The following is a 70,864-nucleotide window of genomic DNA, read 5'->3' on the forward strand; positions in this document are numbered from 1 at the left end:
GGAGTCAGTAGGAGGTAGGAAGCACGGTAAGGTTCCATTTCTTCATCCAGGTGGTGGTTCCAAGAATGTGTTCGCTGAGTGAAAAATATGGAAGATCAGCTGAAAGTAGTGGCCTAGGATGTTCCAAACGTCCACCGCGTGTCACACAACTAGGCCGCTCTGTGCGGGCAGCTAACCCCCAAGAGAAGCAAGGAAGCCCCACCCATCTGAGTGCGGAGTCAGGAAAGGGCATCCAGAAGCCAGAGGAGCTACCGCCACACCCTAGTCGCCTCCAGCTGTTCCTCTGGGGGTGTCCACATCGCCTTCCTAAACATCATTGGCCACAAGACACTGAATGCAGAAGCAGCTGGAAGAATAAACATCTTGCACTAAGCCAATGCCAATGCCAATGCCATGCTTCTACACAGTGTTGTTCTGAAAATGTACGTATTTTTTGCACGAAAGGTATGAGTACATTAATCTGTCCTAATTTATTGTCTTTAAGTGAATTCATCACATCTGAGATGCTCGGATTTGGTTTGGTTTCCTTAATGTTTGTTTTTGAGAGAGAGACACAGGGCATGTGAGGGGAGGGGCAGAGGGAGAGGGACACAGAGAGTCTGAGACAAGTCCAGGCTGGCAGCTGGCAGCACAGAGCCCCACATGGGGCTCTAAACTATCAACTGTGAGATCACCACCTGAGCCAGAGTCGGACCCTTAACACAGAGAGCCACCCAGGCGCCCGCTTCAATTCTCGGTTTAACCTCACCACAGTAGAGATCCAGAGACACAACCCCCACACACGAAGGCTCTCTGGGGCCCTCAATAATCCCCTGATGTCCAAGTGTCCCAACACCACCGAGTCTGAGAAACACTGACCCAGGGAACAAAGGACACTCTCCCCTTCTTCTCGTCAACTTCCCAATTTCGATAGGGATTCGCCAGCTCACCAGACTCTCTAAGGCCTGGCCCACAGGACGCAAGGGCCTAAGGCGGCCTCTGTTCGTGGCAGCCGCCTCGGGGGACAGAACGTGTGCAGCCTGTGCGGGGTCAGGGGACGGACAAGGCAGGAAGGTCTCCGACAGCCTCTGCGAGGGCGGGCGGCACACTCCTTACACGACAGCTGCGGTTGAGGCAGGCACCCGGAGAACCTCCCAGAAGCCACTACCTGCAGTGAGAAGGGCCCTTACTGCCTGCCAAGCGGTTAAGCCAGCACTGCCACGGGAGGCGCCCCCACACACACCCCGCCGCCACAGAGCGGCCACCACGACTGACTCACGTGAGCCTGCGGGCCTCCACACAGACAGGACGGCCTTCCTCCCGAGGGTGGCCAATTGCTGTCCCCCAAGTGAGCAGAACCAGGGCGCCCCGAGCTACCCGGCCTCTCACGGCTGGCACTGTGGCCTCTGCGGGAGTCCGAGCGGCGCTGGGTCCACCAGAACTCACCTGCCTCAAACAGGAAGGTCTTCGGAGAAACAGGGACCCCAGGGCGACATCCTTGTAGGTAGAAGACTTCTAGCAAGGGAGAAGCCGGATGCTCAGAAGAGCACATCCCTCGCCCTCCACAGCACCTGCGGGCTCCTACCGCCTTCAAGAACCCGCCGGCCTCCTGCCCACCTCTCCGCCTGGCAAATGCACTATGGCGCCAGCACCAAGAACCATGTGTAAGAACCATGTGTGGGCTAGGACCAAGGGAAACCTACTGCAGTGTTTCTCCAGAAAGGGGTGAAAAGTTCCTGGCACTGGCTTTTGTTGCCCTGTCCTTTGAAGCCAGTAGTGACACCTAGTTAACCGATTCTGACTTGCGGCCAACCCTCAGGTATTTGGAGAATGGCTCTGCTGCACCAGTCCTTGAGTGGGCTCGGTCCAGCACGTAGCAGATCCTGAAGAATATTGCCAATGGATGAAGTGTCTGCTCTGCAGGGTGAAGGCATCTGTATCCTCCAGTGGTTGGAGTTCTGCTGACGAACCGATGAAGATTGGGGGCGATGGTGGGGGTGATCCAGAGCCCAAGACCAAGAAAGATCTCCTGAAGACATCTTTCATACAAAAAAGGTGATTTTATTAAACGATGGGGACAGAAACCACATGCAAGAAAATCTGCACCGGGGTCCTGACGGGTAACTCATTATTACACACCATCAGGTTGGCAGGGTGTCAAGGATAGGGTTAGGGTTAGGGGGAAGCAAGTTTTCAGCGCCTTGAGGGACTAGGTGTGGCTAGGGAAATGGCCTTCATTACCACATAATAAAACCCAAGTCATGACACCCATTCAATGTATATGGGCGGGTGCATAAGCTTGGAGGAATACTGCCAGCATATGCCTTCGGGCAGTTGCAATAAAAGAAGTTGACTGGAATGTTTTCAAGGTTGGGATAATGTTAGGCTTAGGTTGTGTTTTGCCCCTAGCAAAGGGTCATCACCATCACTGAGCAGCTAAGCTCCTAGAGGGATGTCACTATCCGTTTCAGGGATTGTCAGTGGGCTATAATCAGTAAGGGAATTTAATTTTCATTTGCCGTAGCATCACACATTACCATGACAAGCGCTTAAGGCCCTTCTCTCTGTACTCAGGTGGTCAAGACTGTCCAAGGTATAACAATCATATCCCACCCAGGGTGGGAGGAGGGGCTAGCTTGTGCTTTACCCCTCAGCCTGCCTTATGCTCCCTCATCATATCCTCCCTGAAAAATGTCAAATTTGAAACCTTGAAGATGGATGAAGGTGGAAGGTCTCAACTTCTGTAGCTTCTTTGTGCTGAGTAGGGACATAGAGTCATCCCTACCTATATGGATCCTTATTGGTCTCTTGGGCAACGTACAGAGGAGTTACAAAAGGCAGTGGCGGCTGGATCCAAGGTGGGCCTTCTTGAGTAGAAAGGCTCATCATTTGGCTTCAATCAAGTGTAGTGATGGAGTCGGCAACAGGCAGGGAGCGTGGGACATCAGGCCGGTGGAGCCTTCCGGGCCCTCCCAGCCGGGTTCTATGGGACTCCTCGGCAGCCTTAGGGCGAGCGAATCCAGCCACCCGGCCCTTCCATCCCGACCGCCCCACCTGGTGCAATCCCGCAGCGGAGAGCCCAGCGCCCGTGGGGAACATCTCCAGCCCGAGCCCGCTGCCCTAGCTGGGCGTCGGGAAATGCCAGGGGCCCTGGGGATGAGGGCTCCTGGGAGGGAAGAGGTGCAGGACCCAGGGAGCCCAGACCTATGGCGGAGTCGGAGTCTGGGGTCTCGCTGCCCCGGCCGCCTGCCCACACTCTCCTGGGTTCTCTTATCCACCCACCCAGCCCCCACCCTCCAGCCCTCAGGTGCCAGCCCCCCGTCCCGCCCTCAGCGCTGCCCCCCTCCGTGTGGGTGCAGGTGTGGGTTGTGTGTGAGGAAAGTTGCAAGGCTGTGGGTGGGTTCCAGCCAGTGCAGTGGGATTTGGCCAGGTGCTGGGAGCGGGGAGCGTGCCCCTTGTGAAGTGCCCTGGGGTGTGTGGGCCCGGGGTCGGGGCGGGGCTGGGCCAGGCCTGGAGGCTTTCTTGGCCCCGGTGGGGGCTAAGGAGCAGGGGCTGGGTGTGTCTGGCCCCAGGCGCAGCCCTCCCTGGGGAGAGAGGGACACAGGCAGGGAGGGGGGAGATGCGGCAGGAGCCAAAGGAGAGGTGAAGGAAGCCAAAGGCAAAAGCCAATGGCACATGGTAATCCCAGGCGCTCTCCCATCCAAGTTCTAACCAGGCCTACACCGCTCAGCTTCTGAGAGAAGACTGGGGTCGGTCACATTCATGCTGGTATGGCCATAGTCGCCAGTGGCTGGCGCTGGGTGCCTCAAGAGCCTGCTCCATGCCACACAAGCCCAGCAGTTGCCGCGCTTCCCCATGCACCTGGCATCCTGCCTGCCAGCCTGCCTGCCTGCCTGCCTGCCTGCCTCTGCCCTCCGCCGCGGGTCCCGGGAGGGAGGCGGAGGGGGCGCAAGAGGACCCTGGCAACGCGCTGTGGCCCAAGCCCCGTCGTTCTCCACTGCCGGGACTCTTGCAGGATGCTGCCGGCTTGGCCCCACGCCCGCCACCTCTTCCATCCCGCATCGCATCGCATCGCCCCTCGCAGCCCCGCACCACACCGCACCGCACCACACCACGATGGGCTGCTCAGTGGGAAGAGGGTGGAAGTGAGCGTGGGGCATCGGGCCGGTCGAGCCTTCTGGGCCCGCCCAGCCGGAATCTAAGGGCCTCGTCCGCAGCCTTAGGGCCAGCGCATCCAGCCACCCGGCCTTTCCCTCCCGACTGCTCCACCTGGTGCAATCCCACAGCGGAGTGCCCAGCGCCCCCGGGGAACATCACCAGCCCCAGCCCGCTGCCCTAGCTGGGCGTCTTGAAACGCCAGGGGCCTGGGGATGAGGGCTCCATGGAGGGAAGAAGTCCAGGACCCAGGGAGCCCAGGCCTGTGGCGGAGTCGGTGTCTGGGGTGTCGTTGCCCCGGCCGCCGGGCCACCTGCCCGCGGTCTCCTGGGTTCTCGCATCCACCCACCCAGCCCCCACCCTCCAGCCCTCAGGTGCCAGCCCCGGTCCCTCAGTCGGGCTGCTCACTGGCAAGAGGGTGGAAGCGAGCGTGGGGCATCCGGCCGGCCGTGCCTTCCCGGCCAGCCCTGCTGGGTTCTCATCGCCTCCTCCTTAGCCCTTGGGCGAGCGAAGCCAGCCACCAGGCCTTTCCCTCCTGTCTGCCCCACCTGTTGCAAACCCACCCCGCAGCCCCCAGCGCCCCCAGAGGACATCACCAGCCCCAGTCCGCTGCCCTATCTGGGCCTCGTGAAATGCCAGGGGCCCTGGGGATGAGGGCTCCGAGGGAGGGAAGAGGTCCAGACCCAGGCAGCCCTGGCCTGTGGCATAGTTGTAGTGTGGGGTCTCTCTGTCCCTACCGCCCCTCCTTTGTCCTTGTATCCAGGCACTCCAGCCCACACTCTCCACCGCAGCCCCTAGCTACCACTCTCCAGCCCCACGCTCCCATCCCCCAGCCTCCAGCCCTAGTCCCCAGCCACCGGTCCCGGCCGCACTTTCCCTCTGTGCAGGTGTGGGTGGCGTGTTTCTGTGACTGACTGATTTCTCTCAGCTTACCCCCTTCCTGTTCCATCCACATTGCTGCCAATGACACGATTGCGTTCTTTCTCATTGCACATAGGGCCCATTAACTCCCAGTGAGCATACGTGAAGGTTGTTTTCAACCCCCACCGACAACTAATTTCTGATGTCAACGAAAACGTGTTGTGCTCCTCAAAACCTGGGGCATTGAAGTCTCTTGTTTGTGCAGTGACTATTACTGTGCTCTTTGCCCCCGCCACAGACTGCCTCAGCATCCTGCTTTCGGAGACTCTCAGGGATATTGCATGCCCAGTCGTTTCGCCAGCAGGTGAAGCCAAAGAAACGACTCAAAAAAAACTACACAGAATCAGAACCCAGTCCTACACACTTGGGCATCAGCTCGTATGGGGACTCTGCCCTCCAGATCAACAATGTTTTACCTACGGACAGGAAAAGCTACAAAGATGGCAAGTGCTCCCACCCCCCTACAGTGTGTGATGACAGATGTAGGGTTTCTTTTGGTACATTCAGGCTCCTAGGTGTAGCTAAAATATGTTCCATTTCTCTATAACCCACAGATTTTCCATAGTCATAGGACACCAAGCTTCCCTGGGGAATCGTGCTCCCACTCTCCTCCCATGCTACCTGAAAGCAATCATTGGCTGATTTACCAAAGGATCCATTGACCTCCTGTCACTTATCACTCGGGGCTCAAAAGGCTGCAGTTGGCATGGTAAGAGTCATGACGAGGGAGCATGAGCCAGGCTGAGGCTAAAGCGTAAGTTAGAACCCCCCTTGCCACCCCACGGTGGGTCTGAGGGATATCCCCTGGGCACCACTGCTACTCAAGAACAAAGGAAAGGGGCTTAAGCCCTTGCCGTGCTAATGTGGGAAACTCAGGCACAGGAAAAATTAAATTCCCTTAATGCCTATAGGCCATCGACAACTCCTTGAAACCAGCACAATGACCTCCCTCTAAGAGCTCAGCTGCCTAGATGATGGCTCTTTGCTGGGGGCAAAAGAGAACTGTAGCTTAACATTACCCCAACCTCCAGGACCCTGTAAGTCCACTTCCTTTGTCTCAGTTTCGCCGAGACATATGCGGGCAATCATCCTCCAAGCTTATGGCCCCTGATCTACATTTAAAGGATCTCATGACTCATGTTTTATTAAGGGGTCATAAATAGTGTTTCCCTAGTAACAGTTAGCCCCTGAAGGTGCTGGAAACCTTGCTTCCACAATTCCTTAGAGACTTATTCCATCCCTGACCTCCTGCCAACCTGAGGGAATATAACGATGAGTTAGTTGTAGGACCCCAGCACAGCTCCTCCAGGCATTAAGAAAACCACCTTTTTGCACCAAAGACGTCTTCCAGAATTCTGTGTTGGTCATCAGCTGTGGACCAGTCCACCATCATTCCCAAACATCATCATTTTGGCGTCCCAATGTGGGGCTTCGAATCTTCTCACCTTGACTCTGTGCTTCAGTGTCAATTTGGTGAGTATGTTTTCTCTTTCCTCATTTACTCTCATTTCAGGGGATTTTTGAGAAGTAGGGTCTTATGGGAACACTTTTGTGGGGATTGCTCTGGCTGCAATCCTCTAGGCTGTGGCGACTCTACGGGGAGGAGAAAGCCTGCCTTTTGGTTGGAAGTTAGGACCTTGGGCAGAATGGCAGTGAGATGCAGAAACTTGACGCCCTCTCTTTATTCCTTTCCGTGTCTACAGTTGTCTGTCTTGGGCAGTGGACAGCCACCTAAGTGACTACCATGTCTGCCAATCTTAAGACTCCCGTGTGTGAGGATTCCTCCTCATTGGTCGAATGTGACCCCCTCCATATCTCTGGGCTAGCCTCTTCTGCATGCCAGATCTCCACTGAGAGCTGACCGAAACCAGTACCTGACTGAATTAAAACCCAACAGGGCGCCATTTCCTAGGGAGGTTCGCTGTGAAGACTACGCGGGTCGAAATGCCACTTATATCATGATGGATTTCTCTTCTGTTTTCCCTCAATGTCCTCTACTAACTACTACTTAAAATTGGGTCATTTCCCCTTGTCAAACTCTTCTAGTATTTTCCATGGGTTGAAAATGGCAGTTCCTTCTCTGCCTTCTCAGCAAGGGAGACGCAGGTCTGTAAGTCAGGCACCCATCTGTTGTCTAGAATGCAATGGGGAAGCCGGTAGGGGTGGGCAGGCTAGCATCCCTCCTTCAGGAGCCCTTCCCCACCTGGTTGGCAGTCATAGTGATTTCGTTCAAGGGATACCTCGGGTCGCTTTCACATCTCGGGAACCCCTGACACATCCTGTGTGGGGGATGCTACTGGGGAGTCGGGATGGATTCTAGGGGTAATGGACCTTCTCTCTCTCTCTCTCCTTTTCTCTCTAGGTGGAACGTGGGAGTTCCTCTTTGGTCCGCAAGGATTCTCCCTTAGGATGCCTTTTGAACCCACTGGAAACAATTGGGTTTGAAAAATGTGGAAAGGACTGATCCTGTAACACTGCATGGCCTTACTAAACAGGGCAAATGGACGGCTGTTAGCCTAGGTTCAGCCCGTCAGGGCTAACCAGGCCCAGGGGCCTCTTGCAGGATGTGTTTGGTCAGTAACCAGGCCGGTGAGCTCCCCGTGGATATGTTGATGACAAATGTCTAAACAGGCCTCCTTCTGAGAAAACTCAGTCACTGAAGGAAACACAGGCCATCCCTGAAAAGGGAACACTGACTCTTCCTCCCTGTTCCTCTGCCTGATAGATGTGAGAGCCTCTCCCTCATTCTTTTCGTGGGTTAAGGGCTACAACTGGAGGCAACTGTGCTCAGGATACCTCAGGATGGAGACTTTAAGGAAAATTCCCAAGCAGCTGCCGAGCAGGGACTGGGGCGGGGGGCTTCTGGAAGCTCTGCACCTGGACGGCCACCCCTCAGGCCTGAGTCAAGGTGCTATCTCGAGAGGCCCAGTGCATACCCTGCTCTAGAGGGAGGGGCTCCATCACCTGCACTCTGGTTCCCATGACGCCTCACTCACCTGGTCAACTCTGCCCACCTGGACACCAAACTTGCCTCCAATGCCCCTGATGGACTGGACCTGGGACGAGTGCTTGGAGAGCTTCGACTGATACTCGTGGCCGACAGCTGATTGAAACAGGTCACAGAGCAAAGGTGTCAGCTGCCGGGCATAGCAGCTGTATCACACACCCCCGGGCATGGTCCTCGGGGAACAGGCCCCACCTTTGTCCACACCAGGGCTCCTCCTGGGAACAGGCTCTGTGTGCAAGCTGGTGGAGGAGGGATCCCTGAAGCCACCCAAGACCCTACCAGGTGGGGCTTGTGATCTGAGGGGCGTGGGGAAAGGGCCACGAGGCCGGGACCATCCACAGCCGAGTCTGACACCTGGCACCCACAGATGGCGATACAATCACTAGCTCTGTAAAGCAAGGCACTTGCCTACCGTGTGGCGTAGGAATGAGGACCAGAGATTTGCGGCGAGAGGCGGAGACAGACTCACGCTCTTGGTGACACCATGCACTCCACCACTCTACCCAGAAACTGCAATTGCAACACCTGCTCTATCCACATACATGGTCTGCCACGCAGGAAAGTCTAGGCTTCCCGCCACTCTGGCATCGGCGGGGTCGGCCACCCATAGCCTCCATGCCACACCGGGCACCACAGCACTTTGTAAACAAAGCTTCTGGAATACAGCCCCCACTGAGCATTTATATATAAGCCCGTTTCTGAGATCTGCCCACCAAATTCAGTAAATGCCAGATGTCCCACATCCTCCAAAGCTGAAAATATGGACTACCGAGCTCCCAGGCAGCCCCCGGCCCTGCCTGGCCTCCCAGCACCAGGCTCTGTCCCCAGTGTGGACGGCCCAGACGTGTGACCCAGTGCGGGCATCTGAACCTTCCCTCTTACTGCCTGGGACACGGCACATACACACCCCTCCACCTGGTCTCTCCAGGGCCGTACAAGATACCTGGGTCAGGAGAGGCCGGGGTGAAGAGGAAATCAGGAGGCCCTTCTCAGCACAGTTCAAGGGAGAGAGCGGCGAGGTTTCTTCCAAACTTCGGAGCCATGCCACTCTCTCCCCTCCACGGCTCTGCTATGATTTCCATCCTGCCTGGAGACCTGAGGCACCCTGGACTCCCACAGCCTCCAGGCTTCTACTCAAAAGTGCTGACAAAGCTCCCCTGGAGGACAGCCTGCGGAAGGGACTCCCCAGCACAAAACTTAGCAGAAAGAAGTTGTAAGAGAGCTTTTCTAAGAGTCCTGCCAGAGATGCAGAGTGGCAATTTTTCCAAGTTTTTTCTTTAATCAAAACAGGTTGATCCAACTGAGAAAATCATGCCTATAACTAGGCATCAGCACCAGGGAGGGCGTGGTCTGGAAGCCTAGTGTCATGGTCCAGGCAGGGGGTTGGCCCAAGGCCAGGAAGGAGCCCAGGAGCGAGAGCAGGAATGAGGTCCGCCTCACTGGCTCACCGGCAGACAAGGGCAGGATACCAGACAGCAGTGCACACTGGGGACTGATGGCTGCCACACCTACCCAGGCCACACTCATGCAAACACGTGCCTGCCTGAGCAGAGTTTTCCTCTCCAAGACTCCATCACATTCTCCTCAAATCTTAACACAGGGATCTCAGGGCTCTTTCCAACTCAGAGAGGACAGGTTACAAAGAACTTCAGAGGTACGTATTTTTGAGTCTCATTTTTTCATCTTTATTTTTTTGTGTGTGTGAGACAAAGACAGAGCATTTCAGGGAGGGCAGAGATATTGAGAGAGAGAGAATCCCTAGGAGGCTCTGCACTGACAGGAGACAGCCCGATGCAGTGCTCAAACCCAGGAACCGTGAGATCATGACCTGAGCCGAAACCGGGAGTCAGACACATAATAGACTGAGCCACCTAGATTTCTGACAAGTTGGTCCAATCTGGAAGAGCTGGAAGCCAAGCTTGCCTACAGGTGCAGGGAGGCACGGAGAGAGGGGCTGTGAGCCCATGGCAGCACCCCACCAAATTCATCTGTAAGGGCAGTCTCCCCACTATACCAGGTGTAGACACCTGGGCATTTCCGTCAGCTGTCTGGGTACCATCACCGCAGCGGCTGGTAACTCATGAGATATCGCTGAGCGCCTGCACGGTGCCAGGCCAGGCACGAGGTAAGGAGGACAGGTCCCAGCCCCAGAGAGCCTCCACGGAAATACAGTAATGTCCAGGGTGAGTGAAGGACCACAGGCAGAAGACACGGGGGAAAGGCAGCAGCAGACAGGCTGGCGGGAAGGAGGGCTCCTCAGGGAAGCTTCGGGGCCTAGTAAGGCCAGAGCTCAAGGTGTTGAGAGGACAACAGAAGCAGAGAAGCCAGCAGTGACAGCTTTGTTGTTACTGCCATCAAGCTTCTCCTTGATAGATTCATTGTTTGCCCCAATGTGTCATTTTGCCAACCCAAAGCTAGAGACCCAGACAGACCATGAATTTCTCTCCGTTTCAAATCCCTACAACCCCATGGGCACAGGCTTTGTTTCAGGAAGGAAAGGCCTCTACCTGTTTCTCTCACTGTCCCAAGCACGCGGGGGTGACGGGTTGTCTGTACTGCAAAAGGCAACCAGGCAACTTTGTAGAATCCAAAGATGATTCCACTCCCCACTCTGCATGTCTAGATATCTCCAGGAATGACAGTCACAACAGGAAACGTCCCTGTCTGTTTCCTGTAGCTCACTCTTTGTCCAACCCCAGCGTAGGCAAATTCCAGACCTGGTGTGCGGTGCCCCTAGGACGCCCCAAATATCTGCTCTGTGTGAACACAGTTCAGCGTGGCTCACTGTGACCCAGTGGTGCAGTTCTGCACTTGGCTCAACACTGAGTCCTATCCGAGCAGCATCTGGAATTACAAGGGACAGGTTAGAATTATAGACCAGAAATTCCATATCAGCTGATGGCTTCCCTTCTATGCACAACAGAGGCAGACATCTCTTGGGTCCGAATAAGAGACACTGCTCAAACTGGGAAATTCACATCCACAGGGAGGTCTGCAGAATGTATATAGGTACCTCGCTGGAGAAACATGTAACACCACCCCGCTACACCTGAGTCTCTTGCATGGGGCGTGGAATAGAGCCGAAGAGCTCCGGGTGTCTCAGGACAGAGGATTCAAAGTGCCACCAAACGCTGATGTGTGCAGTCAACCATGCTGAGCCCTATAGCTGGATGGCAGAGGAGGCTCGCCCACTGTCCTCAGTGAGTGCTCTCTCCCGGACTCACAGGAAGTGACTACACAGAGGGCCAGGTCGTCAATGCCTGAAGGACAGCAAAGCACCTGCTGGCTGAAGCCTTGCCCGCACACTGAAGGACAGCCTCAGGTCTGGTTCTGGCACCAGCTGGCTGAAGTCTCGCCTACGCCGTGAAGGAGAGTCTCTGATCTGGTTCTGGTCTACACACTGGCCCAGATTAGGCTCGTGGTGAACTGGGGGCAGCAGTGACACCAACACGCACACTCAAGATGCTTCTGGGCTTCCGTCCTCCACCCAGAGCCCCCCCCCACCCCCCAGTAAGGCCTTCTGCCACATTGCCCACACCCCGGCACACATGAGAATCCTAAAAGAGCTTCTAAGACGCAGGAACACCTCATGAGAAAGGTCAGTCAACAGAGGAGGATCTCACCTTCAGCGCATGGACTCAAAGCTCTTCTGCAAGAAGTCTGAGCCCCTACTTCGCCAACTCTGTGCCCGAAGTGAAACGGCACATGCTGCCAACACTGACCTTGTCCATCCAGTCCTGCCACGTGCCAAACTTCCTGCCATAACCATGAGAGGCTTTTGTTCCTCTTTCAAGCTCTTTTTCTTGAGGGTCTGGTGTTCTTAAAACTCATTCTCTCTCAACTTCTGTATGCTTGAAGGGAAGGAGGGGAAGGGAAGTTAAGGGAAGGGAAGGGAAGGGAAGGGAAGGGAAGGGAAGGGAGGGAAGAGAAAGAACTGGGAATTGTGGGAGGGCGCCGGTGCCTTGTAAGGTGACACGTGAGGTCACCTGGTGGGATCTCTACACCACTAGGCCCCATTCCTCCACACCCCCAGTCCCTGCCTTTGCCAGTCTCCCCGTAGTCTGCCAGGTGCATCTTGTCAGTAGGGCTCAGAGTCAAGTTTACAGGGAAAACAGAAACTAATGTGCTCCGGGCCAGTGAGTCATCCCAAATCCAACAGTAGGTGTACGAAACTTGGAATTTTCTATATTCATATGGTGAAAAGGTTCTCTTTCATCAGGTAGCGGGATTAGGAGAAGCACTTTCCAAGCCTCAGCTCATAGCAGAGGTGGAAAGCAAGTCAACAATCCCACATCCCAGAGACTCTGAGGACGCTAGTCAAAGACAGTGAGGCAAAATGTTTAGACAGCATCTCTTTACTTGAAGTACTACTGGGTTTACATATTCTTAGATACTCGAAGGTGACCTAAGAGACTATCAGAATTTATCATCTAAAGCCCCTTTCTACAATTAACACCGGGAATAGTGAAGCAGATCCCAAGCTGTGGTCAAAATATGGCAGGTCAAGAAGCCTTTAGAGCTGTCACAATCAGGGGACCACAAAATGGTACAAAGGCCACTCCACAGGGCTGTCCAGGGGTCACCACGTCCACACATCTGGATGACAATCCCAGAGTATACCGAAAAAGCAAACCGGCCCTGGCCACTGCCCAGTGTCCTTGGGAATGGTGATGGGGGTAGAACCGGCTCCAACACCTGGAACGGCCACAGGGTGCCCACAACTGTCCCAGGGGTTCTCCCAACATCCAGCATGTTTCAAAGCCACGGGAACAGAAACGACGATGAGAGCAATGGTGACTTCACCGGCTCGGGAGTCGGCTCCCAGGGCCTCGACATCCTCACGTGGCTTCTGTGGAAGGTGTGGGCTCAGCAAGTCAGGGAGGAACCTACACTTGTGTCTAAAATACCCACACGACAGACTTCACCCTCTTTTGGGAATGATTTCCTGGCTCTGCCTCAGCCAAGAACAGCTTCATTTTCCTGAAAGATATTGGGGCCAAGGAAGTCGAGCACCGCAGGTGACCAAACAGATCAGAGGGATGGTCCCTCACAGTAGGGACGGGAAGGTCCAATCGGAAGCCGGTGAAGCCTAAAGAAAACTCTGAGCACAGTTTCAAGGTTCCTTTTACCTACACTTCCTGACTAGGAAACACCACCGGGAGAAGTGGCAGTGTAAGGCCATGCCGAGTCAGGTGCAGGGCCCGCTCTCCCACGGGACAATCCCTCGGCTCTCCTATTTGGGGCCTCTCATGAGAATATGGGACTTAGAAAACAGCTCCCCAGTATATCCCACGCGCAGTGACAGAGCAGGAAAATTAGAGTCGTGGAGGGGAGTTTAAGGTCAGAAGTATTCCAAGACATGGTGTGTGGCAGGAACGCCCACTAGCAGAGAGCATAGGTGACCAAGTCCCCTGATGAAATCTCTGCTCTTGAAGACAAGATGCTAGAATCATCAATACAGGAACTGTTTGTGATGGGAGATTCTAAGCCCCCACGTACCTATGCAAACACACGTATAGAAGCACGGAGTCGCGTGTTGTGGGAACATGAGCTCCCAAGACAGACCAAGTCGTGCCCGTGTGGGTTCACAGGAAAGCTCTGTCCCCCTGGTCTGTGTCTCTGCCTTTCAAAAGACCAATTTCACACCAGCATTAAGATAGTCTCTTCCTTGGTGTGCTCATGGTGCCCAGAAACTTTCACGGTCTTGGCCCCCATCTCTGCTCCTTTCCACTTATATCATTCAGAAAGGTGTGGTCAATGAGGAGTGAAGCCCACACAGGGGATTGTAAGAAACACAGACAACCCAAATGAAACAAGAGGAAAATCACCTTTGGGAAAAGGGAGACAGAAGGACGTGGTGACTCATAGCACAAAATAGGGTCAGTCTCCCGTGAATCTCATCAGCACCCCTCTTCCTGGGGAATGGACATGGTGTGGCCTTCCTAAGATTCCACATGAAAGAGCAGGGCCCGGGGTCACAGACGCTTGGAAGAACGGTCTCAGAGGCTACCCAACAAGTTCTCTGGCCACAGTGTGACAGCTCTAAGCTTGGGGGGCTGGGCAGCTGGGCCACCAAATGCACACCCACAGCCCCGTGGGTTTAAAAATTAACATGAATAAAAAAGAAAATAACATGTTGGAGACTAAGACAACGTTAGCCCTCTGTTTTTGCAATGTGACAATGCCTCACTCACTGCTTTAATTACAAGTGAAAAAATTTTTTTATTTTTGTTAACTTTATTTTGAGATAGAGCACATGCGTGAGTGGGGGAATGGAGAGAGAGAATCCCAAGCAGGGTCTGTGCTGTCAGCCCAGGGCTCGATGCGGGCCTCAAACCCACAAACCATGAGATCGTGACCTGAGCCGAGGTCAAGAGTCAGACGCTCAACCAACTGAGCCACCCAGGATACCCTAATTAAAAAATTTTAAATTAATGGACATTATTTTATTCTCCTGAAAATGTTTACAAATAGCTTTAACTTAAGCTTCCGAGAGCATCCTGGCCTGAAAACCAGAGCCATGGCCCTGAAGCACAGAGACTAGGCTGTGGGCCTCCCCTCAGCACCAGTGGAGAAAGGTTCTGTTCGCCTCCTCTAAGGATGGCTGGCCGGACGCACTGAAAACAATCCAAGCAAGGGGGACAGCAGCCACCGGTTGCACAGGAGAGGCTGACCTACCCTCTAACTGCTGGATGTGCTCTGGTGTGTGTGCCCTGAAACCCTGTGGGCGGCCACCATGCCCATGGCTCAGCGGACGGAGGCCGTGGAGGCAGCACAGTGGGACACAGGCCTCCCTGCACCTGGCCCTCAGCACAGCCCAGCCTGCCTGTCATCCTGGCGTCCAGGCCTGATGCTGCTTCCTCTCACGTGTGGGCAGGATGGTTTCCTCTTGCATCACTGTCTCCCACGCACGTCCTAGTGCCTTTCCAGAGTGGTTCCTGTCTCACGGGTCCCTGAAAGTGCCTTCTACCAAAGCAGAGAACACTCACCCCCACCAGGCACACGCACGCTCGTGGCTAGGAGAGGCCCAGCACACTCGAGTGAAAAGATCAACCGGCAGTAATCCTGATGCACACCAGAGGTCCTCTTGACCATTTTCCATTTTCTGCTTTCTGCCTGGACAGTCTAGGGCCTGTCGTGTGACCCGAGAGTCCTCTTCCCCGTGGGAGGGTTGGGCCCGTTCTCCCCACCCTGATGCCTCCGGGGTAGGACTAGGCAGAGCAGGCCTTCTCCAGAAATGGGTGGACTGGGGAGGTGGTCCCATCTATGTCCAAATCTCTGGAACCTGTGCACGTGACTTTATTTGGAAAAGCAGGCTTTGTAAGTGCAGCTACGTGGAGGACCTGGAGACCACCCTGGACTCCCTAGGGAGGGGGCTGGGGAGTACACGGATGAATGTTCTTAAAAGAGGAGTCAGGTAAGATCCACCGAGAAGGGACAGGGCACAAGGGCCAGCAAGCACCGAAGCAGGGCAGGATGGAGCCTCCCTGCTCCCGCTGAAATCTGCCCACGCACCGGTTGGTGTGGACACAGCGCTGGCCTCAAGTCAGGACGGCGAAAGGTGCCGCAGGAAGACAAGGAGGAGAATCAGCAGAATCCATGCCACTTCTTCCCACCGAGGACTCAAGCGACAGGGGGGTAAGAGAAAGCAGAACGTCAGAGATGTTGAGAAACACCATCAAGTGAAGCCACATCATCAGGAAGGAGGCAACAATCCCTCTTGGGCATGTGCCTGCTGCCCCTCTGCAGAGGCCATGGGGACAGACCCCTCCCGGTACCGCGGAGCACCCACCTGGGAGGTGGCAGGACTCGGCCAGCAAAAGGCGAGGAGGACAGTGTGAAGTCACAATTACATTCAGAACACTCGACGTGACACACAAGAAAGGACCTTAAGGTCAGCAGTGATGAGGGTACAGTGGCCTCAAGGAGGAGTGTGTAGCGGTAGGAGAGTCAAGGGTATTCGGTGGGACCTGGCGGGTCTGTGGAAAGGCCTGCAAGCCCCGGAACATTCAGTATGGGGGAGCACAGCCAAGGATGGCGAACGCGTGTTCTCAGAGAGGCCACATCCCTCGGACATCTGCTCAGTGCTTGGTCTGTTTCTCAACTGACATTTCTTTTTTAAGCATCATTGGATTCACCAAATCAAGTTTTAATAAACCATGTGTAACCTATTGTACCTGTGGGGAATTGGTCTGTTTCCAGAAACTCTCAGATGCCGAAGGCTTGCCCAGCTTTGGTGGGGAAAAAAACAGAATCTTAGATGTAAAACGCAGGGAAGCACTTTGTTGTTCCAAACCTCACACTTAACACTAAGGACCAGGAAGTGCGGAAACTAAAGATCAACCAGCAAAGGTTCTCAACAGGAAGACACAGAATGACCTAACTATGCCCTGACAGAAAGGAGAAGGGAAGTGTTACTCCACAGAAAGTAACTATGTATCCTTCACAGTTAGTAAACCATCGGCCCTGGCGGGAGAGACAGTACCGGAAGAGGAAATCCCAGCGATTGTCAACTGTGCCCTCCACACAAGGCCACGGGTCAGGGCGTCCATCCCTTGACCCAATGGCCATAAGCTCTCTGTGGCGGGGAGGGAAGGAACCATCCCAGAGTCGCCTGAGCTATGAGGGATCTTGTGCCAGAGTCTCCTGAGGTGGCCTCATGAGGGCTGCTTCGGAATCTGTGTCTTCTCCTGTCTCTGCCCCTCCCATGCTCAAGCTCTGTCTCTCTGTCTCTCAATAATAAACAAACATAAAAAACGTAAGGAAAATCTACAAATGGAGAATGAGGTCCACTCTTTAAACTTGTTCACAAACAAATGTAAAAAGTTGATTTCCATAAGAACACTAAGACCTTTATTAGAGTTGCACTACATTATTTCCAGGGTCTCGCGCCTTCTTCCTGGGTGCACACCCAGCACCCTGCCGCGCGGTGGGAGCCCAGTGCTTCCTGATTGCTCGTCTGAGATTTGTGGTGCCAGGGAGCCCAGGGTGGGCGTGGGGTAGGGGTGGGGGGAGGACTGGCCCAGGTCACCCCCCGCCCAGGCTTGCCACGGCCTCAGCTCCCAGGTTCTGCGGGTCACTCCAGGCAAGCTGCCCAGGCCCCCAGGACTAGGCTCTGATAGAGCCAACGCACTGAGGACACTCACGATGCCTAGCTGTAGTAGGTGAAAGAGCACACTAATATTCAAGCAGATAAGCAGAAGTTAGGAGTCATCATAGATCATTGAAGTCTGAGCGCGCCACAGCCTTGTTACATACGAAGTCGGCCATTCTCCACCATTGTTCACATTCCAGTCAAAGAGCCTCCCGTGGCGCCGTCGCCGAGGGGCTGGGGCAGGTCAGCATGTCACGGACCGACGACCAGCTGCATCTTCTTTGGCTGCATAGAGGACAGACAGGAAGTGGCCCAGAAGTCTGCAGGGAGAGTCTCTGCTGACCCAGCAGCTAAGTCACAAATGTCCTTGGGTCTACACTGTTTTCTCCAAGAAGGTGCCTTCCTAAAGTTTTGTCATCCTCCAGAAATCAAGACTGATTGGAAATTAAAAAACAAAAGTGTATACTAAAGTTACCAGCCCTTTAAAATGACCTCGCTCTGCAATTTTGTTTACAGGTATTTACCCACATTCCTGACAGCCATCGGGCCCCCTGCCCAGAAGGCAGTCCCAGGGGGTAAAGGGAGACAGGGCCACACTTGTGCCAGGACCCTGACCGGGCACAAGTCAGCAGAGTCCTGGGCTGCCTGGGCCTGCTCCACTGTCTATGTGAAATCATCTTCCTGCCATAGAAGAGACTACCTTTTCGCTTTCCAAATAGTCTTTAAGCTGCAGACTGTGCCACACGCTGGGACAGTCCCACAGCACCCTTTCCCTTGCCCTGTTCTCCTCACGAGCATGTGTTCATTCTTATGGCAACCACGACAGTCTTAAGTAGTGGTGTGGGAGTAAATCAGACCTGGTTTTGTAGAAGGAGAATACAACGTTTTGTGTCTTTTCAAATAAATAACTGAAACATTCCCCCAGAGCACAGGGCCCTGTATTGCAGTGAGATATCAGGCTACCCCAAAAATACAACTTACAGGCTCTATTCCCAGGCTGCAGTCCACGTGTTATGATGTCAAAAATATTTCTGAAGACTCTCAGTGTCAAACACCAAAAATGAAAGAAACCAAACTCCTCATCTCTGTGAAACTATTGGTTTCTCAATAGCTAATTGGTTTGTTTATTTATTTTTTATAGTTTTTTTTTTTCATTTTTGAAAGAGACAGAAACAGCAAGAGTAGAACAGGGTCAGAGAGGTAGGAGGAGAAAGAATCCTAAGCAAACTCCCCACTGTCACCACTGTGTCCAATGTGAAGCTCAAATTCACCAAGTGTGAGAACACGACCTGTGCCGAAACCAAGACTCACATGCCTCACTGACTGAGCCACCCAGTCGCCCCTGTTTTTAGAGTTTGAGAGACAGAGAGAGAGAACAAGTGTGTATGAGGAGAAAGGGGCAGAGAGAAAGGAGGAAGACGACGCAAAGCAGGCTCCACGCAGAAAGCAGCCAACCCACACTTTTTGTTACCTCTGAACTTACAAAAATACACATTTCGGGGAGCGGTGGGGTGGGAGAACCAGAAGGCACTACCACGAATCTTAGTGTTTTCATTACAGAAAGTATAAGGATGTGAACGAAAACACATCAGCAACATCTAAGGGACAGAATTTTCCCAGCATGGTTCCAGGAGCAAAAGGTCTACTTTCAGTATCAAATTGCATACAGTCAGGTGGCAACTATCCAAGTTAGTGTAAAACACTTTTATACACTTCAAACATAGGGACATTCAAATCAGACCACTGTTAAACAGTTTCTACAAATTTCCATTCCCAGGGAACCAAAAGCCTGAGGGTTCCTACGGAATTGTGAGCAGTAACAGAAATAACGGCATTTCACCTGAACTACAACTGACAGCGTGCCGGTCATGATCCTTATTATGAGTTCTGAGAAGGAGACTACATTGAGGCAGACAGAAAGAAACTAACGGACAAGTCCGGGGGCTGAAGGGGAAACGGCCTCTAGCGGGAAGGTGCCCTGTGGGCCCAGTGTGGACGTGAGGCACCCCACTCCAGACCTCGCAGGCACTCGGGGCACTGAAGAGTGGCCACATGCGTTGCCTGCTGTCCAGTATCGCAGAGCCCACTGAGTTCTTCCCCGGCTCAAGGCCCCATCCCGTTGTCCCATCTCCAATGTCCCCCCTTGGCCCGCCTCCTGCTTCACCCCGCTAAACTGCAAACCACCTCTTCTGTTGAAGAGGGCTCACTTTTATTTTTCAGTTGTCGGACCACTGGGATGTGGTCTCAGCCTGCCTCCTTCATCCATTTAACTCAGCTCTGGGACACGCTCAACCCACATGCGACCTGCTCTGCAGTGGAAAGTCCCAGAGAGATATGCCCGCACCACTCCTCTGGATCCCATCCCGGGCATCACAGCGCCTGAGCTGCTTGGTAAGAAACAAAACCCACTGCTGTTACTCGTTCTCAGAATCAAGACCAGTTAAAAATAAGAGGTACTGAATAGATGGCAAAGGTCAGAGTCTATTTATTTAAGAGAAACTCAAAAACTACAGGGGAAGGAAAAAGGAGGGCAACCTAGTGAGTACGCCAGAGAGACCACCAGATGAATGACAGTTTCTGAATGCTGCTGACCATGTCCTCACAGGGGCTGCAGTTACACATAATGAGATGGAGCTTCTGTGATCATAGTATCTCGTGGATATTTAGATGCAGACACTCTTAAAAGCCACGAGACTGCAGTGCTCCCACTGTTCCCATTTACAAGTGATTAAAAAGAAGCACAGGAATGCTACTACGTAGCTTCCCCAGAGCCCCAAACTCATCTGTGCAGGAGCCAGGCTCAGAGTCAAGTGCTCTGGGGTCACGCCCTCCCTGCACAACTTCTCAAGGTGGACTGGGAATCCTCGGGGGTCCTTTCCAGATTTCATACATGCTCTACGTCCTCTAGGGACCATAGTTGAATACGGGCCTCAGGTTCACTGTGGAGGAGATATAACCTATTTGCAGCTATATAGAACATTGAACAAACAACCACTGCTTCAAAACCAGGTACGCTGAGAACTGCTCAGCCACATGACAAATAACACAATGCTTATTTTTTAAAGTTTATTGTGGTTATCAGCTTGTCCGCCCAATTTGCTGAGTCCCAGGGCACCCTGGGAGGGTTTTCAACCTCCAATTCAGCGGCTGTGGGGAAGCAGAGTGATGAAATGGGAGGCGGGGGGTGTCAACAGCCACGTGAGGTCTCCCGAAAGGGGGAGGGGTCTGCAGGTCGAGTGACTGCGGATCTAGAGGAACGATGCCAGTAAGACCTCCCGCATGCGAGAGCCACGCAAGGGACACCAACCTGTTCAGGCGGTCTTGTCACTAGCGTGGCCGGGTGGACCTTTTGTTTCTTGCCTAGCAAGCAGCACACTGAAGACTGATGACCTTCTTTTGGGGGGCATTGTGCAGCGAGTCCTGGCTACTGCTAATGCTGCTGAGGTTGCTCAAGGGGCCATCCTGAGAGCCTGTCGATCTGGGTGACCCACAGGAGAGCATCTTCCAGGCATGCTCGTTACACGACACACCGCCCCACGTGAGGGAGAAGCACAATCCCCCAGCTTCTAGGGAGGGCTGAGCCCTGGGAGCTGACACTCTCTCTCTCCCAAGTATATCTGGAGTCCAAGCGCCCTGGGTCGAGAACGCTCAGCACCCCTCCCAGGCCGTGACCCAATAACCATGTCGTGAGTCTCATGTAATGCACTGAGTCTGTCCCCTGCATAGTGAGGGCCAGCCTCTCCTAACTCTGAATCTGGTCTGTGCTAACCAAGAGCAATCAGTTTCTGAGATCCCAAAGGAAGGATTGCCTTCCTGAGAGTACTTGGTGTTTGGGTGGCTGGTAGAAGAAATGATGGCTAGCCAACTTGTTTCCCTCCCTGGCCATTAAAGATGCTTTCACTCTGAAGAACAGTTGGTTCACCATGGGCAATATTGTCGAGGACCTGCTTAGCACAGAAAGAGACCATTCATGAACTACTGCATCCAAGCCCTGTTCCAAACATCTGAGCTTAGCTTACAGCACAAGCCTGTTACCTTGGAATGACTGTCTTCACTATCCACTGATAGGATGGCAAGGGAAAACAGTGAACTCCAGAAGCTTTCCCTCATTTCTAAGGTAATAACACAGGCATCTTGCCTTTGGGTTCCCACGGTAGAGGACGGAGGCTTCCCTTTGCCGTACCCATATGTGTTTCATATCTATCCATATCTTATTCCTGAGACCATCAGCTTGTCTGGGAGTTGTCCTAGTCATTGCATCCTAAGATTTATCTCATTTTCTGGACCACATGCTTCCTTGGGGAATTCCATCAGACATCTAAAGCAGTTAATATCTATCCATCTCAGGCTGTTCCACAGAATAGAAATGGAAGGAAAACTTCCAGACACATTCTACAAAGCCAGCTTTACTTTGATTGCCAAACCAGACAGAGACCCAGCAAAAAAAAAAAACAAAACAAAAACAAAACGACTATAGGATAATATGCCTAATGAATAAGACTACAAAAATTTTCAACAAGATACTGGCAAAACAAACGCACAGCATATTAAAAGAATTTTTCACCATGATCAAGTAGGATTCCTATCTGGGCTATAGGGCTGGTTCAATATTTGGAAATCAATCAATACGATACATCACATTAAGAAAATCACAGGTAAGAACCACATGATCCTGTCAATACCGGCAGAAAAAGCATTTGACAAAACACAGCATCCTTTCTTAATAAAAACCCTCAAGAAAGTCAGAATAGAAGGAACATATGTAAACATCATAGAAGCGATGTATGATACAAGTCCGCAGCTAATATAATTCTCCTGGGGATAAACTGAAAACTTTCCCCCTGTGATCAGGAACATGACAGGGATGTCCATTCTCACCACTGTTGTTGAACATAGCTTTGCAATTCCTAGAAGCAGCAATCAGACAACAAAATGAAATACATGTCATCAAAATGGCAAAGATGAAGTCAAACGTTCACTCGGCACAGACCACATGATACTCTACCTGGAAAACCTGACAGAATCCACAAAAAGTCTTCTCGAACTGATACATCAATTCAGCAAAGTCGCAGAACACAATATCAATGTACAGAAACCCATCGCATTTTAATATACCAATAAAACAAAACAGAAAGAGAACTAAAGAAACTGATCATGTTCACAGTTGCACCAGGACCATAAAATACCTATCAATAACCTCAACATACTAATGAACCAATCCAAAGATATAAAAGTTCTGTGTGCTGAAAACGATACAAGGGTTATGAAGGAAATTGAAGAAGACACAAAGAAATGGGAAAACATTCCATGTTCCTGGATTCGAAGAATGAATATTGTAAAAATGTCAATACCATCCAAAGCAATCTACACATTCAATGCAATCCCCATCAAAATCGTGCCACCATTCTTTCCAAAGCTAGAACAAATAATGCTAACGTGTATGGAACCACAAAAGACCCCAAATATTCAAAGTAATATTGAAGAAGGAAACGAAAGCAGGAGGCATCAGAGTCCCAGATTTTAGCCTCTGCTACAAACCTGTAATCATCAAGACAGTATGGTATGGGCACACAAACAGACACATAGGCCAATGGAACAGAATAGAGAACCCAGATTCAGACCCACAAATGTATGGCCCACTAATCCTCCACAAAGCACGAAAGAGTATCCAATGGAAAAAAAACACAGACTCTTTAACCAGTGGTGCTGGGAGAACTGGACAGCAACATGCAGAAGAATGAAACTAGACCACTTTCTTACAGTGTACACAAAAGTAAACTCAAAATGGATAAAGGACCTGAATGTGAGACAGGAAACCATCAAAAGCTGAGAAGAGAAAGCAGGAGAAAACCTCTCCGACCTCAGCTGTGGCAATTTCTTACATGACACGTCTCCAACGGCAAGGGAATTAAAAGCAAAAATGAGCTGTAGGGACCTCATCAAGATAAAAACCTTCTGCACTGCAAAGGAAACAAGCAACAAAACAAAAAGACAACAGATGAAATGGGAAAAGATATTTGCAAATGACGTATCAGACACAGGGCTAGTATCCAAACACCTATAAAGAGCTCACCAAACTCCACACCTGAAAACAAATAATCGGGTGATGAAATGGGCACAAGACATGAATAGGTACTTTTCTGAAGAAGACATCCAGATGGCCAAGAGACATGACAAGATACTCAACATCACTCATGATCAGAGAAATACAAATCAAAACCACACGGTGGTCAGAGTGGCGGAAACGAACAAATCAGGACACTATAGATGCTGAAGTGGATGGGGAGAAACAGGAACCCTCTGGCATTGTTGGTGGGAAGAAAAACTGGTGCAGCCACTCTGGAAACAGTGTGGAGGTTCCTCACCACATTAAAAAAAGATCCACCCTATGACGCAGCAATAGCACTGCTAGAATTCAGGGGATTCAGGAGTGCTGATGCACAGGGGACTCGTACCCCAGTGTTTATAGCAGCATTTGCAACAATAGCCACATGATGGAAAGAGCCTAAATGCCCGTCAATGGACAAATGGATCAAGAAGATGAGGTTTCTATATATAATGGAATACTACTTGCAATGAGAAAAGATGAAATCTGGCCATTTGTAGCAACGTGGAAGGAACTGCAGGGTGTTCTGCCAAGTGAAATAAGTCAGGCAGAGAAAGACAGATACCATATGTTTTCATTCATATGTGGATCCTGAGAAACTTCACAGAGGGGAGGGGAAAGGGGGAAACAAGTTGCAGAGAGGGAAGGAGGCATACCCTAAGGGGCTCTGAAATACTGAGAACAAACTGAGGGTTGATGGGAGGTGGGGGAGAGGGGAAAGTGGGTGATGGCCATCGAGGAGGGCACCTGTGGGGATGAGCACTGGGTGTTGAATGGAAACCAATTTGACAATAAATTATATTGAATACAAGAAAAAAGAAAAGATGCTCAAAGTCACTCCTCATCAGGGGACTACAAATCAGAGCCACACTGAGATGCCACCTGACACGGATCAGAGTGTGCCTGTGGGTGGGCAGTCAGCACTGCTGCTTTGCTGGGACACAGTGTATCCTCCAAAAGCGACAAGGGGTGGGGGGTCTCGCGCTTTGGGAAACATGGACAATCAGGAGCAGCGAGGCTCCAATGTAGCCCAGGGTGTCCCGAAGCTGGCCCAAACGTGGCCCATCAGCGGCATCGGGGCTCTTACAGGCTCCCGAGCCCCTGTCGGTGGCTGAGGAGCGGGGTGGGGGAGGGGCTTGGAAAGAGCACAGACTTGGGTTATGATTGCACGGAGACCCGCCCATGCATATTTTTGGGGGTGGTTTTGGCTTCTTGGCTAGTTTTCTAGAGCAGTTTTCGCAAACGTGAGAGGATCCTCCAGAGATTTCACACACACTCCTGCTCTTACTGAGGCACAGCCTCTCCCCTGAGCAGGTATCCGCAACCCCCGCCAGGGCGATGCCTTTGTCACAGCCCCAAACCTGTGCTGATGTGTGTCCCTCGCCCAAGGTCCGCAGCTGAGATCGGGTTCGCCTCTGACGTTGTACCCGAGTGCGTCCCGGCGGGTGCGTGATGAAGAGTCTCTGCCGGTGCAGCGTCCCACCGGGTAGTGTTTCCTCCCTGACGCAGTAGTTTCCGTTGGTGCTGGTGCCACAGCGCATTTGCCAGGCGGAGAGGTGGGCGGGAGGCCGGCGGGCTCTTGAGGGCCATAGGAGCCCGCATGCGCTGTGGAGGGCGAGGGAGGTGCCCTTCTGAGCATCCGGGTTCTCCCTTGCTAGAAGTCTTCCACCTACGAAGATGTCGCCCTGGGGCCCCTGTTACTCCGAAGACCGTCCCGATCGAGGCAGGTGAGTTCTGGTGGACCCAGTGCCGCTCGGACTCCGCAGAGGCCACAGTGCCAGCCGTGAGAGGCCGGGTGGCTCGAGGCGCCCTGGTTCTGCTCACTTGTGGGACAGCATTTGGCCACCCTCGGGAGGAAGGCCGGCCTGTCCGTGTGGACGCCCGCAGGCTCCCGTGAGTCAGTCGTGGTGGCCGCTCTGTGGCGGCGGGATGGTGTGGGGGGGTGCCTCCCGTGGCAGTGCTGGCTTAACCGCTCGGCAGGCAGTAAGGGCCCTTCTCACTGCAGGTAGTGGCTTCTGGGAGGTTCTCCGGGTGCCCGCCTCAGCCGCGGCTGTCCTGTAAGGAGTGTGCCGCCCGCCCTCGCAGAGGCTGTCGGAGACCTTCCCGCCTTGTCCGTCCCCTGACCCCACACAGGCTGCACACGTTCTGTCCCCCGAGGCGGCTGCCACGAACAGAGGCCGCCTTAGGCCCTTGCGTCCTGTGGGCCAGGCCCTAGAGAGTCTGGTGAGCTGGGGAAACCCTATAGAAATTGGGAAGTTGACGAGAAGAAGGGGACAGTGTCCTTTGTTCCCTGGTCAGTGTTTCTCAGACTCGGTGGTGTCGGGACACTTGGACATCAGGGGATTATTGAGGGCCCCAGAGAGCCTTCGAGTGTGGGGGTTGTGTCTCTGGATCTCTACTGTGGTGAGATTAAACCGAGAATTGAAGCGGGCACCTGGGTGGCTCTCTGTGTTAAGGGTCCGACTCTGGCTCAGGTGGTGATCTCACAGTTGATGGTTTAGAGCCCCATGTGGGGCTCTGTGCTGCCAGCTGCCAGCCTGGACTTCTCTCAGATTCTCTGTGTCCCTCTCCCTCTGCCCCTCCCCTTCACGTGCCCTGCGTCTCTCTCTCAAAAACAAACATTAAGGAAACCAAACCAAATCCCAGCATCTCAGATGTGATGAACTCACTTAAAGACAATAAATTAGGACAGATTAACGTACTCATACCTTTCGTGCAAAACATACGTACATTTTCAGGACAACACTGTGTAGAAGCGTGGCATTTGCTTAGTGCAAGATCTTTATTGTTCCAGCTGCTTCTGCATTCAGTGTCTTGTGGCCAATGATGTTTAGGAAGGCGATGTGGACTCCCCCAGATGAACAGCTTGAGGCGAGTAGGGTGTGGCGGTAGCTCCTCTGGCTTCTGGATGCCCTTTCCTGACTCTGCACTCAGATGGGTAGGGCTTCCTTGCTTCTCTTGGGGGTTAGCTGCCCGCATAGAGCGGCCTAGTTGTGTGGCACGCGGTGGACGTTTGGAACATCCTAGGCCACTACTTTCAGCTGATCTTCCATATTTTTCACTCAGCGAACACATTCTTGGAACCACCACCTGGATGAAGAAATGGAACCTTACCGTGCTTCCTACCTCCTACTGACTCCCACCGAACGTCCCCCAAAGGTAACCACGGTCTTGACTTTCACCAGCGATTGCTTTGGCCTGTTCTTCGCTTCATGTTGAGCCAACCCTTGAGCGCTGTGTGTGCGCAATGCACCTGCTTTCCTTGTGTGGCTGTGCTGGTCCTCCCCTGCTGTCGAAGGCCCAGTGTGTGAGCACAGCACGGTTTATTGTTTCTGCTGTGGCTGCTCCGGTTTGTGCAGAGGCTGCCTGCAGATCCACATGCATTGTATTGGGTTGCCTTGGAGGAGCAGGGCGTGAGTGGTGGCACGTGTCTGTTCCCCACGAGCAACAGCGTGCGGGAGCTCAGGGCTGGCCGATGCCTGGTATTGCCTCTTCTCGTGTGTTAGCTGGTTGCTGGGGCTCAGGTGCTGGGAGGTATGGTGTGTTCGTGGGACCCGCCCCTGTGTGTGTCTTGGCCACTTACATGTTTCTTTTGAGAAATAATTGCCTTTTGGAAGCCACTTTGTGATTAGGTTGTGTGTTTTGGTTTTTGTTGATTAGAATGAGTTCTTTCTATGTGTGTGGAATACATCTGTGAATGGCACAGCTTTTCACATTCTTGTGTACGTCTGCCTTACGTTCTCTGTGTTGCCTTGTGGTAAGTTTCTTTGGTTTCTATCCAATAGTATAACCATTTGTATGTTTCTTGCCTTGGATTGGCTAGGGCCTCCAGTACTGTGTTGAAGGGAAGTGGTGAGAGTAGGTGCCCTTGTCTCCTCCCAGATACGAGAGAGAAGGGTTTCATAATTTTTTGTATACTTAATATTTTTTAAAGTTTGTTTCTTTCTTTATTGATTTAGAGAGCATGCATGGGAAGGGGAGTGGGAGGGGGGAAAGCAAGTGGATCCCAAGCAGACTCCGCACTGTCAGCAGAGTCTGATGCCAGGCTTGAACTCATGAACCGTGAGATCATGGCCTGAGCTGAAATCAAGAGTCAGACGCTTCACCGACTAGAAGCCACGCAGGTGTCCCAAAGAGTTCAGTATTTTACCACTACATGTGACACTTACCGTGGCATTACTGGTAGATAGTTGTATCAAAACATGAAAATTCTCCTCTGTTTTTAGTTTGCTCTGATTTTTTAACAATCATCAAAGAAAGAATAATACTAAATTTTCTGAAATGTGTTTTGTGCATCTTTGGGGACAAGTGATTTGTGTAATGTGGTTTAACTGAAAACAACTTTTGCCCTTCTAGATTAATCCAAACCTGATATCTATGCATTCTCTTTGCACTGGATTCCATTTGTAAATAGTGTGCTTTACATTCTTGCATGTGTATTCAAGAGAGAGGTGGGTGTTCCCTTGCACCCTCTTGTGCCGTCCTTGCTGGGGTTTGGGTTTAAGGTCGTGCTGGCCTCCTAAAACAACGTAGGAAGAAGCACTCCTTGTGCTTTCCCAGAAGAGTTTTTGTATGTGTTCTTTTCTTTTGGGAAGAAGTGCTAGGCCAACAGCTGGTGTAGGGTTTTCCTTGTGAGAAGGGTTTTCATTGCAGATTCCTTTCTTAAGTGGAAATAGGAATTTTCTGATTTCCCATATCTTCTTGTGTCTATTTAGATAAGGCATTTTGTTTTCTAGGAGTTTGCTCAGACCTCCCAGACTTTCCAAGGAATAAGTTTCAACTGGTTTCTAAAACCCCCCTATCTGCAGCATCTGGTGTGATATTTGCTTTAGAACTTCTTGATATTGGTACTTTGTGCTTTGTTTCTTTTTCATAGAACCAACTTGGGCTTTTTTGATTTCTGTGATTTACTATTTGTTTCCTGCAGCACTGATTTCTGCCCTTTTGTTTTCCATCTACTTGGTGATTGTTTGCTGTCCCATCTGGTAGTTCTTGAACTAAATCCTTCATTTGATTTTTAGCCTTTGTTCCTTTCCAGTATGTGTATTGTATTTACTTGCTTATTAGTGTGTTGATTCATTTCAGAAGGAGAGCATGAGCAGGGCAGAGGGTCAGAGGGAGAGAGAGAGAGAGACAGACAGAGAGAGAGAAAGAGAGAGAGTCTCGAGCAGGCTCCTCACTCCGTGTGGAGCCAGGCTGGGGATCGATCTTGTGGCCGTGGGATCATACCCTGAGCCAAAATCAAGAGTTGGTCACCAAGCAACTGAGCTATCCTATGATATATGTATTCTAAAGCTATGAGTCTCCCTTTAAGCACACCTTTCCTGATCTCACAAGTTTTGATAAGCCAAATGTTTATTATCTTTTATGTGAAACTATTTCCTAACTTTCATTGTGGCATCTTTTTCTTAATTCATCACAGTGTTTAGGAGCATAACACATCTTGATGTTTCGGGGGATTTTCTCGTTCTCTTTGTGCGGATTTCTAGCTTAATTCCATGAAGGTATCTGTCTCAGTGTTTTGGGGTGGTTGTAACAAAATACCATAGACTGGCTGCCTAATAAGAAACAGAAACTTCTTTCCTACAGTTGAGGAGACTGGGAAGTTCTCAAGATCAAGGCATCTGCAGATTCTGAGTCAGGGGAGAGTCAGCTTCCTGGTTCATCGACAGCCTGCTTCTCCCTGTCCTCCTGTGGTGGCAGGGGTGACAGTGCTCTCTCAGCCGCCCATGACTGGTCATCACCGGAAGTCTCCCTGTCTTTCTCCCATCACTTTGGGCGTGATGAATTGTTGCGGGAAATGAACTGTGAATCTAATGGTATCCGTCAATATGCCCTGCCGTATTTCAGTCCTTTGTGATGAGCTGACTTTCCTAATGGCCTGGCATATATTCGTTTTCATGAACTGTTCCTTGGGCACGTGAAAATAATGTGTATTGGGGCAATGCAGTAGTCTCTATTTATAGGTTAGATGAAGTTTGTTAATGACAGAATTCAGATTTTAGTAACCACTTGAAACCAAGTAAGGAATAGGCGAGAATGAGTTTAATAATATAACTAACAGGCATATCCAAAATATCATTTCAGTGTATAGCCGGCGTGAGAAAAAATTATATATGATTTTGAATTCTCTTTTTTCACGTTGTCTTTAAAACGTGGTGTGCATTTTATACTTTGCACACGTCGCACTTTGAGGAGCCGCGGTTCAAGTACTTGCAATAAAGCATGTGACCCCATATTGGACAGCCCCGTCACACTGCCTTGAGTTTTCTGTTGTCGTCAGTTCTGTCAGATACTGAGAGATGTATCGTCAAGTCTCCCATCGTGCTTATGGATGTGGCTCTTTTTCCTTTTCTATGTTTGTCAATTTTTCTGTATTTTGAGATGGTGTTATTAGGTCTATGCAAGTTTAGAAGTTTTGTTCTCTTGGTAGATGGAACTTCCATCGCGAAATGTTCCTCTTTGTCTCTAGTAGAGCTTTTTGCTGTAGAGGTTACTTTATTGGGTGGTCCTGGTGGCCACATCAGTTTTCTGTTCGGTAGAGTTTGTCTGGGGATCTTTTACTTCCACCTGTCTGTGATCTTAGGTTTTAAGGTATACCTTTGTGACCAGGGTATGGTAAGTTTCCTTCTAACGCATTTGAGAGTCAACCTTTTGCTTGCAGTATTTGTGCACACGTAATGACTGATATGTTAGTTTACACGTACCGTATTATTAGTTTCTTCTTTGTCCCAGCTGTTCTGTCTTCCTTTGGTCTCTAGCCTTCGTTTAGAAGCAGGAAGGAGTTTTTAATTGTACACTGATCTGTTAGGTTAATTGGAGTGTATCTATTTCTATCTATTTCAGAAATAGAATGTATCTATTTCTATTTCTGGAATGTATATCTATTTCAGGTGCATTTTAAACTGACCCCTGCCTGATTCAGGACTTGTACTGCTTCCCTGACACTGCTCTCTCCTTTTATCTTTTCTTTTTTTTTAAGATTTATTTGTTTTTTGAGAGAGACATAATACAATCGGGTGAGGGGCAGAGCAGAAAGGAAGACACAGAATGTGAAGCGGGTTCCAGGCTCTGAGTCATCAGCACAGAGTCTGACACGGGTCTCCAACTCACACACCGTGAGATTTTGACCTGAGCCAAAGTCGGACACTCAACTGACTGAGCTACCCAGGCGCCCCTGCTCTTTTCTTTGACACTTGAACCACACTGAACTCCTCTTCACCTTTTGTTGGGTGATATTTTTACGTTTTAGATGGATTTGGCATTGTTGTCATTGTTTCGTGCACTTAATGCTTGTTAAGTTTTGTTCTCATAGTTACCCTTTCTGTTGTGATGTTGTTCTGCAAGCCTTGTTTTTTCATATTTCTTTCAGAGACTACATTTCTTTTCTGCAACAAGCTGCTTTAATATTGATTTTAGTTTGTGTCTGTAGTTGATGTGTAGTCATGGTTTTTGTGTGTGCGTGTGTGTGTGTGTATGTGTGTGTGTGTTGTTTTTGTTTGTTGTTCAGTTTTTATTTTTGTTTTTGCTTCTGTTTTGCCTGAAAAACATCTTTACTTTGCCTTCACTGTGAAGAATGTTTCTGTTAGGTAAAGACTTCCAGGTTGGTGGCTATTTTAGTTCACCTTTCATACATGCCAATCCATCATCTGGCTTCATTTGCTTTTCTTGAAGAGTCAGCTGGTAGTGTTGTTGTTGTCCCATGGAAGGCGGTCTCTTTGTCCTCTCAAGACTGTTAACATCTTTTTGCCTGAGGTGTTCCTTGTGGAGTCACTCTCTTGGTTCTTTTATCAGTTTTGATTCTTATCTTTTTAGTGAAATGGTACTACCCATTCTGTGTTTCCTCTACTTTGTGGGCTCCTATTGGACCTTTGTACCATATCTTCTGTGTCTTTTGGGCTTGTGTATTTTCTTGACGTTTTCTCTGTGTATGGTCTAGATATATTTTTACCTACCTATCTTTCAGTTCACTGAGGCTATTCACCTGTGTCTAGTCTGATGTGAAGCCCACGGACTGAGTTCTTAATGCCATTAACAAGATTTTTTAGTCTTTTAATTATGTTGGAGAGCTAGATAGAGTGGGAGCAAGGGAAGAACAGAGAGAGAGGGAGACATAGATGCCGAAGCAGGCTCTAGGCTCTGCACTGTCAGCACAGAGCCCAACGCGGGGCTCAAACTCCCGAATCATGAGATCATGACCTGAGTTAAAGTCAGATGCTTAACCAACTAAGCCACTCAGGCACCTGGAGATCGTAATTTTAGCTCCGATAATTTGCAGTTTGAGAATCTGTTTTGAGTCTCTGAAAAGTTCCCATTTGTCAAGAATGGTTTTTGGACAGTTGACTTTTGCATGCAGTAACTCCAGTCTATGTGTCTCCTCTTGGTCTGTTTCTCTTCTTTCTTCTTTGGGTCGATATGATGTAAAACTTTTTTTTTTTTTTTAAATGTTTATCTATTTATTTTGAGGGAGAAAGAAAGTGAGAGCAGGGGTGGAGGTAGAGGATGGGGGAGAGAGAGACACTCTTGAGCAGATGCTCTTTTCTGTCAGTAGAGAACCCAACCCAGGGCTCAAACTCACAAACGTGAGCCGAAACCAAGTGTTGGTCACTTAAACGAGTAGACTGAGCTATCCAGGTGTGTCTCTTTTTTTGTTTGCTTGTTTGTTTCTTTCCTTTTCTTATTAAAAGAATTTTTTTTGTTAATATAATTTACTTTTGAGAGGGAGAGAGAGGTAGAGACAAAACTTGAGCAGGGGAGGGGGAGACAAAGTGGGAGACACAGAATCCAAAGCATGGTCCAGGCTCTTGACTATCACCACAGAGCCTGACGCGGGACTCAAACCATAAAGTGTCAGATCATGACATGAACCAAAGTGGGATGCTTCCCCGACTGAGCCACCCAGGCATTCCTTTCATTTCCTTGCCTTGCTTTGCCTTGCCTTGCCTTGCCTTTCCCTTCCTTTCCTTGCCTTGCCTTGCCTTGCCTTTCCTTGCTTTGTCTTGCCTTGCCTTGCCTTGCCTTTCCTATCCTCCCCTTTCCTTTCCTTTCCTTTCCTTTCCTTTCCTTTCTTTTCCTTTCCTTTCCTTTCGTTTCCTTGCCTTTCCTTTCCTTTCCATTTTTTTCTTTTCTTTTCTTTTCTTTTCTTCTTTTTTCTTTTCTTTTCCTTTCTTTTCTTTTCTTTTCTTCCTTTTTCTTTTCTTTTTTCTTTTTTTTTCTTTTCTGTTCTTTTCTGTATTTTTTGGTCTTGCCTTATCTTGTCTCTTCATTTCTTCTTTGTTTTTATTTTTGTGCTGGACTGTATGGAGAAGCATAGAGGCTCTTCGTGTGCTTTTATTCCTTCAGCATTTCATCCCACACACCCCGAGTGTGGCGGTTATTGGTCCCACTCAGGCGTGAGTGAGTTGAGACTGGGGCTCAGTCTTTGTAAGGTGCAGTGTGAGCTGGGCTCACGCTGTCCCCCACCCCCGTGTAGACCTCCAGGGTCTCCATTTGGAGGCCTGGAGTATTTCCGAGACCCGTCCTTGATACTAGGTCCCAAAGCCCAGTTATTTCCTCCACAGCACAATGAGATGATGGAAGGGTCAGCTTCTCAGGCAGTGCTTGCCGAGTGCCGGGCTCATTTTCTGTGCCTCCCTGTGCTGTCCAGAGCTCGGTTAGCTGCGACTTTCTGCTTGCCTTTCTGTTAGGTTTCCTTTGCAGCTCGTTGGTATATTGCCTGCAATCCCTGAGGAAATTCAGAATCCTCACATGTCTTGAGGGAGAGAGAGGACTCTGAACATTAGAGTTGGCTCAGCGGGCTTCCCTTTTGTTGGGGTCTCAGTCCTTCCAGTTGTGACTGCCTCAGGGTCTCCTTGATGCCTTCAAACATGCTTCAAATTGAATTCATTTTTCCTAGTTCATGATGTGTTGATTAGCAGGCTACTCACATGTATAAGAGCAAGCCAGGGAAGACTGAGAAGTCATAGTAAACATTTTGGTCATCAGCATTTGTTACAGGAGAAAACAAAACCCAATAGTCCTTGCCTAGTACCCGTCATTCTTCTAAAATGACCATCCAGTTTGCGCACGCTCAGCCAGCGTCCATGGAGTGGTGATGGTGTCAGCCTCCCAGCTCCCTATCCCCACCGCCATGGCCGCCCTCCTCCCCTGTCAGGTGCCTGCCCAGGGCAGGCTTTGTGGTGACGGGCTGGCTATGGCAGGGCTTGATGGTTTTCCCAGAGTTTTTTGTAACGTCCCTTGGCATCTTCCTGACTTTCATGACGTTCCCTCTGTGGCGGTTCTCTTTGGTAGCATTGACTGTCCTTCTTGCCAAGTGCCTGTGTCATGAGCCTCACAGGTCCTCGTGGCCCCTGGTCTGCAGGCTGACTTAGACCCGCTGCGCTCCGGAGCGAGTGAGCCGCCAAGACACGTTTGGTGGTGACCCGTGGGGTTCTGGGTGGCCAGGACATTGTCTAATGCCAAAGAACTTTAGAGGACAGTCCCTTGCTTTCAGCGTACTTCCTGAGTTGAGGGACAGAGCCGGGATGGAACTGGTCCAGGGCAAGGGCTCTGGTTGTGCAGCCAGACCACTGGCCACTGGCACTTGTTGCCTTCAGGACCCTGGGGTGAGCTTCCTACACAGGGCCAGCCGCCCTGATCACACCCCCGCCTGTGTCCGCTCAGACGGTAGCTGCTTCACCCCTTCCTACCCAACATCTTGGTGCTCACTTGTCTTTCTCGTGAATAAATGTCATTTGTGGCATTTTCCCCCCGACAGGGCATCTCCTTCTGCGTGAAAAACCTGTGCAAGCAGCCATGGTCTCCTCAACTGATTTTCTTGGGTTTTCCCTTTTTGTCTTGGAGTGGTTGACATGCGGTGGATGGTGGTTCCTGCTTCTCTGCAATCTTCTCTGGGGCGTCTGGGAAACCGTGTGCTTCCTCTTCGTGGTAGAAGCTGCTTCTCCTATCATCATGACCATTTGAAAAGCCAAACCCCTTTCTAAATTCACCAAGATATCCTGTGCCTGCATTGAAATGTGCCAGTTTTCGATCCTTCCCTTCCTTCTGCCTTACGTCGTGATATCAGGTCTTCACTTGTCTTGCAGTTTGAGTTGAGTCTGCAGGTGTGCCCGTCTCACAGCAGTCCTACATCCACAGAGATGCCACATCTTCCACACGAGACACAAAGATGTCTCACACATAGCACCAGGTTTTTGCATGTGCTGGGGTAGCCGCAGCGAGAGCTTCGAGAATTCCCCTTTCCTTGTGCCTCCATGGTCCTCACGCAGTCCGGCTGGCAGCTGCAGCTGTGGACCTCAGTACATGTCAGGCCATTCAGCCTTTCCTTGTCATACCATGAGTCTTCTCTACATCGCGGGAGCACGTCCAGCATCCCTGGGGACACTTCAAACGGGTCCCAAGGTGTAAATAAGGTTCGTGGCATTGCCCTTAACAGGGTGAAAATGACGCAGGAACCCTGAGAAATCACTTTTCTTCTGGTGCTTGATTTACTGGAGAAAGGAAGTGCTTACCAAGAGCTGAAAGCAGATTCGTGCAACACTTGAGGTGACCTCAATAGCAACAGGAAGTGGTGCACACTTCCCCCAGAGGACAGCGTCTGCTACAGCTCGTGTTATGCGGTTAGGACTTAATCCTGCGTCTCCACATTTGTTTGCCTTTCTCTTGACTGCAGATGGCACCAGGTAGGTACGGTCAGTTTCTGTGTGCAAAACGATACGTTTTATCTTGTTAGAGTAGGTTTGTGTATGTTTTCGGATAGGAAATGCTATAATAGCCTAGTATCTGCGTTTATTTCATGCACCCGTGGCCTCCCTTTTACTTACTATCTTTGATATTTCGTAGCTGCTCAGCTCATCTGCCAGTCTTTCCAAATGTCACACATCTCCAGAAAAGTTTCCAATGTATTTATTGGAACAAAAATCGCCACATAAAAATGGGCCTGCACAGTCCTACATCAAGGATCAGATAGGCGTCTGTGGGTTCACCTTGTCAAATCAGATTGCAAGGAACGTGTTCAGTTCTGTGGTAACATTCCCGTTGATTTGGAAAGGGTTAATTTATGAAGGAACTTGAAGTATGTCACCAGTTTGTCCTTGGATTTTCTAGAATGGCTGAAATCAACCACTCTCTTTATTTGGAATGTCAGTTTTTAAGCGAACCTTTATGCCCTCATTTGTCCTACAGAGACAAAAGCTCTGGGGCGCCTGGGTGTCTCCGGGTGTTAAACGTCTGACTCTTGGTTTAGCTCAGGTCATGATGTCCTGGTTCACGGATTGAGCCTTGCACCAGGCTCTGCGCTCGACTGACTGGAGAGTGTGCGTCCACCTCCTTGGAGCCCATCTGTATGCCATGTCCTGGGCGGGCGCTCGGTATTGGCGGGAGAGAAACCCCATGCGGGGTGGTGGGCCCTGGCATCACTCTCCTCAGAGACCCTTCATCCATAATATTTCCTGCTTGACTAAAGAAATAAGTCTTAAACTCTCCCTATCGACAAGAGTCCTACCATCATTTTTGAAAAGCCCATTTGGTATGGTTGACTTGACTGAGACAGGGGTCCAGGCTAAGACAGCAGCTTTTGAGTACCGTCAGCCTTTCCCTGCTGCCGCTCCACAAGCCTGCTTGCCAGACGAGGCCAGAGGCTGGGGATGGGCAGCAGGCTTCTCGGCCTGTTGCTCCCGAGTCAGCAGAGCTCCTGAGTCCTAGACCTGCCAGGCACCTGCAAACGTCTGTCCCCTTGAGTGTCGGTCCCTCCGAAAATCCCCGGGACTCCTGTGGGTGGTGAGGAGGGGACTGGTGTGTGTGATGCTACTTGAGGGTGGTGGGTGCTGGGACTCTGGAGGGCCACGGAGGCCTGGTGTGCTCTGGTAAAGACCCCCTGTGTCTCTCCACTTTTGTCCCCTCTCCGACCCTAGGAGTGTGCAGCTCTCGCTGCAGAGCTCCACACCTGCAGGGAGCAGCTCGTGCAGAGAGAGGAGGAGATCGCCAACCTGAAGGCGGAGAGAAACAACACCAGGGTCAGTAGTTGCACTGCCAGGGTCTTTCAACACAGCACACCATTCACTCCCTTTGTCTACATGTCCCCATGGAGTTGGCTGGGAACTATTGTTCTCAAACCTTGTTTGATCCGTGAGGAGGAGTGAGGCTATTTTAACACATTCGAGGGGATGGCTCCCTACCAGGGCACTGAATTGAAGGGATTCAGACTTGATTTTGCATTTGGTGAACTTGAGGCCTGGAATTGAAGGTGTTCTTGAAACACGCTTTTCCTTTTGCCTCTCCCGCCAGCTACTGCTGGAACATTTAGAGTTCCTCATCTCCAGGCACGAGAGATCTCTCAGGAGAACATTGGTGAGGCGACAGGCGAAGACTCAGGCCGGCATGTCCAGTGAGGTGGAGATGCTCAAGGTCCTGAACTCCATATTGGACAACGACAAAACGGAGGATGAAATGGTGTGCCTTGCCATGGCGGTTCTCAATTTGTGCACATGCTGTGTGTTATAGGCACACTTTGTGTGTTTGTGTGACTTGAGTTTCCTTTTCATCTTCTTGAATTCTTGTAAGAAGACAGGTCTGTATGGTTAAAAAGCAGTAGTTGGTGGAAATGTGTGTATCGATTGGCTAGTACAAATTACATAATGTAATTTATTTCAGGGAAGATTTGTCTCCAATGTTAAATTGAAAGCTGTTAACAAGCAAGTTTGTGAACAGGAGCATCCGTGAAAAAACTTACCAGCATTCTGTCATGTTATTTGAGGCAAAGGGGATCTTAGGGTAACTGTACAGTAAGGCCTAGTGAAACACCTCTGTGTACAAGCTCAATCCCTTTGTTTCCAGGTAAGAGAGCAGTTACGTGTGGCACTGGAGAAGTGTAGTTTCGTAGAAGAATTAGAGGCCACACGCAGAGTTCAGCTGCAGACCTCATGACAGGATTTGATTGGAGGGGGTTTCCTTTTTATCCATTGTTTTAAAAACAACATATGAAGACTAGCAGTGGGGGCCGTCACATGTTGCTTCCCTTTCTGGCTTTCAAAGGTGCAGAGCCAGATGAAAGAGCTCCTGGCTACCCTGTGCACTCTCGTGGCCAAGCTGGAAGAGGAGCTAGACATCTCAACGAAGGACCTCATCCTTTCTCAAGCAATGAACACCATATTACAAAGAGATGTCCATGAAGTGAGTGTCGGATGAAATGGCCACACCGTCGTCTAGCCAAACGTGGGGTGTTTGGTTCGGTCATTGCCCAGTGTGTCCTTCGTCTCCCACGGGTTTTGAACGTTTGGAGTTGGGTAGAAGTAGCAGCAGAACGGGACGTGACTCCGGGGCCTGGGCGGGCTGCCTCCCCGTCTGCGCGGTGGAATCTGTCCTCCCTGGGCTCTCCCCTGCCGAGGCCTGGCGGGCAGGTGGCGGAGTGCCCTCGGGTGTGGAGTGTGGGCCACCTGAGCTTGGCCCATGCCATGCTCTCGGTCCGTTTTGGGAACACACTTGGCACGTGGGAAGAAGCGTGGTGCTGCCAGGTCGCTGCCGGGGGCACGACCGTGCGAGGGCGGCTCTCCCGAGGGGCCGTCACGGCCGCCTCTGCCGCCCTGCCCTCCTCCCAGGGGTTCCGTGCTCCTGGTCGTGGCGGTCAGAGTGAGCGAGGGGCAGCCCGCTGGTCCCAGTGTAAGGTCATGGAGGAGTGCGGCCGCTTCTGCACGTGTGGTCGTCATGGATGGGAATCTGATCCTTGTCACAGAAACTAGTAAGGGTGGGATGGTTGCTCTGTGCCTCCTCCTGTCCCTGTGAGCTGCCCTTTGTGGACAGTCCCCGCACACCCCACCCCCAGCCCGTCAATGCCACCTCGGGAAGACCCTGTCAGACCCTGTCAGACCCACGTGTACGTGCACGAGCAGTCTGTTTAGTACCTTAGTGTGGGTGAGGCCGTGTCCGAATTTAAAACAAAAGTATTTGCAGAAATTATATAACCCATTCAGTGAAGTTGTTGTTTGGCAAAGGTGGGGGGAGACCCCGCAGCAGAGTTCAATATGCAGAGAGTTTAGAAAATCATTTCTTAGGACTCATCACTTTCACTCTTGAGACTGCTGACATAAATTGCTTAGTAAACACAGAGGGCTGGAAGAGGAATCTCTCGGGTGGTGGACAAGAAAGGCAGGGCAGGACGGTCTGGTTCCATTTGCAGTGTCAGATACCATGGGATACAATGTTGTTATAGGGTTAGGCTATAGAAGATGACTTCCAGTTATATGCAAGGTGGAGTTTGGCTTCCTTTTGTTAACACTGCTGCTTCAACTTTGTGGGAATTGGATGAGATTTCCTCCACCTTTTCCCCGGGGAAAGGATGGTGTCTCATGGTGCGTGCCTCCAGAGGCAAGTCGCTGTTCTGTGGAAAGCTCAACGGTGTCCGGAGGCAACCGAGGTTGTGACTTGCGGGAGATTTTATTATCCGTTTGTCTTTGAACACATGGGGAAGAATAAGCCTGGGTACCTGGCCAGAATCCCGAGCAGCCTCCGCACTGTCGGCACAGAGCCTGACGCGGGGCACCAGCTCACAAAGCGTCACCGGCTGAGCCACCCAGGTGCCCCGAGGATGCTACTTTTCTGTTTGTTTGGGAAATGAGGATTTCGCCCGGTTTTTGTGTCTGGAGTGTGTTAATGTGTCGTAAGCTAATTCCTTCCCTGTTTTCCCTCTGAAATACCTGCTGTAGACCATGGCCCAGAAGGAAGACATGCAAGAGAGGATCACTACCCTTGAGAAGCGTTGCATCAGGGCACAGCAGGAAGCCACCTCTCTGCCCGACCTCAAGGATAAACTTGAAAACGAGATCACAAAGAAGGACTCTCTGCATCGACAGGTCGTTGGTTTCGTTGTACTACATTCCACTTTTATTAATTACAAGTCAGGTTAAGGACCAACTGTCAATGTCAGGGTTTTAGGATCTTAGAATCTTGTGTTGACCAGTGGGGTTACTTCAACGTCCAGGGTTTAATTCTTTCGAATTTTATGGAAGCATGTTATGGGGCTACCCTCCTTGATTCCTTCTTTGTCTTGTCTTACATGCACATTACTCTGTTGCCTGTTAGCACTGTTTCCAAAGGAACAGGGAGTGGCCGGGAATGTGTAGGCAGCTGGCCATTTTGGTTAGTACCTGAGATCGGGGGGTGGGGTGGAATGGCAGGTGCAGAAGCACACTCTGGAGTGAGGATGTGAGACCCTGTGTTTTGGGAAGCCGCACGGCTCTTCCTTGGTTGTCTCAGGTCATCCGGCATTGAACAGGAAAACCGCATCCAGCTTCTTGGAAACATAGTGAGTTTGCCTGGTGTGTTTGTCAAATGTGTCAGTCGACCCAAAATGATAATCAAAGTGAAAGACTAGGAAGCCATGAAAATGACATTGAGGAATGCTGTTTGAGAGCACGTAAGATGTTCCAAATCATGAGTGTAAAAGGCAGATCGCGAAATACTATGTGTACAGCATGTGATTTATTTTTGAGGGTTTTAAAGCATGATACACGGTCTGTATATACACAGAAAGCTATATGCACACAGAAGATGGAAGGAGTCTGTGGGAACAAATGTTAACCTGGCAAAAACCTCACCTTATACATGATTTTCAAAATGACTTTATATATTTTTAATGCTTATTTATTTTTGAGAGAGGGAGCCAGAGAGAGAGAGAGAGAGAGAGAGAGAGACAGAAAGAGCATGAGCAGTGGAGGGCCAGAGAGGGAGAGAGGGAGACACAGAATCCCAAGCAGGCTCCAGGCTCTGAGCTGTCAGCACAGAGCACGAGGCAGGGTTGACCCCATGAGCTATGAGATCATGACCTGAGCCGAATTGGCCGCTTAACCGACTGAGCCACCTCGGCTTCCCTAAAAGTCCTTTAACAAAAACTCTCGTGTCTAAGTTTTCCACGTTGAAGTTTTCCACGTTTTTGGTCAAGAGGGAGAGTGCTTTTGTTGAATAATGGTACACTTCCAAAAAGAACTCAACTGGCATCAGGCATGCTCTCAGAAGCTCTGTGCTGGCTGATGTGCCCACCTCTGAATGCCCTATGGAGCGAGCCCTCGGACCACAGTATAAATATGTTCACGAAGGCTTAGGACCGAATCCTTCTCTCCTTAACTTGTCAGGAAGAACGAGCAAGCTCCTCCAGAAGATGGGTTTTCTTTAATGTGTGGGAACTTTGTCTTTTGAAAGACTTCTTTGAAGATACTGAAGAAGAGCAAAGAGTTTGGCAAGACATGTTTTGCGTAGTGAAACGAGGACCAAGGCAGTGGGTGACTCCTTGCAGAAAGGAAAGGTTTACTCTGAAGCACCTCCCAAACTGTTGGCTTCAGTCAGAACGAACAGTAGATCTCTGCATTTAGCTTTTGTTTCACTTTATTAAAAATGGAAACGGAGAGAAGACTTGCTACACTTTGATGCTTTGCCTTCATTTCCTAGATTGGAGATCAAAACCGCCAGTTGCAAGAGCGCCTGGAGGTGGCGGAGCGGAAGCTGCAGCAGACCCCGAGGAAGGCCAAGATGCTGCCCGAGGAGGAAGCCGAGCCGGCCCAGAGGGTGGCCACCCTCTGCAAGGTGGGGCCCGCCTTTCCTTCTGGGTCCCATGGTGGGAATGTCATTTTCATGGCGGTCCGTTCTTGTATCTCATTTCTCACCGGTAACGTCGGCGTGCCAAATTCCGCGAACCAGCTGAGATCTGTTTTCAGTGTTACTATGTCTGAGATTCGAATGCTTTTCAAACGGCAGTCATCATTTCCAGTTTTGGTCCCTCCGGTTTTGTCCGATGTGTGCTGTTTGCCGGCGGCTGCATCTGAGACTCACTGCTTTTCAGAGTTAAGTCAGAGACTCAAAGCTCAAGATAGTAGCCTTGGATAAGAGAAGGACAAGGGCACCTGGCTGGCTGAGTCAGTGGAGCTTGGGACTCTTGATCTCAGGGTTATGAATTTGAGCTCCCTGTTGGGTGTAGAACTTACCAAAAAAAAAAAATAAATAAAATAATAGAATTTTTCCGAGAAATGAGAGAATCCTATCCTCTTTTAAACACAATTGTTTTTTATTTAAAAAATCCTTAAATGTTCATTTATTTTGAGAAAGACAGAGAGAGCGAGCCTGGGCGCATACATGAGCAGGGGAGGGGCAGAAAGAAGGAGATAGAATGCCAAGTAGACTCCATGCTATCAGCACAGAGCCTGACACAGGGCTCGAACTCCCAAACCTTGACTTCATGACCTGAACTGAAGCCAAGAGTCAGAACCCGACTGACTGAGCCACCCAGACACCCCTGTAGGAAATAAATCGTTAAGGAATTCACTCGGAGGTTCAACAAATAGAGTCGAGGAACGTGCCAGACACAGTCCCTGCCCTCCCAGCTCTCACAGTGTTCACCACCCACGGAGGAAGGCAGCAGTTGAAGAGTTGAAGAGGTAGTTTCCAGACATGATGTGGTCGGTGCTGGGATCGAGTGATGCGCACAGGACGAGGGAGCACATGACTGGGCAGCCAGTCCGTCCTTCCGGAACCTGGGCTGAGGGAACCTGTAGCAGGGAGCCTGTCGGTGCTTCTGTGTCACCGGTTCCAGTGCAGTGAGGGTCCCAGTGAGAAGGGGGTGGGGTCATCACGGGATGCTGACCCTCAAGGCTGCCATCAATTCAGGCAGGTGGTATTGGGCACCCACAGGCCCAGGCTCCAACAGAGCCTCTCCTCCTTTGTGATCTGCATGTCAAGTCTCCGTTTGTTTTCTCGCCTGTCCTCTCTCCTGTCCCTGGTCAGCCGTGTAGCCCGACCGTTTGTCTTTGGACACTCTGCTGCTGAGGAAGCTAAATTGTTGGAAGTGACTTCCCAGCTTAGGAAGGCAGCACGCCTGTTTGCTCTTTCCACTTGCTGCTTCTTCCTGTCCGTGCTGAGTGGCCAGGGGTGTCTCCCGGGGGACGAGGCACCATCCAAGGATCCGGGACCCGGGGTGGGGACGAGACCGTTGCCTACCCCCGGTCACCAGCATGGAAGCCCACTGCTTCCCACTGGCACGCATGAGGCCGGTAGGGACTGTGAGCAGGCGGAAGGCCGTTCACAGCATGTCGTGCGTAGGCACAGCGTGTGGTGTGGGGCCGCCAGCTCTTCTAACCCCGCTGTCGCCCACAGGCCAAGCAGAGGCGTGGCAACATCGAGGAAAGGCTGCGCCAGATGGAGGCCCAGCTGGAGGAAAAGAAACAAGAACTGCAGCGGGTACGTGTCCGAGCGGAGCAGCCGCGCACCTGGCAGTGGTTGAGGATGAGGCGCAGGCTTGGGGTGTGGGGGTAGGGAGTGGTCCCTTGTTTCCTACTTTTCCCCATGTGGACACCAGGCCCCTTCTCGGTCCCATCAGGGGTACAGTGGACTCTTGTGCGAGTTGGATGCTACTGAACACTCCTAGCATGTGGACAATGTTCTCTGGACGCTGGGGCTCCGGAGGCAGTGCCGCCTAGGGGTGGAGGCACCCGCACAGCCCACTGTGCCCACCAGCTCATTAGCAGCTACTCACGGTTGACGCGGGACCTCGTGGGTGTCCCTTGGCCAAAGCGGAGGTACTGGCCTGGGGTAGGGCAGCCTAGAGGAGGGGTCTCCTTCCTTAGGACATGACACTGAGGTCCTGAAATCAGGTCACGGGCCTGACCTTGGTCCCCACATCCTGAATTTCTACTTGAGATGTAAAGGCACAGGTCAGGGTAGATGTTCCTAAGAAGAGGAATAGCATAATCGTGACTTGACGAAAGGGAGGCTCCTGTCCCTTGAATCCTCTGAGACTTTTCCTTGGGTAGCTGGTCGGACGTCAACGTGAAACACCCAGGAGACAGACCAGGCAGCAGCCTCCCCAACTTGGGACGTCCATCCAAGGCCATCAGGTTTTGTTTTCACCAGAAAACTCAAAACACTCTCCCGTAACTTACACCAGAAACTCGTGTGCTTGGCCTTCAGGGTCAGAGACTAAAACATGAGTTTCCGCGGAGTGAAGCTTCTGATGCCAGCGTGACGGCTCGTGTTGGCCGACCCCAGCCTGCCATGACACATGCACACAAGCGAGCACAACCAGACACTAGCCTCTTGGGCCAAGAATTCGACCTCACCTACTTAGAGAAGCACTTCATTGCCTTTAGCACTGAATGGTAGTTTGGAAGGACAGGTGTTGAGATAAGGAATCTAGTATAACTGAGACAATTCCAAGGAAATTTTTAAGCTATTTTGCTTGAAAAATACTTGGGTGCTGATCCCTTCTTGTGGGGTGGCCAAGTGATGGCCGTTGCTGCGTGTTAGGTGTGGTGGTCATGCTTTCTGTTGCCTGCTCCCAAGGAAAGAGGTGCCAGCAGGTGTGGCTTAGAGATGAGGAAGCCCGAGCATGGAGGGACTGTCCATTGCCTAGCCTGCGGGTGTGTCCTGTGGGCTCTTCCTCCACCCTGGGCCCCCCGACTGCAGGGCACATGTGTAGTCCGTACCCCACGGCCCTCCGCCCGGCAGGAGCCCCTGAATCCTGCCGGGCTGTCCTCGGCGCTTCTGTTTTGGGTTAATTCAGGAGATGCGGTAGAAACAAGTTTTTAAACCAGACGATTGATGAGAGTTGTATAAAACACAGACCCGTGAACTTTGCGGTTACGTTCGGAAATTACTTGAGGTAAATACAAGTTTCCATTACAAAACGTTCAGGAGATGTGGGAATTTCACGAAAAACAGGTGAAAGTCTTTCTCACCACTGAATCTTTCCCAAAGTGGATTTTGTTTTATCTTTCGGTTTTGTCAATGGATTCATTTCTTTCCCCCTGAGGCGAGATCCGAGCTTCTGTTTCCGCCCCGGAATATTCCTCCTCCCGTGTGTAGATAAGCTGATCCCCTTAAGAATATGCTCTTTCCTGCATGTACATCTGCCTCCTGAGCCCATCTGAGAGCTAATAATGAGGACATTCGTGAAGGCCCATGCGTGTTTTGTTTCCCAGAAACAAAGGCACCTGCTAAGTGAAGACCCCGGGAAGCAGGTTCCTGCGTTTCTGTGTCCCGGGAGGTCGGTGCTGGCAGTGAGGCACAAGCACGCCCAAGAGTGCCGTGGGAAGGGGCAGCCGAGGATGGCGTGCATGTGGGTCGCACCGCTGGTCATTCACACGTCTGAGCCGATGTTCGCACTTTTGCTTCAAGCCTGCGTCTTCTCTTTCAGGTAAGGCAGAGAGAAAAAGTGAATGAAGAGACTAATAAATGTCTGTCGGGCACTATTGACCAGCTCCTTTCCGAATCTGATGAGCGTCTTCAGCGTCATCTTAAGGAGAGAATGGCTGCTGTGGAAGATAAGGTAGGACATGAGAGACAGCGGCTGAGTGCCTCCCCGTCCTCACAGAGGAGACGCTCACGTTGTGATCCTGAGGAGCAGCGTGGAAGAGAGGCTAACAGCCACTGTAGAAAGTAGAAATGATTCTTTCACGCGGAAAACTGCAGGCTGTTACCCACTGTCTGCGTTAAGTTCCCAGTGTCCTGTCCCTGCCCGACGTATGTGTGCGGGAAGGTGAGTCTTACTGTCTAGAAGAGGAGTATGGTCTGGGGAGGGCCCGAGAGTATGTTAGGCTTTTACTAACTGAGAGGTAAGGAGTAAGCTAGCTTCATGCTAATCAAAGATGGGCCCAGAAACAGCCATAGGCAGTATATAACTAAGGGGAGGGGCCGTGTGTCGATAACCCTTTGTTGATAGGACCCGGCAGTGGCTGGATGTGGTCAGCAGGCCCTCGTTGGCCACCCCTGTGCTGGAACCTTCAGCCTGGTTCTTGTCTGGGGAGCTAATTTGTACCTCTTTTGTCCAGACGGACCGGTAGGAGTGCGCACTTCTGTCAAGCATTTAAGCAGCTGAAAACAGAGTTTCTCCTGTTCCATCTCCTGCCTTCCCTCTTTTCATCTGAGTTGGAAAGAGTCTAAGCCTGGACTCTTACACCATCATAACGGATACACTTGAGGTGTAACGGGAGGGAAGCAGTATCATAGGATCTCTGTGAGAGAAGCTCTGGTGGTGACAGTTGGGTGCGGACCTGATACTACCGGTTCTGGTGACACCTGTGTCCCTGTAGATGAGCCCAGAATCTTCCCTAAGATGGGCACTTGGAGACACCAGTGAGCAATGCTAATTACACGACACACTTGTTTTGGGTAAAACCCATTATGAGGTGCGTTATTATACCCCACGTGAGGTTCTACCTTGATCACTGGGGCCAGCCTTTAGGTAGAATAGTTGTATGTGAGATTGGAATTCTATGTACGAAACTTAGGTCAGGTTTCCCAAGTGACTGAGGCATCACAGACCCTAAAAGCTAGTACGAACCAGTGTACCTGCTGCAAGTAAACTTAGGAACTTGTCATACTTACAGTCAGACAGTGATCCGTGAAGAAATTGTACATGGACAAAGCATGAGGAAAGGCTGTTACTGCAGTTTCACAGACAGCATTTCACTCTGTGGTCATGTGACCCCGTTCGTTGGTATGGCCATCCACTCCATGACTTTTCTGTGGTGCTGCGTTATTGTAAAGAGAAACGTAGGCGTGCTCTAGCATGTGGAACGTTTGAAAGAATCAACACTAAAGGACTGTACCTTTCTCAGAAGTCTCCGTTAGGAGAAGTGGGCAATCTGAAAAAACAGTTACAAGAAACGCAACGTGAGAAGGTATTTCCATCTCTCAATCATTCAGTGATCCCTTGAGACTGGAAAGGAGCAGGTGACCTCTGGGGCTGACACTTCCTCCAAGGCGAGCCACCACTGTGCTTTCGAGGGGCCCCACGCTCGCAAGTCTGAATGGCACGCATGTGGCGGAGTTGGAGCTGAGCAGCCTATGGGGTTCAGATTTCTGAGTCCCTTCGGGGGTCCGCTCGAAAGCTGAAATGTTCACGCAAACCTTTCGTTGAGTGCAGCGTTGCCCAGCAGGAAGGTAACAGGTGACACGGGTGTCATCCCAAGGATTCTCGCGGCTGCATTGGAAATGGTCAAACAGACGGGTGATGTTAGTTTTCATGTAGCCCGATGCAGGCAACGTGTTACTGTATCATGTAAATAGTATAGACATGAAGGAGCTACTCTACAATGTTTTTCCACATTCAGTCCTTGCAACCGACGGGCCGTCTCACAGTTCCATCCCCTGTGGTCGGGACCAGCCCCACTTTGGGCACTCAGTTAGCCACGTGCGGCGGTGTCTGCTGCCTGGGACGGCACTGCCTAGGGCGTTGTTGTGTGACCGAAGGTCCTCTTCGGTTTTGCTCCCTGGTGCTGCTTGTGGAGACGTGAGGCTGGGCTGCGGAGGGTCCACGAAGGAGCACGTGCCTATTGCACAGAAGGGCTATTCCCCCACCGCCCAGAAAGTCCTGCTCCTCTCCTAACCTTGCTAGGCCTGAGACCTAACTGTTCAGTAGGGTTTAGGACGTTCACTTGGTGATCCAGGTGTTTACTGGAGGACTCTTGGAGACAATGGTCTTGGGGTTTGTAACTGCTGAATTTACCCATCGTGTAATGAACCTACAGTGTTGTATCAGTTTCAAGTAGACAGCATACCGTTTCAACAATTGCACGCGTAACTCTGTGCTCACCACCATCACTGTGGTCACCGTGTGTCACCATACAGAGTCCTTAGGGTATCACTGACCGTATTCCCTGTACGGTGCTTTTCATCCCCGAGACGGCCTTATTTGATATCTGGATGCTTATGCCTCCTAATCAGCATCACCTCTTTTGCCCACCGCCCCTACTCTCCTCTCCTCTGGCCACTACCAGTTTGTGCTCCGTGTTGAACGGACTCTTGAGGCAAAGAATCGTTAACCTTGCTTGCAGTGAGTGTCGTTGTCATTTGCTGCTTTGCAGGATCGGCTTCTACAGAGCATGGAAGCACTGAGGGCTGAATTAAAGCGGGCAAGACTGAGAGGCTCTTCGCTTCACCACGGGTATGACATTTCCCGGTTCACAGATGTGTTTGAGATCCGGCTGGGGGCGGCTTCCCTCTGTCACCAGTATGACCTGAACCAGCTCATGGTTCCAATGTAGAACCGTGGGTGTGCTATGGTATGACCCGAACCGGATCAGAGTTACACACAATAACCCTGAGCGTGTTGTAGTCTGATGCGATCCATTTTCCAGGTACCACCTAACGGATGATGGGGCGGGGCTGGGGGGGACACTGCCCTTCACCGTGTCTAACATGAATCAATTCACAAACACATATGTTAGCACCTGCTGTGTATCTTCCAGAGGAATCCTTTGGCCGAATGGGCAGAGTGACTGGATGTAGCTCAGGGAGCCGGTAGCTTCGTAGTTGGCAAGAGGGAGAAGTACAACCTCATTGCAGAGGTTAGTTTTGGAATCTCAGGAGACCGGGAGGCATGACAGAGCTCACAGCCATGGGAGGAGGCGTGGAAGTTAGGGAAAGTTCTGTTCGTGTTTGGGTGGGTTTATTTGCGGCCTCCTCCACCGAGTGTGGCAGTGATGGTGTGGGGCTAGGAGGGGTCCAGCGTGCCAGGTTCGGACCCAGCGTCCCTGGAAGCTGTGGTCCCTTCGGCAACGCCAGTGGGGTCACCATGGGAGTAGACACGTGGCCATGGTTGTGAAGGTCACCTTCACATTGGTGGGGTTAGCGCAGTGCTCCCAGTTTCTTAGCTTTTTGAAAAGAGTGGAGAATGACATGTAATCGCTTTAAGTCTGTTGGGACATTGGTGAGTCGCCTGTGAGGGAGCGGGTCAGCCGGCTTGTGAGCTGCGTCCTGCAGACAGTAATTGTCAGCAAGGTATTAAAAGGTTTGCTTGCTTCTTTGTAGGAAATAGGTACCAGGTGAGAGTCATTCTGGTGTGACAGTGCCTCGAGTAGCTGACTGGGCCCCCTTAGGTGCAGGAAGCAGGCTCCTGCTCCAAAGGCAGGCCCACTCAGGCCGCACTGGGGTCTGTGCGGCTGCCGACGGGGGCTCTCGGGAGAGTCGAGGGTGTGCTGTGGCTGTTCTTGTTGAGCCTGCTTGTAGGAGAGAGGAGAAGTCAGTGAAGGTAGGGTCCCAAGCGGCACTCCCTGTCCACGGAACTACTGGTGGTACGGCGAATGGGTGTCCAGAGAGAGAAGCACACAGGAAGATCCGGGCACAGAGCAGCCTCTTGGTTGGCTGACAGAGAGCCTCGCCAGCAAGACACCAGTGTGCTGAGTGTCACCATTGCAGGGCTTGAAGATGGGTATGTGTGAGGAGGCCAAGGGAGCAAACAGTGGATGCGGTGCAGGCCCCTCGAGTGCATGTTGGAGTTCTCAAGGGAATGGGCTGTGCAGGCCCCTGGAGGGTGGCACCCTGGGGCAGTTGCCATAAGAGGGACGTCCACGCCCGTCACCCGCCTGAGGTGAGCTGGCCAAGGAGAAGGATAGCAAGGATCGCAGTGCTCCCGTGGTTGCGGAGGTGTTGGCCACGGTCCCAGGTGGCCTTGTGGTCAGAAGACCCAGGGCAGGAGACCGGCTGAGGAACAGGGTCTGTTTGAGGCCGTCTCCCAAAGTGCTCTCTCGTGTGGTGGCAGAAGAGAGGCTGGTGGGAGCTGTGTCGCCATGAGCAGCCGGGGGCCGTGGGGACGAGACTGAGAAGGCGGCGGGCAGGCTGGACAGCTGAGCCCTCCTGGCACGACCTCACAGCCACGTCTTCTGTTTGTGTCCTCCTCTAGCAAGATGACATGGTCTGGGTTGCAGAGGAAAAGAAAGGTGACGGACCAACTTCCACACGCAGGCGGGGCAGATGGGAGAGAGCTCTGGGATAGGACTGGATGCAGGGAGGTGGGGTCGGGAGCCAGGGAGCCTGAGATAGGGGGTCAGAGTCAGGGGACACACGCGAACCTCGGAGGAGCCACGGACCATCCCAGGTCACATGCGGGGTGGCGTGTGTGGCTCTCCCCGATTGGCGATGTGCCGTGGACCCACAGCGGTGAAGCTAGACCACCTGAGCTCAGGTGAGCAGTTCTTCTGGGAATGGGGGGACCAGCGGAGGGGAAGATGGTTGTGGCCAGCGGGCAGTTCCGACTTGGCTGTCTTAGAAACAATCAGTACCCTGAGGCAGCACGTGTCAATGACGTTTCTTGAAAGGCCGCAGAGAAGAGCTTGAAGCACCACACAGGAGACGCCCTGTCGTGCTGGCTCTGTCTCCAGGCCACGAGGGGTGACGCCAGGGGCCCCTCTTTAGTTGATGTGAATCATATGGGCGTGTTCTGTCTCCCGAGACCATAAGGATTTGAGAAACGGAAGGCAGCCTCTCTTCTTTTCCAGAGAGCAAGGAGCCACTGGACTCCCGTGCAGGGTTCAAGTGTGGAGGGTGAGCCCGTGGCTGAGGCCGGGCACGTGGGCTGGCGGGTGCTCCTTCACAGCTGCTGACCGCTTCGTGCCCAGAGCCTTTGCTGAGGGGAGCAGCTGACAGCCCAATTAAGTGACTCCACCCTAGGGGCTCGGGGCTCCATGGAACTTTTCTGGAGACTTCTGTGGCCAAGGGGGACATTTGTCTGTTAGTCTAACTGCACAGAGGCCAGAGACGCTTTTGCCTCCTGTGTACGGGAGCTGGGAGGTGTGGTTCCCAAGGATCCTGCCGCGGATGCCCCTGGGGCACCCGATAGTGGCTGGTGGAGGAAAACCTGGGGTCACCTGGCATCACAGCGAGGGCCTTGGCACACGTGGTCCGATGGCAGGTGAAGGCCAGAGGGACGTATAGGAGTGCTTCCCGGTCAGTTGGGCAGGAGGTGGTGCAGACACGCTGGATGACAGCTTGACTGGGGGCAGGCGCTGCTCCACCTCGGGGACGTCTGGGCCGCGGGGATGCGTTGCACCTGCTGGGCCCGGGAGACCCTGTCTCCACAGGACCCGGCTAGCGGGCTTGCACTAGAGCCAGGGGCAAGGATGCCTTCCTTGGAGACCTTTTTCTGTGACCTCATTTTCCTAATTGACGGGTTTTGGCCTGGCTGACAAAGCCCCCTTTTCTTTAGATAACAACCTTGGTGTGTGTGTGCGTGTTTGTTGATTGTTTCCCTCCATATTTCAGGCGGACGCACGTCGGCAGCATCCCAGCTTCCAGGTTCAGTCTGGCGGACAGCCCCACGGATGCCAGCAGCAGCAGCAGCGCGGTGTTGCAGCGCCACCAGAAAGGCCGTGTGGCCCGTCTGCGACATGAGCCTTCCGAGGCAAGGACCTCCATCCTCTGGGGGCTCTCGTGGGACCCACCTGCCAGCTCCAATGTCACCTGCCTTTTCCTGTCTGTGAGGCTCTTCTGGAACTAAAGGACTGATAGGCGGAACTAAAGGACTGATAGGCTGCTTTCTCCTTGCCGCTTCCCCCATTCTTCTTTTGCTGCCTTAGAATTTACTTTTGAGAGCTTTTGTTCTTTCTTTGTATCAAGTAGCAATGTGGATTAAGATAGGACCTAGTGTTAAGCACAGCACAATGCAAATTAGTAAGGGTTTGAAACGCTAATGAAGGTTAAATGAACACCTGTATTCATCCTTAAACAAGAAAGAATTCACCTTTGGAGTCTAAGTACTTTTGTCCTTTGTCTCTTGGGCTGCGTATATTTTTATATATTTGTGTAAGTTGTGAGCACCTGTAGTCATGGAACAAGTTTGGTGCAGACATCGTCCCAGAGCTAGGGTGCAGCATGACTGAAAAACCCAGATGAGGGGTGCCGGATGGCTCAGTCGGTCAAGCGTCCGACTGCTGATTTCTGCTCATGTCACGATCTCTGGGTTTGTGAGATCGAGCCCCGGAGCCCCGCAGCCCCGCATGGGGCTCTGCGCTGACCGCGCCTAGAGCCTGCTTGGGATTCTCTCTCTCTCCCTCTCTCTGCCCGTCCCCCACTTGAAATAAAACAAAGAAAGCAATAAATAGATAAAAAGTCAGAGGAGAGGCCTGCACCCCTATGTGTGCACGGTGTAGTGAGAAGAGACCAGCAGCGAAAGGGAAGTAAAGGCGATATGTGTGTTAGTAATCTATTTCTGTTTGACAGATGATTGACAAGTCCCTAGGTGGGCACCTGTGGATAGCCCCAGAGTCCAAGGGTGGATCTCTGGGCACTGCCCAGTGTGGCAGTGGAGAGAGAGACACAGAACTGGCAGAGACCAAGCGGTCACGACAAGGTGGAAGGAGCTCAGTGAGCCAGGTGCTCAGGGAAAGGGAGAGCGGTGGCCTGGTCGTGCTGGGTGGGGCCAGGCAAGGTGGAGGCCGAGGAGCACGGTGGTCTGGTCCAGGAGCCCTTGCGCTAAAGCCCACTCGCCAGAGTTCCAGAGTCTGTGTAGACACAGTAGGGGCAGCTTTCTGGAGGACTTGAAGTCTGGTTGGGAGCAGAGACGCAGTGCTAGCTGGAAGGAGACACAGGGTAAAAGTTCTGTGGTTTGTGTTTTGTCAGTTTGCTGTTTTGCCCTGGAGCGTCTGTGGTCAGTCGTGGCTGGCTCGTGTTGTTTCTCCTGCATCTTCATTTGTCAGTAGATAGTGGGGTTTTGCCCCAATAGTGATAAATTGTCGTTAGCGTATCACTGTATAGTACAGGTGGATACGGGTTTGATCTAGGTAATAATTTGTAAACGAAGTGTTTCTTCAAAAGACATAAGGCACTGAGCATAGCTGAACGGAAGCTCGATACAGACAGCACGCTTTGCGGAGCCGACGCTCGTGTTCAGGACTCCAAATCTCATGGGCTTACTGAGCACAAGTACTGCCTTCTACACTGAAACTCAGGACTCCTACAAGTGAAGCTGTCACCTGCCCCTAAGCCCGTTTTTATCACGTACCTGCCCAGGGCACCCTCCTGTAACCAGCACAGTGATTTGTGAGAGGTTGTCACTCAAATTCTAGGTCAGGATTTCACATTCACGTCCAGCAGGGCATTAACAGAGTGGGTTTGTTTGGTGTTATACAAGGTGTTGCGGGAACTTCGGCATCCCCTAGGGTGATACTGTAAAGCTGTAACTTGGTTTTCAACAAGGAGAACAGTTACAGGAAAGTTTAGAATAAGCACCTGTTAGATGTCTTTGTTCGGCAGGATGCCATGTTTTAATGAGTTGTGTATGTTGTAATGGAGTTTTACGTCCCTGAGTGATAATTGGTAGCGTCTCTGGTAAACACACGTTTACATGTGTGGTGGCACAAAGTTCTGCTTCCAGTCGTGGTTGTTTCTAAATCTTCTCTCAATTATATCCATCTTGTTGTTCTCTTTAAAATATGTTTGCTCGTTTTGTCTTGGAAATTTTAACTTCCTAGTGTGCAGTAAATCTGATTTCTCTTCCTTTCTTTGCATGCCTCTGTCAGCCTAGTGATGTAAGGAAGCATCGGAGGAAGCGAAAGGGTTTCGTAGTGCAACCTAGCCGTGTTTGTCTGTGGTGTGGGGGAGAGTGCCCGTCTCTTCACAGTGAGCACCACAGCTGGGTAAGGACGAGCGGCTGGCGTGTGCGGGGAAGTACAGGAGCCACTGGGGACTCGAGCGTGGCGGCCGGTTTCCACGGTACCTGCGACGGCCACCAGAGCTCGCCGTTGTCTCTCGTTTGTGTCTTGCTCGCTGCGCTGCGTACTTAGTTCCATGAGACATAGAAGTTTCTAGGAAGAGAAATTACTGAAGCAGAGCCATAGACTTTCGATTTCGGGATAACCGCTTTTGACAGCCGTAGCCAGTAGCATTCAATGAGCTCTTCGGGTTCGCCACCTGGTGTGTGCAGTGGTTTAGGATCCTGTTACCTGGCCCTCACAGACATCCCCGCGAGCCACAGCTTGTGTGGTTAGCCCATTTCCAGATGTGCAACCAGAGCCCGAGAGCCCGGGTCCTGTGCATGAGGACACTTTGCAGGGCAAACACTGGCCAAGAAACCACTCTGCCACATACCCCACCTTTGCTCGGGCGCCCTTCTCCCATTTACAGTGCCCCTCACTGGGACAGGACACCTCCTGTGTCCAGGGGACAATGATGTGGGTGTGCCCATTCTCAGGGGAAGCGCCGTGCCTTGGGTCGGAACCCTCGACCAGAGAGTCCGCCTCATAACTGGGATGCCTTGCTTCCTGGATCGTACCCCCATCCCAGACCTTCCCAGCCATGTGCTGACAGGGCCGTGCCTCTGATACAGAGCTGGGCGGCAGCTGGGGGAGCCCCTCCACTTCACAGATGGTGTGTCCGTTCAGTTGAATTCTCGCATTCAAGTGCCAGTTCGGTCACTGGTTGTTTTGTGACCGGGGTGTATTAATCACCGTCTTTTTCTCCTGCCTTGCCCTCCTGGTAAGTGAGGACAGCGAAAGAATCATGGCCCTTGGGGTGTCCACACACTGCCCATCGGTGCACGGTCCTCAGAGATCAGGAGCTCACATCGGCGACGGGGCACAGGGCACGCCCTGCATTCTGCTGGCTCGTGCTGCCTTTTCCTCTGTGGCAAGCCTTTCTCAAGGAACAGAGGGTCGTGTGATGAACACCCAGGCAGGACGGCCTGCTCCCCCAGCTCACTGATGGCTACTTGGAGGGCTCTTTGGAGGTTTTGGGGGATGAAGTCTAGGTGTATGTGCAGTGGGTGTCAGGTCCATGCGGACAGGGCCAGCACGGGCATTGCACTTCCCAGCCTTGCGGGAGTCTCCCGTTCTGGTTGAGACTGAAATGGCCCATAGGCACAAGTCTGGCAGGACCCAGTGCTGGGCGGGGGCCTGTGTGTGGACTGCGCTGCGACACAGGGGAGGGTGTGCTCCCGGAACCCTCCGTCTCTGCTCACCTCATAGCCTGGTCGCTAGTGTGGCTCCCTGTCTTGTTCCCTTTCGGTGTTTGTTTTCTCCATATCCTTGCTTCCACCTGGGTATGAAATCTACTTGCGTGAAGCAAGTCTAACCCTGTTTGGTTTTCTGTGGATAATTTGTAGCCTGTTAAGGTAGCCTTTCGTTGTCTGATGATTGTCATGGAAATCAGGAGAGGAGGCAGGTGTCTGTAATTGTTGGTTATGCTTGTGTCTTCCCTGAGCTCAGCTCCACTTGGTGCTGACCGCCATGGGTGTCCCGAGCCCCATGCAGCTTCGGAGGTCCTGGTACAAACCCAATTGGCTGTGCCTGTCTCGCCAGTCCTACACGTGTGTCTCATGAGATCCGGCCCTGCCTCACCACCAGGACCTGTCAAGGGTCATAACGCTGGCGGGTCCGTGGCCCCACGGTCCTTTCCAGGGCCCAGAGCCACATAGCCGCAGACCCACAATCTGTGACAGAAGGAAAAATGGAGTCAGAAGGGGTTCATTTGTCGTGACGGCAGCCAAGGGACACTGTGTCTCCACCGTGTCGAGCAGACTGTCTGTAAGCTGCCGATGAGTCCGTCAGTTTGTAACCTCAACCGAAATGTCCCCGAGAAGCAGAAGTCAGACCCGAGTGTGATGTCAGGGGGTTGGGTGCCTTGTCATTTTACACACGTCCCTGTAGATTCCAGCCTTGCATCGCTACCAGAAGTGACAGTGGATTAGGCCACAAGCTCGCTCCATTTCCCCCAAACAAAGAGCTTTGCACAATCGTGCATGGGAGGGCTCCGTGCTCACCAGGGTTTGCCCTGAATGGCGTCAGGAAACAAGCACCTTCCTTCTCAGCTGGCCGTGGTGTATGGTGACATGGTCTGGGTCTCCGCCTCTACCTTCTGTGGCCGGGCTCCTGGTGGTGCGAGGTCCTGGGGAGGGTACACCCCTCGGTGCAGATGGGCTGGGGGTCTCAGTGGGCCCACTGCCCGGACGCGAACCACCCTTTCCCTGGCGTTAGGCCGATCCTAGGAAGTCGTTTTGGACGCTGCACAAAGCACAGCTCATAGCTTTTCAAATGAGTTGCTGGCTGTCATTTCAGGGCTGTGCTCCTCTGTCTGGGTGCACGGTGAACTCATGTCACTCTCCTCTCCACCCCACAGTTGCTGCCTTTGGAGGAAGAGTCACAAGATAGTGTGGCAAGGACACGATGTGAACCATCAGCTCCTTCTTCCCAGAGGTCCCTGAGCTTGGACAGGCTGCAGCAAGGGGCACTGCCCAAGGCCAGCCACGAGGACATCAGGGACGCCACAAAGTAAGGGGCACAACAGGCATCGTAGGAGATATGCCTGTGGGCTGGTTTTCAGCTCTGAGAACCCTTTGATCTCTCCATGGGGGAGAAAGGGTCGGAACAGCGATTCCAAAGAAAGGCCAATGAACTGAGTTTACGTGCACGGTGTTCTTGGGATACCTGCCTGGGTGCCCTGGGTGTGGCCAGCAGGGCAAAAGGCAGGTGGGAAAGACCAGAGTCTTGTGATGCTGGTGGCTGTAGGGCAACCTCGTTTGCTCAGATCCTACACACCAGCAGTCCTGAGACCTGCCTTTTCCTCCCGGTGGATCCTGGGTGACATGCTCCCTAGGGCTCCTCTCCTGGGCTGCACTGTGCCCTGTGGGGTTGTCAGGAGCCATGCTCTCTTCCCCCCACCCCCACCAGGCAGCTCCAGCAGCCTCTCGGTTACTCGCACCACGTCCTGGGGTGGCTCAGGTGTGCATGTCCTCCGTGCTCCCGGGTCACGGCCAGGGAGGGGTGCTGAGCGTTCTCCACCCAAGGTGCTTGGACTCCAGATATACTTGGGAGGGAGACAGTGTCAGCTCCCAGGGCGCAGCCCTCCCTAGAAGCTGGGGGATTGTGCTTCTAATCACGTGGGGCGGTGTGTCGTGCGACGAGCACGCGTGGAAGATGCTCTCCTGTGCGTCCCCCAGATCCACAGCCTCTCAGGATGGCCCCTTGAGCAACCTCAGCAACACTAGCAATAACCAGGACTCACTGAACAACGCCCCCAAGAAGAAGGGCATCACAACATCCACCCGCTGGTTGCTCGCCAGATAACAAAAGGTCCACCCCAGCCACGCCAGCGACGAGCCTGCATGACCAGGTTGGTGTCCCCTGCGTGTTTGCAGCGTGTGGGTGGTCTTACTGGCCTCATTCCTCTAGATCCGTGGTGTCTCTGCCTGCAGACCCCTCCCCGTGTCGGGAGACCTCACGTGGCCGTTGACACCCCCCACCTCCCATTTCATCACTCTGCTTCCCCACAGCCACTGAATTGGAGCCACTGAATTGAAAACCCTCCCAAGGTGCCCTGGGACTCAGAAAATTGGGCAGACAAGCTGAAAAACACCAAAAACTTTAAAAAATAAGCATTGTGTTTCTTCTCACCTTGCTGAGCACTTTTCAGCTGTACCTGTTTTGAAAGCAGTAGCTGTTTGTTTGCTCAATATAGTCTATAGCTGCCAAGCAGTATTATGTCCTCCACGCTGAACCTGAGGCTCCTCTGAAACTGTGGGTCCTGGAGGACGTAGAGCACGTATGAAATCTTGAAGGGTCTCGCATGGATTCCCAGTGTACCTTGAGAAGTTGTGCAGGGAGGATATGTTGTGGCTCACGTGAGGGTGTGGCCCCAGAGCACTTGAGTCTGAGCCTGGCTCCTGCACAGTTGGGTTTGGGGCTCTGGGGAAAGTCCATATTAGCATTCCTGTGCTTCCATTTTCTCACCTGTAACTCGGAACAGTGGGAGCACTTCCGTCACATGGCTTTCAGGAGTGTCTGCATCTAAATATCCACGAGATACTTGCAACACAGAAGCTGCATCACATTATGTGTAACTGCAGCCCCTGTGAGGACCTGGTCACCAGCATTCAGAACCTGTCCTTCATGCTGGTGACCTCTCTGGCGCACTCACTAGGCTGCCCCTGTGTTTCCTTCCCCTGTAGTGTTTGAGTTTCTCTTAAATAGACTCTGACCTTTGCAGTCTAATCAGTACATCTTATTTTCAACTGGTCTCGATTCTGACAACGAGTAACAGCAGTGGGTTTCATTTGCTACCAAGCAGCTGAGGCGCTGTGATGCCCGGGATGGGGGCCCAGAGGAGTGGTGCGGGCATATCTCTCTGGGACTTTCCACTGCAGATCATGTCACACGTGGGTTGACCGTGTCCCAGAGCTGAGTTAAGTGGGTGAAGGAGGCAGGTTGAAACCATATCCCAGTGATCTGACAACTGATAAATAAAAGTGAGCTCTTTTCAACAGAAGAGGTGGTTTGCAGGCTAGCGGGGTGGAGCAGGAGGTGGGCCAAGGGGGCACATTGGGGATGGTGGGACGACGGGACGGGGCCTTGAGCCAGGGCTGAAGTCAGTGGGCTCTGTGATACACCGGACATTAGGCAAGGCGTGTGGCCACTCTTCAATGCCCTGAGAGCCTGCGAGGTCTGGAGTGGGGTGCCTCAAGTCCACACTGGGCCCACAGAGCCCCTCCCTGTAGAGGCCGTTTCCGCTTCAGCCCCCGGACATGTCCGTTGGTTTCTTTCCGTCTGCCTCAATGTAGTCTCCTTCTCAGAACTCATAATAAGGATCATGACCGGCACGCTGTCAGTTGTAGTTCAGGTGAATTGCCGTTATTTCTGTTACTGCTCACAATTCCGTAGGAACCCTCAGGCTTTTGGTTCCCTGGGAATGGAAATTTGTAGAAACTGTTTAACAGTGGTCTGATTTGAATGTCCCTATGTTTGAAGTGTATAAAAGTGTTTTACACTAACTTGGATAGTTGCCACCTGGCTGTATGCAATTTGATACTGAAAGTAGACCTTTTGCTCCTAGAACCATGCTGGGAAAATTCTGTCCCTTAGATGTTGCTGATGTGTTTTCTTTCACATCCTTATATTTTCTGTAATGAAAACACTAATATTTGTGGTAGTGCCTTCTGGTTCTCCCACCCCAGTGCTCCCCGAAATGTGTATTTTTGTAAGTTCAGAGGTAACAAAAAGTGTGGGTTGGCTGCTTTCTGCGTGGAGCCTGCTTTGGGTCGTCTTCCTCCTTTCTCTCTCCCCCTCTCTCTCTGCCCCTGCTCCACTCTTGCTGTTTCTGTCTCTTTCAAAAATGAAAAAAGAACTATAAAATAATAAATAAACCAATTAGCTATTGAGAAACCAATAGTTTCACAGAGATGAGGAGTTTGGTTTCTTTCATTTTTGCTATTTGACACGGATAGTCTTCAGAAATGTTTTTGACATAACACGTTGGCTGCAGCCTGGGAATAGAGCCTGTAAGTTGTGTTTTGGGGGTAGCCGGATATCTCACTGCAATCCAGGGCCCTGTGCTCTGGAGGAATGTTTCAGTTATTTATTTGAAACGACGCAAAACGTTGCATTCTCCTTCTACAAAACCAGGACTGATTTACTCCCACACCACTACTTAAGACTGTCGTGATTGCCATAAGAATGAACACATGCTTGTGAGGAGAACAGGGCAAGGGAAAGGGTGCTGTGGGACTGTCCCAGCGTGTGGCACAGTCTGCAGCTTAAAGACTATTTGGAAAGCGAAAAGGTAGTCTCTTCTATGGCAGGAAGGTGATTTCACATAGACAGTGGAGCAGGCCCAGGCAGCCCAGGACTCTGTTGACTTGTGCCCGGTCAGGGTCCTGGCACAAGTGTGGTGGCCCTGTCTCCCTTTACCCCCTGGGACTGCCTTCTGGGCAGGGGGCCCGATGGCTGTCAGGAATGTGGGTAAATACCTGTAAACAAAATTGCAGAGCGAGGTCATTTTAAAGGGCTGGTAACTTTAGTATACACTTTTGTTTTTTAATTTCCAATCAGTCTTGATTTCTGGAGGATGACAAAACTTTAGGAAGGCACCTTCTTGGAGAAAACAGTGTAGACCCAAGGACATTTGTGACTTAGCTGCTGGGTCAGCAGAGACTCTCCCTGCAGACTTCTGGGCCACTTCCTCTCTGTCCTCTATGCAGCCAAAGAAGATGCAGCTGGTCGTCGGTCCGTGACATGCTGACCTGCCCCAGCCCCTCGGCGACGGCGCCACGGGAGGCTCTTTGACTGGAATGTGAACAATGGTGGAGAATGGCCGACTTCGTATGTAACAAGGCTGTGGCGCGCTCAGACTTCAATGATCTATGATGACTCCTAACTTCTGCTTATCTGCTTGAATATTAGTGTGCTCTTCCACCTACTACAGCTAGGCATCGTGGGTGTCCTCAGTGCGTTGGCTCTATCAGAGCCTAGTCCTGGGGGCCTGGGCAGCTTGCCTGGAGTGACCCGCAGAACCTGGGAGCTGATGCTGCGGCAAGCCTGTGCGGGGGGGGACCTGGGCCAGTCCTCCCCCCACCCCTGCCCCACGCCCACCCTGAGCTCCCTGGCACCACAACTCTCAGAAGACCAATCAGGAAGCACTGGGCTCCCACCGCGGGGCAGAGTGCTGGGTGTGCACCCAGGAGGAAGACGCGAGACCCTGGAAATAATGTAGTGCAACTCTAATAAAGGTCTTACTGTTCTTACGGAAATCAACTTTTTACATTTGTTTGTGAACAAGTTTAAAGAGTGGACCTCATTCCCCATTTGTAGATTTTCCTTACGTTTTTTATGTTTATTTATTATTGAGAGACAGAGAGACAGAGCATGAGCATGGGAGGGGCAGAGACAGGAGAAGACACAGATTCCGAAGCAGCCCTCACGAGGCCAACTCAGGAGGCTGTGGCACAAGATCCCTCATAGCTCAGGCGACTCTGGGATGGTTCCTTCCCTCCCCGCCACAGAGAGCTTATGGCCATTGGGTCAAGGGATGGTCGCCCTGACCCGTGGGCCTTGTGTGGAGGGCACAGCTGACAATCGCTGGGATTTCCTCTTCCTGTACTGTCTCTCCCGCCAGGGCCGATCGTTTACTAACTGTGAAGGACACATAGTTACTTTCTGTGGAGTAAGACTTCCCTTCTCCTTTCTGTCAGGGCATAGTTAGGTCATTCTGTGTCTTCCTGTTGAGAACCTTTGCTGGCTGATCGTTAGTTTCTGCACTTCCTGGTCCTTAGTGTTAAGTGTGAGGTTTGGAACAAGAAAGTGCTTCCCTGCGTTTTCCATCTAAGCTTCTGTTTTTTTCCCCACCAAAGCTGGGCAAGCCTTCGGCATCTGCGAGTTTCCGGAAACAGACCAATTCCCCACAGGTACATTAGGTTGCACGCGGTTATTAAAACTTGATTTGGTGAATCCAATGATGCTGAAAAAAGAAATGTCAGTTGAGAAACACACCAAGCACCGAGCAGATGTCCGAGGGGTGTGGCCTCTCTGAGAACACGCGTTAGCCATCCTTGGCTGTGCTCGCCCCATACTGAATGTTCCAGGGCTTGCAGGCCTTTCCACAGACCCGCCAGGTCCCACCGAATACCCTTGACTCTCCTACCACTACACACTCCTCCTTGAGGCCTCTCTACCCTCATCACTGCTGCCCCTAAGGTCCTTTCTTGTGTGTCACGTCGAGTGTTCCGAATGCAATTGTGACTTCACACTTTCCTCCTCGCCTTTTGTTGGCCGAGTCCTGCTACCTCCCAGGTGGGTGCTCCGCGGTACCGGGAGGGGTCTGTCCCCATGGCCTCTGCAGAGGGGCAGCAGGCGCATGCTCAAGAGGGATTGTTGCCTCCTTCCTGATGATGTGGCTTCACTTGATGGTGTTTCTCAACATCCCTGACGTTCTCCTTTCTCTTACCCCCCTGTCGCTTGAGTCCTCGGTGGGAAGAAGTGGCGTGGATTCTTCTGATTCTCCTCCTTGTCTTCCTGTGGCACCTTTCCCCGTCCTGACTTGAGGCCAGCGCTGTGTCCACACCACCGGGTGCATGGGCAGATTTCAGCGGGAGCAGGGAGGCTCCACCCTGCCCGGCTTCGGTGCTTGCTGGGCCCCATGCCCTGTCCCTTCTCGGTGGATCTTACCTGACTCCTCTTTTAAGAACATTCATCCGTGTACTCCCCAGCCCCCTCCCCAGGGAGTCCAGGGTGGTCTCCAGGTCCTCCACGTAGCTGCACTTACAAAGCCTGCTTTTCCAAATAAAGTCACATGCACAGGTTCCAGAGATTTGGACATAGAGGGACCACCTCCCCAGTCCACCTGTTTCTGGAGAAGGCCTGCTCTGCCTAGTCCTACCACAGAGGCATCAGGGTGGGGAGGACGGGCCCAACCCTCCCATGGGGAAGAGGACTCTCGGGTCACACGACAGGCCCTAGACTGTCCAGGCAGAAAGCAGAAGATGGAAAATTGTCAAGAGGACCTCTGGCGTGCATCAGGATTACTGCCGGTTGATCTTCTCACTCGAGTGTGCTGGACCTCTCCTAGCCACGAGCGTGCGTGGGCCTGGTGGGGGTGTGTGTTCTCTGCTTTGGTAGAAGGCACTTTCAGGGACCCCTGAGACAGGAACCACTCTGGAAAGGCACTAGGACGTGCGGGGGAGACAGTGATCCAGGAGCAAACCATCCTGCCCACACGTGAGAGGAAGCAGCATCAGGCCTGGACGCCAGGATGCCAGCCAGGCTGGGCTGTGGTGAGGGCCAGGTGCAGGGAGGCCTGTGTCCCACTGTGCCGCCTCCAAGGCCTCCGTCCGCTGTGAGCCATGGGCATGGTGGCCGCCTACAGGTATTCGGGGCACACACACCAGAGCACATCCAGCAGTTAGAGAGTAGGTCAGCCTCTCCTGCGCAACCGGTGGCTGCCGTCCCGCTTGCTTGGATTGTTTTCAGTGCATCCGGCCAGCCATCCTAAGAGGAGGCGAACAGAACCTTTCTCCACTGGTGCTGAGGGGAGGCCCACAGCCTGGCCTCCGTGCTTCAGGGCCATGGCTCTGGTTTTCAGGCCAGGATGCTCTCGGAATATTAAGTAAAAGCTATTTGTAAACATTTTCAGGAGAATAAAATAATGTCCATTAATTGAAAATTGTTTAATTAAGGTAGCCTGGGTGGCTCAGTTGGTTGAGCATCTGACTCTTGTCCTCGGCTCAGGTCACGATCTCATGGTTTGTGGGTTTGAGGCCCGCATCGAGCCCTGGGCTGACAGCACAGACCCTGCTTGGGATTCTCTCTCTTCCCTCCCCCACTCATGCATGTGCTCTGTCTCAAAATAAAGTTAACAAAAACAAAAAAAAAATTTCACTTGTAATTAAAGCAGTGAGTAAGGCATCGTCACATTGCAAAAATAGAGGGCTAAGGTTGTCTTGGTCTCCAACATCTTATTTTCTTTTTTATTCATGTTAATTTTTAAACCCACGGGGCTGTGGGTGTGCACTTGGTGGCCCAGCTGCCCAGCCCCCCAAGCTTAGAGCTGTCACACTGTGGCCAGAGAGCTTGTTGGTGGCCTCTGAGAGCCGTTCTCCCAGGCATCCCCACCCCGGGGCCCTGCTCTTTCAGATGTGGAATCTTAGGAAGGCCACACCATGCCCATTCCCAAGGAAGAGGGGGTGCTGATGAGATCCATGGGAAACTGACCCTATTTTGTGCTATGAGTCACCAGTGTCCTTCTGTCTCCCTTTTCCCCAAAGGTGATTTTCCTCTTGTTTTCATTTGGGTTGTCTGTGTTTCTTACAATCCCCTGTGTGGGCTTCACTCCTCATTGACCACACCTTTCTGAATGATATAAGTGGAAAGGAGCAGAGATGGGGGCCAAGACCGTGAAAGTTTCTGGGCACTATGAGCACACCAAGGAAGAGACTATCTTAATGCTGGTGTGAAATTGGTCTTTTGAAAGGCAGAGACACAGACCAGGGGGACACAGCTTTCCTGTGAACCCACACTGGCACGATTTGGTCTGTCTTGGGAGCTGATGTTCCCACAACACGTGACCCTGTGCTTCTATACATCTGTTCGCGTAGGTACGTGGGGGCTTAGAATCTCCCATCACAAACAGTTCCTGTATTGATGATTCTAGCATCTTGTCTTCAAGAGCAGAGATTTCATCAGGGGCTTGGTCACCTATGCTCTCTGCTAGTGGGCGTTCCTGCCACACACCATGTCTTGGAATACTTTTGACCTTAAACTCCCCTCCACGACTCTACTTTTCCTGCTCTGTCACTGCGCGTGGGATATACTGGGGAGCTGTTTTCTAAGTCCCATATTCTCATGAGAGGCCCCAAATAGGAGAGCCGAGGGATTGTCCCGTGGGAGAGCGGGCCCTGCACCTGACTCGGCATGGCCTTACACTGCCACTTCTCCGGGTGGTGTTTCCTAGTCAGGAAGTGTAGGTAAAAGGAACCTTGAAACTGTGCTCAGAGTTTTCTTTAGGCTTCACCGGCTTCCGATTGGACCTTCCCGTCCCTACTGTGAGGGACCATCCCTCTGATCTGTTTGGTCACCTGCGGTGCTCGACTTCCTTGGCCCCAATATCTTTCAGGAAAATGAAGCTGTTCTTGGCTGAGGCAGAGCCAGGAAATCATTCCCAAAAGAGGGTGAAGTCTGTCGTGTGGGCATTTTAGACACAAGTGTAGGTTCCTCCCTGACTTGCTGAGCCCACACCTTCCACAGAAGCCACGTGAGGATGTCGAGGCCCTGGGAGCCGACTCCCGAGCCGGTGAAGTCACCATTGCTCTCATCGTCGTTTCTGTTCCCGTGGCTTTGAAACATGCTGGATGTTGGGAGAACCCCTGGGACAGTTGTGGGCACCCTGTGGCTGGCTCCAGGTGTTGGAGCCGGTTCTACCCCCATCACCATTCCCAAGGACACTGGGCAGTGGCCAGGGCCGGTTTGCTTTTTCGGTATACTCTGGGATTGTCATCCAGATGTGTGGACGTGGTGACCCCTGGACAGCCCTGTGGAGTGGCCTTTGTACCATTTTGTGGTCCCCTGATTGTGACAGCTCTAAAGGCTTCTTGACTTGCCATATTTTGACCACAGCTTGGGATCTGCTTCACTATTCCCAGTGTTAATTGTAGAAAGGGGCTTTAGATGATAAATTCTGATAGTCTCTTAGGTCACCTTCGAGTATCTAAGAATATGTAAACCCAGTAGTACTTCAAGTAAAGAGATGCTGTCTAAACATTTTGCCTCACTGTCTTTGACTAGCGTCCTCAGAGTCTCTGCGATGTGGGATTGTTGACTTGCTTTCCCCCTCTGCTATGAGCTGAGGCTTGGAAAGTGCTTCTCCTAATCCCGCTACCTGATGAAAGAGAACCTTTTCACCATATGAATATAGAAAATTCCAAGTTTCGTACACCTACTGTTGGATTTGGGATGACTCACTGGCCCGGAGCACATTAGTTTCTGTTTTCCCTGTAAACTTGACTCTGAGCCCTACTGAGAAGATGCGCCTGGCAGACTAAGGGGAGACTGGCAAAGGCAGGGACTGTGGGTGTGGAGGAATGGGGCCTAGTGGTGTAGAGATCCCACCAGGTGACCTCACGTGTCACCTTACAAGGCACCGGCACCCTCCCACAATTCCCAGTTCTTTCCCTTCCCTTCCCTTCCCTTCCCTTCCCTTCCCTTCCCTTCCCTTCCCTTCCCTTCCCTTAACTTCCCTTCCCCTCCTTCCCTTCAAGCATACAGAAGTTGAGAGAGAATGAGTTTTAAGAACACCAGACCCTCAAGAAAAAGAGCTTGAAAGAGGAACAAAAGCCTCTCATGGTTATGGCAGGAAGTTCGGCACGTGGCAGGACTGGATGGAGAAGTTCAGTGTTGGCAGCATGTGCCGTTTCACTTCGGGCACAGAGTTGGCGAAGTAGGGGCTCAGACTTCTTGCAGAAGAGCTTTGAGTCCATGCGCTGAAGGTGAGATCCTCCTCTGTTGACTGACCTTTCTCATGAGGTGTTCCTGCGTCTTAGAAGCTCTTTTAGGATTCTCATGTGTGCCGGGGTGTGGGCAATGTGGCAGAAGGCCTTACTGGGGGGTGGGGGGGGGGCTCTGGGTGGAGGACGGAAGCCCAGAAGCATCTTGAGTGTGGGTGTTGGTGTCACTGCTGCCCCCAGTTCACCACGAGCCTAATCTGGGCCAGTGTGTAGACCAGAACCAGATCAGAGACTCTCCTTCACGGCGTAGGCGAGACTTCAGCCAGCTGGTGCCAGAACCAGACCTGAGGCTGTCCTTCAGTGTGCGGGCAAGGCTTCAGCCAGCAGGTGCTTTGCTGTCCTTCAGGCATTGACGACCTGGCCCTCTGTGTAGTCACTTCCTGTGAGTCCGGGAGAGAGCACTCACTGAGGACAGTGGGCGAGCCTCCTCTGCCATCCAGCTATAGGGCTCAGCATGGTTGACTGCACACATCAGCGTTTGGTGGCACTTTGAATCCTCTGTCCTGAGACACCCGGAGCTCTTCTGCTCTATTCCACGCCCCATGCAAGAGACTCAGGTGTAGCGGGGTGGTGTTACATGTTTCTCCAGGGAGGTACCTATATACATTCTGTAGACCTCCCTGTAGATGTGAATTTCCCAGTTTGAGCAGTGTCTCTTATTCGGACCCAAGAGATGTCTGCCTCTGTTGTGCATAGAAGGGAAGCCATCAGCTGATATGGAATTTCTGGTCTATAATTCTCACCTGTCCCTTGTAATTCCAGATGCTGCTCAGATCGGACTCAGTGTTGAGCCAAGTGCAGAACTGCACCACTGGGTCACAGTGAGCCACGCTGAACTGTGTTCACACAGAGCAGATATTTGGGGCGTCCTAGGGGCACTGCACACCAGGTCTGGAATTTGCCTACGCTGGGGTTGGACAAAGAGTGAGCTACAGGAAACAGACAGGGACGTTTCCTGTTGTGACTGTCATTCCTGGAGATATCTAGACATGCAGAGTGGGGAGTGGAATCATCTTTGGATTCTACAAAGTTGCCTGGTTGCCTTTTGCAGTACAGACAACCCGTCACCCCCGCGTGCTTGGGACAGTGAGAGAAACAGGTAGAGGACTTTCCTTCCTGAAACAAAGCCTGTGCCCATGGGGTTGTAGGGATTTGAAACAGAGAGAAATTCATGGTCTGTCTGGGTCTCTAGCTTTGGGTTGGCAAAATGACACATTGGGGCAAACAATGAATCTATCAAGGAGAAGCTTGATGGCAGTAACAACAAAGCTGTCACTGCTGGCTTCTCTGCTTCTGTTGTCCTCTCAACACCTTGAGCTCTGGCCTTACTAGGCCCCGAAGCTTCCCTGAGGAGCCCTCCTTCCCGCCAGCCTGTCTGCAGCTGCCTTTCCCCCGTGTCTTCTGCCTGTGGTCCTTCACTCACCCTGGACATTACTGTATTTCCGTGGAGGCTCTCTGGGGCTGGGACCTGTCCTCCTTACCTCGTGCCTGGCCTGGCACCGTGCAGGCGCTCAGCGATATCTCATGAGTTACCAGTCGCTGCGGTGATGGTACCCAGACAGCTGACGGAAATGCCCAGGTGTCTACACCTGGTATAGTGGGGAGACTGCCCTTACAGATGAATTTGGTGGGGTGCTGCCATGGGCTCACAGCCCCTCTCTCCGTGCCTCCGTGCACCTGTAGGCAAGCTTGGCTTCCAGCTCTTCCAGATTGGACCAACTTGTCAGAAAATTAGGTGGCTCAGTCTATTATGTGTCTGACTCCCGGTTTCGGCTCAGGTCATGATCTCACGGTTCCTGGGTTTGAGCACTGCATCGGGCTGTCTCCTGTCAGTGCAGAGCCTCCTAGGGATTCTCTCTCTCTCAATATCTCTGCCCTCCCTGAAATGCTCTGTCTTTGTCTCACACACACAAAAAAATAAAGATGAAAAAATGAGACTCAAAAATACGTACCTCTGAAGTTCCTTGTAACCTGTCCTCTCTGAGTTGGAAAGAGCCCTGAGATCCCTGTGTTAAGATTTGAGGAGAATGTTATGGAGTCTTGGAGAGGAAAACTCTGCTCAGGCAGGCACGTGTTTGCATGAGTGTGTCCTGGGTAGGTGTGGCAGCCGTCAGTCCCCAGTGTGCACTGCTGTCTGGTATCCTGCCCTTGTCTGCGGGTGAGCCAGTGAGGCGGACCTCATTCCTGCTCTCGCTCCTGGGCTCCTTCCTGGCCTTGGGCCAACCCCCTGCCTGGACCATGACACTAGGCTTCCAGACCACGCCCTCTCTGGTGCTGATGCCTAGTTATAGGCATGATTTTCTCAGTTGGATCAACCTGTTTTGATTAAAGAAAAAACTTGGAAAAATTGCCACTCTGCATCTCTGGCAGGACTCTTAGAAAAGCTCTCTTACAACTTCTTTCTGCTAAGTTTTGTGCTGGGGAGTCCCTTCCGCAGGCTGTCCTCCAGGGGAGCTTTGTCAGCACTTTTGAGTAGAAGCCTGGAGGCTGTGGGAGTCCAGGGTGCCTCAGGTCTCCAGGCAGGATGGACATCATAGCAGAGCCGTGGAGGGGAGAGAGTGGCATGGCTCCGAAGTTTGGAATAAACCTCGCCGCTCTCTCCCTTGAACTGTGCTGAGAAGGGCCTCCTGATTTCCTCTTCACCCCGGCCTCTCCTGACCCAGGTATCTTGTACGGCCCTGGAGAGACCAGGTGGAGGGGTGTGTATGTGCCGTGTCCCAGGCAGTAAGAGGGAAGGTTCAGATGCCCGCACTGGGTCACACGTCTGGGCCGTCCACACTGGGGACAGAGCCTGGTGCTGGGAGGCCAGGCAGGGCCGGGGGCTGCCTGGGAGCTCGGTAGTCCATATTTTCAGCTTTGGAGGATGTGGGACATCTGGCATTTACTGAATTTGGTGGGCAGATCTCAGAAACGGGCTTATATATAAATGCTCGGTGGGGGCTGTATTCCAGAAGCTTTGTTTACAAAGTGCTGTGGTGCCCGGTGTGGCATGGAGGCTATGGGTGGCCGACCCCGCCGAGGCCAGAGTGGCGGGAAGCCTAGACTTTCCTGCGTGGCAGACCATGTATGTGGATAGAGCAGGCGTTGCAATTGCAGTTTCTGGGTAGAGTGGTGGAGTGCATGGTGTCACCAAGAGCGTGAGTCTGTCTCCGCCTGTCGCCGCAAATCTCTGGTCCTCATTCCTACGCCACACGGTAGGCAAGTGCCTTGCTTTACAGAGCTAGTGATTGTATCGCCATCTGTGGGTGCCAGGTGTCAGACTCGGCTGTGGATGGTCCCGGCCTCGTGGCCCTTTCCCCACGCCCCTCAGATCACAAGCCCCACCTGGTAGGGTCTTGGGTGGCTTCGGGGATCCCTCCTCCACCAGCTTGCACACAGAGCCTGTTCCCAGTAGGAGCCCTGGTGTGGACAAAGGTGGGGCCTGTTCCCCGAGGACCATGCCCGGGGGTGTGTGATACAGCTGCTATGCCCGGCAGCTGACACCTTTGCTCTGTGACCTGTTTCAATCAGCTGTCGGCCATGAGTATCAGTCGAAGCTCTCCAAGCACTCGTCCCAGGTCCAGTCCATCAGGGGCATTGGAGGCAAGTTTGGTGTCCAGGTGGGCAGAGTTGACCAGGTGAGTGAGGCGTCATGGGAACCAGAGTGCAGGTGATGGAGCCCCTCCCTCTAGAGCAGGGTATGCACTGGGCCTCTCGAGATAGCACCTTGACTCAGGCCTGAGGGGTGGCCGTCCAGGTGCAGAGCTTCCAGAAGCCCCCCGCCCCAGTCCCTGCTCGGCAGCTGCTTGGGAATTTTCCTTAAAGTCTCCATCCTGAGGTAGCCTGAGCACAGTTGCCTCCAGTTGTAGCCCTTAACCCACGAAAAGAATGAGGGAGAGGCTCTCACATCTATCAGGCAGAGGAACAGGGAGGAAGAGTCAGCGTTCCCTTTTCAGGGATGGCCTGTGTTTCCTTCAGTGCCTGAGTTTTCTCAGGAGGAGGCCTGTTTAGACATTTGTCATCAACATATCCACGGGGAGCTCACCGGCCTGGTTACTGACCAAACACATCCTGCAAGAGGCCCCTGGGCCTGGTTAGCCCTGACGGGCTGAACCTAGGCTAACAGCCGTCCATTTGCCCTGTTTAGTAAGGCATGCAGTGTTACAGGATCAGTCCTTTCCACATTTTTCAAACCCAATTGTTTCCAGTGGGTTCAAAAGGCATCCTAAGGGAGAATCCTTGCGGACCAAAGAGGAACTCCCACGTTCCACCTAGAGAGAAAAGGAGAGAGAGAGAGAGAAGGTCCATTACCCCTAGAATCCATCCCGACTCCCCAGTAGCATCCCCCACACAGGATGTGTCAGGGGTTCCCGAGATGTCAAAGCGACCCGAGGTATCCCTTGAACGAAATCACTATGACTGCCAACCAGGTGGGGAAGGGCTCCTGAAGGAGGGATGCTAGCCTGCCCACCCCTACCGGCTTCCCCATTGCATTCTAGACAACAGATGGGTGCCTGACTTACAGACCTGCGTCTCCCTTGCTGAGAAGGCAGAGAAGGAACTGCCATTTTCAACCCATGGAAAATACTAGAAGAGTTTGACAAGGGGAAATGACCCAATTTTAAGTAGTAGTTAGTAGAGGACATTGAGGGAAAACAGAAGAGAAATCCATCATGATATAAGTGGCATTTCGACCCGCGTAGTCTTCACAGCGAACCTCCCTAGGAAATGGCGCCCTGTTGGGTTTTAATTCAGTCAGGTACTGGTTTCGGTCAGCTCTCAGTGGAGATCTGGCATGCAGAAGAGGCTAGCCCAGAGATATGGAGGGGGTCACATTCGACCAATGAGGAGGAATCCTCACACACGGGAGTCTTAAGATTGGCAGACATGGTAGTCACTTAGGTGGCTGTCCACTGCCCAAGACAGACAACTGTAGACACGGAAAGGAATAAAGAGAGGGCGTCAAGTTTCTGCATCTCACTGCCATTCTGCCCAAGGTCCTAACTTCCAACCAAAAGGCAGGCTTTCTCCTCCCCGTAGAGTCGCCACAGCCTAGAGGATTGCAGCCAGAGCAATCCCCACAAAAGTGTTCCCATAAGACCCTACTTCTCAAAAATCCCCTGAAATGAGAGTAAATGAGGAAAGAGAAAACATACTCACCAAATTGACACTGAAGCACAGAGTCAAGGTGAGAAGATTCGAAGCCCCACATTGGGACGCCAAAATGATGATGTTTGGGAATGATGGTGGACTGGTCCACAGCTGATGACCAACACAGAATTCTGGAAGACGTCTTTGGTGCAAAAAGGTGGTTTTCTTAATGCCTGGAGGAGCTGTGCTGGGGTCCTACAACTAACTCATCGTTATATTCCCTCAGGTTGGCAGGAGGTCAGGGATGGAATAAGTCTCTAAGGAATTGTGGAAGCAAGGTTTCCAGCACCTTCAGGGGCTAACTGTCACTAGGGAAACACTATTTATGACCCCTTAATAAAACATGAGTCATGAGATCCTTTAAATGTAGATCAGGGGCCATAAGCTTGGAGGATGATTGCCCGCATATATCTCGGCGAAACTGAGACAAAGGAAGTGGACTTACATGGTCCTGGAGGTTGGGGTAATGTTAAGCTACAGTTCTCTTTTGCCCCCAGCAAAGAGCCATCATCTAGGCAGCTGAGCTCTTAGAGGGAGGTCATTGTGCTGGTTTCAAGGAGTTGTCGATGGCCTATAGGCATTAAGGGAATTTAATTTTTCCTGTGCCTGAGTTTCCCACATTAGCACGGCAAGGGCTTAAGCCCCTTTCCTTTGTTCTTGAGTAGCAGTGGTGCCCAGGGGATATCCCTCAGACCCACCGTGGGGTGGCAAGGGGGGTTCTAACTTGCGCTTTAGCCTCAGCCTGGCTCATGCTCCCTCGTCATGACTCTTACCATGCCAACTGCAGCCTTTTGAGCCCCGAGTGATAAGTGACAGGAGGTCAATGGATCCTTTGGTAAATCAGCCAATGATTGCTTTCAGGTAGCATGGGAGGAGAGTGGGAGCACGATTCCCCAGGGAAGCTTGGTGTCCTATGACTATGGAAAATCTGTGGGTTATAGAGAAATGGAACATATTTTA

General features: G+C 51.9%; 1 protein-coding gene across 1 annotated transcript; it reads left to right on the forward strand.

The window, feature by feature from the left end:
• Positions 1–24,257: 24,257 nt before the first annotated feature.
• Positions 24,258–50,515, forward strand: LOC131492401 (liprin-alpha-1-like). The gene is given in 13 exon segments (XM_058696029.1): positions 24,258–24,365; positions 24,921–24,989; positions 26,329–26,421; positions 36,174–36,275; positions 36,547–36,711; positions 37,096–37,431; positions 38,961–39,114; positions 40,706–40,833; positions 42,397–42,480; positions 44,435–44,566; positions 45,858–45,920; positions 47,106–47,185; positions 50,281–50,515. Coding segments are annotated over 13 exon segments (1,749 nt in total).
• The last annotated feature ends 20,349 nt before the right edge of the window (positions 50,516–70,864 follow it).

The sequence above is a fragment of the Neofelis nebulosa genome, chromosome 13 (assembly GCF_028018385.1).
Source record: "Neofelis nebulosa isolate mNeoNeb1 chromosome 13, mNeoNeb1.pri, whole genome shotgun sequence".
Lineage (NCBI taxonomy): Eukaryota > Metazoa > Chordata > Mammalia > Carnivora > Felidae > Neofelis > Neofelis nebulosa.